Source organism: Pinus tabuliformis, chromosome 8 (genome assembly GCF_031772625.1).
Source record: "Pinus tabuliformis cultivar Carrire ecotype Pingquan chromosome 8, CPIR1, whole genome shotgun sequence".
Lineage (NCBI taxonomy): Eukaryota > Viridiplantae > Streptophyta > Pinopsida > Pinales > Pinaceae > Pinus > Pinus tabuliformis.
Genome location: NC_142294.1, coordinates 672,416,288 through 672,488,376, shown reverse-complemented (window position 1 = coordinate 672,488,376; position 72,089 = coordinate 672,416,288). Strand labels below are relative to the sequence as shown.

The 72,089-nt window shown below is 36.3% G+C and overlaps 2 protein-coding genes, 1 long non-coding RNA gene and 3 pseudogenes across 5 annotated transcripts; 2 read left to right on the top strand and 4 right to left on the bottom strand.

Moving 5' to 3' along the window:
• Nucleotides 1–2,574: 2,574 nt before the first annotated feature.
• Nucleotides 2,575–4,386, bottom strand: LOC149237368 (uncharacterized). Of its 3 annotated transcripts, none has more exons than XR_016245253.1 (4): nt 4,176–4,386; nt 3,913–4,053; nt 2,761–2,901; nt 2,575–2,638 (listed from the first exon to the last, which is right to left on the bottom strand). XR_016245253.1 is itself a non-coding variant. In XM_089366806.1 (2 exons), the coding sequence occupies exons 1-2, from the start codon at nt 4,237–4,239 to the stop codon at nt 3,824–3,826; spliced, it is 294 nt and encodes a 97-aa protein (XP_089222932.1). In that variant the 5' UTR covers nt 4,240–4,371; the 3' UTR covers nt 3,687–3,823. The 3 variants fall into 3 exon arrangements, 1 of the variants encoding a protein (XP_089222932.1); XR_016245254.1 differs by having other exon boundaries at nt 2,761–2,914; nt 4,176–4,384; XM_089366806.1 differs by lacking the exons at nt 2,575–2,638; nt 2,761–2,901 and having other exon boundaries at nt 3,687–4,053; nt 4,176–4,371.
• A 5,241-nt stretch (nt 4,387–9,627) lies between these two features.
• LOC149237367 (uncharacterized) lies at nt 9,628–19,195 on the top strand. Its single transcript, XR_016245252.1, has 3 exons — nt 9,628–9,726; nt 18,807–18,964; nt 19,085–19,195. It is a non-coding gene; the product is annotated as an uncharacterized LOC149237367 (long non-coding RNA).
• A 12,632-nt stretch (nt 19,196–31,827) lies between these two features.
• LOC149237366 (glutathione S-transferase U17-like) lies at nt 31,828–32,375 on the bottom strand (annotated as a pseudogene).
• Nucleotides 32,376–32,919: 544 nt separating this feature from the next.
• LOC149237365 (putative glutathione S-transferase GSTU6) lies at nt 32,920–34,416 on the bottom strand (annotated as a pseudogene).
• Nucleotides 34,417–51,406: 16,990 nt separating this feature from the next.
• On the top strand, nt 51,407–52,339 carry LOC149237364 (uncharacterized). The gene has a single exon (XM_089369250.1). The coding sequence runs from the start codon at nt 51,407–51,409 to the stop codon at nt 52,337–52,339; it is 933 nt and encodes a 310-aa protein (XP_089225376.1).
• A 5,387-nt stretch (nt 52,340–57,726) lies between these two features.
• LOC149237363 (glutathione S-transferase U17-like) lies at nt 57,727–58,288 on the bottom strand (annotated as a pseudogene).
• Nucleotides 58,289–72,089: the final 13,801 nt, after the last annotated feature.

Here is a 72,089-nt window from a genome sequence, read left to right as displayed (position 1 = left end):
ACAAGATAAATATTTGTTGCATTGTGATAGCCAGAGTGTTATTCGTTTAGCAAAAAACCTAGCATATAATTCTAAGACAAGCACACTGATGTTTCATATATGACAGGCTCATATAATTCTAAGAAAAAGCACATTGATGTTTCATATCATTGGATCCATGAAGTCTTAAATGATGGACTAGTACAATTCGAGAAAATACACACTACAAAAATTCCTTGGGAAAGGGTTAGTAGCCAAGAGAAAAAAATGTCAAAAACATTCACTCAAGCTTCTATTTTGTCTCAAGTAGGAGATTGTTAGGTGTGAGACCAAATCACATCAATGTTGTTAGTGCCCATGGTATTCACAACCCATGGTATTGGGCCTATTGTATTATAATGAAATATTTGTATATATAGGAGTATGAATAAAAAGGTAAATGTACCCATGGTATTGGGCCCATTGTATTATAATGAAATATTTGTATATATAGAGGTGTGAATAAAAAAGGAAATGTACCCATGGTGTTGGGCCCATTGCATTATAATGAAATATTTGTATATATAGGGGTGTGAATAAAAAGGAAAATGTATGGATGGAAAAGAATGAAGTGAATGAAATGTGTAAATATTTTCATTGTAATAATAAAAATCTACTAAACCCTTTTCTCATGGTTTTCCCAAAAACAAAAATTTCACTTAAATTTAGTGTTCTACGTTTAAATAAATTTTCTAAATTATTTTTTATTTTTTATTTTAACGCATGGAAATTTTTATTTTGAAATTAAATAATTTTTCTATTATGTTTTATTAACATTAAATTTAGATAAATTTCAAAATACCAAAAAAACTTACAAACTTAAAAAAATATATGGTTATAATTAAAAAAAACAGTATTGAAATTGAAATATGGAAAAAACAATTAAAAAACAACAAAAAAAAATCCAATTAAAAAACCAAAAGAATAGAATGCGCTATTAAAAAAAAACTTTATTGCTATAGCAAAACCATTTTAATTATAAAAATAATTTAAAAATAAAAATTACAATAATAAATTGAAACGCAAAAGGATACAATGCAAAACAACCATGTGTATATATAGAGTTTGCTTTATTCTTATCACTATTGCTAAGTACAAATGATGCAGAGACCAAGTCGCTGGCGTTTACGGCTGTTTTCTAAATTTTGTTTCCGGATATAACGCAACCTAATCTCATATTGAGGTAGCATATTTCGAAATCAAGATTAATTTTTATTCTAAGATGGTATACTCGGTAATATATTTACTATTAACTAATTAGACATTAGTATAATTATATAAATTGAATAAGCATTATTAACTAATTAGACGTTAGTATAATTATATAAATTGAATAAGCATTAACTTATAATAGGTATTTAAATATTTTATGATATAATTAGTTAAAATATAGTTTTATTTAAAATAGTTATTATTATTTTTAGTGATAAAAATAATTAATATATAAGTTAAATATATAGACATTTAAAAAAATATTTAATAAGAATATAAATTATAGAGATTCACTTCTATTTTATTATAGAAATTCTTAATTTGTGAATAAGTTTCATGAGGATACCATGGCTTTATGAATACGACATTCTAAAACATCTCTAATTCATTTCATATATTTATATAAATTTTTGGATGTATCACCATTTAATCTTTATATTGAGATAGTATATTTGGAAATTCAATTATTGTTATAAGCAATCTTTATATTAAGATATACTAAATTTGGTTTCTCAGGAAAGATATAACCAGGAGCAAAGAACTCTCATACTATCAAGGAGTGGTAGCTACTCTATAGAGTGGACCTATCAATTAAGATCATGTGTTCTGTCCTTTGAAAACAAATTTGGTTTCTCAGGAAAGATATAACCAGGAGCAAAGAAATCTCATACTATCAAGGAGTGGCAACTACTCTCTAGAGAGGACCTATCAATTAAGAACATGTGTTCTGTCTTTCGAGATCACAAGTTTGAGTCTAGTGGGGGAGGTTATGTAAACTAGCATAGACTCAAATTATCACTGTGCATAGGTGATAGGGATTTCATCCATTAATTTGGTGTCTGACTAGGCCAATTTGAGTCTAGCGAGGGTAAAGTATGTACACCTGCATAGACTATGTGTTCTTTTAATAGCAACTGACTTACAGTTCTTAAGATCACATCTGTAAGTTGTGCTTGTAGCACCATTGCCAATTATGAATTTCTCATTCAAATTTTTGGTCATTCTCATTATATCATCATACATGTATAGGGCCGTATTCTCCCCTCAAGAACATACAGATTCATATAGAAATTAATAAGGTGTTCCTCATCGATATCTACGCAAGAAGTTGAACTCTATATACATTATTTATGTTGGCTGCATTTGGGGCCATTGCAGTCAAATAGAAGGGTAGAAAATCATTCGTTTTTCTTCTCTGTATGAAGTAGCGTCTCCAGAATAGAGAAGACAAATAAGGGACCAAACAGGGGAGGCATTGGCGGCTTACTAAAGGCCGCAACCAGCTGCCCTAAGCTTTGCTTCTCAGATATATTGGCTTCCTTTCCATTCACATGCGGTTCTTATAAATGATATTTTGAACTGGGTTTGAAATACACCTTTGTCGGCTGGTTCTGCTGAACGAGCCATTCTGCAATACAGACATGCAATATGAATGTATTCAGGTTCCTAAATTTTGGAAGATATTAACTCCACAACTGGGAAATCTAATTTGACATTTTCAAGAACCACATGGCTTTAATTTCATTGTACCAGCTTTTCTTGGATAGAACTTTTTCAGGATATTCTTACAAAGAAATTCCGCAGTTATCCACATACTCTAGGGCTTTAGTTCAAAACACAAAAATGAGACTTTTCTTTTTTGGTTAACAACCAATGAATATCTCCAATGACCTGCAATCCAAGTCTAGAAATTGTTTAGTATGTGTTCTTGCTTGCACATTGCACATAGAAATTTTGCCATTAATTCTATCTTATGAAGTTTACAACATTTGTTTAGGAAAATCCCAATACGTCAATTTGAACCGATCATGATCCACTGCATAATTCTCACTATAGTCGCACTTAGAAATTCAAATACACAAACTAAAACCCCAAGACATATTTGCAAGTTCAGACAAAAGACAGTACCTAGAACAAATTTGGTTTCTCAGGAAAGATATAACCAGGGGCAAAGAACTCTCATACTATCAAGGAGTGGCAGCTACTCTATAGAGTGGACCTATCAATTAAGATCATGTGTTCTGTCCTTTGAAAACAAATTTGGTTTCTCAGGAAAGATATAACCAGGAGCAAAGAAATCTCATACTATCAAGGAGTGGCAACTACTCTCTAGAGAGGACCTATCAATTAAGAACATGTGTTCTGTCTTTCGAGATCACAAGTTTGAGTCTAGTGGGGGAGGTTATGTAAACCAACATAGACTCAAATTATCACTGTGCATAGGTGATAGGGATTTCATCCATTAATTTGGTGTCTGACTAGGCCAATTTGAGTCTAGCGAGGGTAAAGTATGTACACCTGCATAGACTATGTGTTCTTTTAATAGCAACTGACTTACAGTTCTTAAGATCACATCTGTAAGCTGTGCTTGTAGCACCATTGCCAATTATGAATTTCTCATTCAAATTTTCGGTCATTCTCATTATATCATCATACATGTATAGGGCCATATCCTCCCCTCAAGAACATACAGATTCATATAGAAATTAATAAGGTGTTCCTCATCGATATCTACGCAAGAAGCTGAACTCTATATACATTATTTATGTTGGCTGCATTTGGGGCCATTGCAGTCAAATAGAAGGGTAGAAAATCATTCGTTTTTCTTCTCTGTATGAAGTAGCGTCTCCAGAATAGAGAAGACAAATAAGGGACCAAACAGGGGAGGCATAGGCGGCTTACTAAAGGCCGCAGCCAGCTGCCCTGAGCTTTGCTTCTCAGATATACTGGCTTCCTTTCCGTTCACATGCGGTTCTTTCACATGATATTTTGAACTGGGTTTGAAATACACCTTTGTCGGCTGGTTCTGCTGAACGAGCCATTCTGCAATACAGACATGCAATATGAATGTAGTCAGGTTCCTAAATTTTGGAAGATATTAACTCCACAACTGGGAAATCTAATTTGACATTTTCAAGAACCACAAGGCTTTAATTTCATTGTACCAGCTTTTCTTGGATAGAACTTTTTCAGGATATTCTTACAAAGAAATTCCGCAGTTATCCACATACTCTAGGGCTTCAGTTCAGAACACAAAAATGAGACTTTTCTTTTTTGGTTAACAACCAATGAATATCTCCAATGACCTGCAATCCAAGTCTACAAATTGTTTAGTATGTGTTCTTGCTTGCACATTGCACATAGAAATTTTGCCATTAATTCTATCTTATGAAGTTTACAACATTTGTATAGGAAAATCCCAATACGTCAATTTGAACCGATCATGATCCACTGCATAATTCTCACTATATTTGCACTTAGAAATTCAAATAGGCAAACTAAAACCCCAAGACATATTTGCAAGTTTAGACAGAAGACAGTACCTAGAACAAATTTGGTTTCTCAGGAAAGATATAACCAGGAGCAAAGAACTCTCATACTATCAAGGAGTGGCAGCTACTCTATAGAGTGGACCTATCAATTAAGATCATGTGTTCTGTCCTTTGAAAACAAATTTGGTTTCTCAGGAAAGATATAACCAGGAGCAAAGAAATCTCATACTATCAAGGAGTGGCAACTACTCTCTAGAGAGGACCTATCAATTAAGAACATGTGTTCTATCTTTCGAGATCACAAGTTTGAGTCTAGTGGGGGAGGTTATGTAAACCAGCATAGACTCAAATTATCACTGTGCATAGGCGATAGGGATTTCATCCATTAATTTGGTGTCTGACTAGGCCAATTTGAGTCTAGCAAGGGTAAAGTATGTACACCTGCATAGACTACGTAGTCAAATCATCACTGCACAGAGGTCATCTCTTGTCCCATAAATAAAGGGATTTCATCTGTTAATTCGGCCTCTGACTAGGCCTTGGCCTTAAAATTATATCATTCCTATAATTATTCAAATAATTGATATCTGAATAGGCCTTGACCTTAAAATTATATTATTATGATAATTTAATTTGGAGATTTATAGTGTCTTTAAAGAATAGAAAACTAGACTAAGATTGGGCTTATTGCTCTGTTCCAGAGTCAACAGGACTAAAACTGGAACTCTTGAGCACCTGTCTGAATATACAAGACAAGTTTAGCCTCTCTTTGTAAAGAGAAGAACAGAGGAAACAAAATCGGTGCTTTACAGCATAGTTTCCACAATACATACAGAGTCTATAACTTGTATGCAATGCTGGGATCATAACCCTCGTCTTTTTCAGGTTCATGCTATCATGGTTTGTTCTCAGAAAGTTGTGAGGATGTTGAGAAACAGTTTTATTTTAAATTGTCATCATTCTAAGATCTGTTGTGTAAATCAGTGTTGGTAAATTATCCTCATCTAAATAGCAGGGATCCCAGCTGGTCCTATTGTTTATTTTAAATTGTTGTTGAGAAATTTGTGTCGATCTATATGTGCAGTGGCAATGTCTATCCGCTTGTTATTGCTGCACATCCATCAGAACCTAATCAGTTTGCCATTGGGTTGACTGGGCATTGTCTCAACACCAGGATTGTTGTTTGTTTGAAAGTTCTCCTTTGTTAAATAAGAGCACTCCCAATAGATCTCGGGATAGGTCCAGATATATTATTGTTAGAAATGTCCCTAAAAGTTCACATCACATCACAGGGCAATAGAAATGTAAGGTCTTCCCTTGCAGCTATTATGTTTTTTAGATATAGTTCTAAAAGGGAACCTTAGAAGCCTTAACCAAGACATTAGAATAACTAAAACTCACAATCTGTCTAAATTTATAATATGCCCCAGCTCTCTAGTAATTGTTCCCATGGTATTGTTGGAGGACAGATCGATGTTTGATACTTCCAACAGTCTCTAACTCAGTTTCGAATTCCCGCAAGCTTTGTGGATAGTGTGTGTATAGTCTTTTAATAGCAACTGACTTACAGTTCTTAAGATCGCATCTGTAAGCTGTGCTTGTAGCACCATTGCCAATTATGAATTTCTCATTCAAATTTTCGGTCATTCTCATTATATCATCATACATGTATAGGGCCATATCCATGTGCAATATTACAAGCCTTGGAGAACCTGGTCAGGACATGCAAGAATCTTTTAACAAGAGGCATAGATATTGATGGTAAGATGATAGCTTTACTCTGAGAAATAACAAATTTGAAATGAGGCATAACACCTTGACCCGTTTTGCTTGATGACCCTTTAGTGAATGGTTTATGTTGATTTGAAAGGTAGAGAGTGACGGTGATTACACACACTAATATCACTGAACCTAATGAGATGCAAACAATAGCTGTTGTTCACACAGAAGCTATCGATTTACACAATCAATAGATAACACTATCAATATAATCTAAAGGATATTTAATACAAATCTATGGAATCTGATTTGTAATATCTAGTTCTGTTTTCACCTTTTGGTTGTCTGGCAGATATCCCACAAAGTCATCCAATCCAATAGCCACAGAGACCTGGATTTCCAAAAAAACTGAGGCAAAAATCGTTCCCATCAGATAAAATGTACAGACTTGACAATATCAAGAAGAAAACTGAATTTGATCTAGAAATAAAATGTGTTCATTATATCTATACCTTTCTGGGGTAAACCTTGTAAAGTTCTGTGTGACAGGAATATTCCCAGACAAATTGTTGTGGCAGAGGTTTCTGTAAAATAAATTGATCGTTTCCAGTATGAATAAGTACTAGTTGATATACGAGGATTGTTTCCTCTATAATTTCACGATGAAATGAACAAAAAATAGCACCAATTCAGGCAAATTCTTATAGAGTAGTAAGGCTAAAGTAGTTGTTCAATTTCCATGGCATCTCCTCTGATAAACTGTTGTTATTCAGTATCCTGTATATTATCCACTTACAGAGTTATTTTCAGAATAATTGTGAGGGTATTAATAAATTGTAATTTAGGGACAATAAAGAATGCAGTAAATGATATTTATAGACAATATCCACACTAAAGAATAGTTAGATAGAAAATGAGATGCTAATATATATGTCACATAAAATGTGTAACAAAAATGAAGGTGGCATTGTTTATTTTGGGAAATGCTAATGTATTTACAAGCATTTCAAGTATTTTTGTTCCAGGGCATGGGAGCAACATTTAAGGAAAATCAAAGAGAAAGATGTAAAGATGGGATTATACAATGTGATACAAACCAAGTCATTTGTAGATAAATTGTAGAAGAGAAGATCTATGGTTTATATGTTAAGCTAAATGTGCAACTCTGAGTAGAAGCTATGGGTTCATACTATCACCTCAATGTACCATTATGGGTATTATTCTTCTCTTGAAATTGATGTAACTATTTTATCTCTATTTAATAATCCTCGTTGTTGTTCAGCTATGGAAATCTCTTTTGAAAAAGGGTTCAATAAGATGCTAGTGTTGTTCATGGGGCAACTCGAACTGTCAGAACTTAGACCTATGACAGCATGGAAAGGAAGAAATACTCAGAGAAAATGCAGGGTTAGATAGCCTAAAAAAATCTCTTCCTATACAGAATCCAGATTGCTGTGGAGACTTGAGGAAGGGATGGAATAACATCAAGAGAAAACTATCAAGATTCAAAACTAGTTTAGATAGACAAAGAAGGACAATAGTTTTGGTGTTTTATCTCAGGGTACAGAAACCAGAATTACAGGAATTAACAGCAGATGTGTCTGAGCAAGTTGAATTTCGCTATGTGATGAACTAGGATTTGGTGCCTATTATATTGATGAAATTTTTGTATTGAGGGTTACTTTTATTTCAGATCTTCTTTTTCCAGGTTTTTTATTAGGCAAAATGTTTGTTCGTTTAAAGTAGAAATATCATTATACTAAGAGGAATTTAGTCTTAGAAGAATTGTTTAGAGTTTAGCTTCAATAACAAAGTTCGAAGTCATTAGAATAGAGCTCATCACATCACTTAAAATAATTGAACTTGGATGAGTCCTTTGCATGTTTTTGGTTATAAGAGCCCTATGCACATTGATGATGTACCCCAAGTTGCAGATGTGGAGAGGGCAGGTCAAATATACCATAAATTCAGAGATCAGCCAGAGGCCAAATGTCATACTGGTCATTAGCAAAAGGCTTATTCCTATCTCTCTGGAAGGAAGTACTTTTGACTGCATCCTTAGTAGCACTGGAAACTTGTGGATCATATGTAGGTCCATATTTTATAAGTGCCTTTATTCTGTTTCTAGATGGAAAGAAAAAATTTGAAAGTCAAGGCTATGTGCTAGTTTGCGAATTTCTTGTGGCATAGGGTCTTCATCAATCTCAAATTTGAATTTTAGAAGTATCCATTTACTAACAAAGTTCCATTCAGTAAACTCAGGGCTAACACTCACACTCAGATATATTCTTTTCTTAGGAGACCAAGAAGATCAACTTCTTTTATTTCTTCACTTCTTATGTTAAATCTATTGTTTGCTGCAACTTTGTGATTGATATCAAGCAGGGGATAAATCTTGTGAGGTGTGTTTGCACTGAATGCTAGCTGATGTACTGCTTTCCATCATTTTTTATGTTTCTTGGGTTGAACCTCCAGTAACGATTCTTGTTATATTTATCTCTAGTACAATTTCTAAATTTAATGATATCATATTGTACTAAATTTAATGATATCATGTTTGTGACTAAAGAACATCAGCAAGGTTGCTAGTGCTTAGAAACAGGCTTTGCTTTTATCTTTAATGAGTCAATATTTTCTTGGGCAGAATTTGGCAAAAGAAATTGTAAGATCGAGGCAAGCTATTCAGTGCCTTTATGAGAACAGGGCATAGCTGAATTCGATATCTACGCACCTTGGAGAAAGTGGTGGTAATTTTTTCTTTACTACTTGTTCTCGGATCATCTTGCATGCAGTTTAATCTCTGTTCTGTTATTGAATTTCTCCCTACATTTATCTGAAAATATCCATTTTTTACTATATGTCAAGCAGTTGCAAGCTAAATATGATATTAACTAATTTGTAGTTGTTGTTCAACTTTCAGCGTTGAAGGACATTTCTGGACGTTCTCTGTATTGCTTCATCTCTGGTAACAACCTTAATCTCCTTTCCGAGTTTTTGCTTCATTTCTATTTCATCCATGGACCATGATAGAAAATCCTCTTCCATTAATTGTACATTAGCCACTGAGCAACTATAGAGTCTTACTTGAAAGCAGAAAGTGTTTTTCATATATCTAACATTATGTATATTATAGAAGTAAAAGATGAATCTTTTATCATATTGTTCAAGTTCCTTTGGAGACAATGCTTAATAGTAAGTGGGTATTATGGTATACATTTTTATTTGTTGGGGCACCCACATTTGCCTAGGATTTTATAACATAAGAAAGCCTTTAAATCCCTACAAAACCTTCCTCGTGAGGATTAGATTGTGTGGATTATGTTGGGTTTTCTTCCTGCAAAGACTATTAATTTGCATAGCACTGTGCAACTTATAATGTTGGTTACTCACACAACAATGTTAAATACTGATACTTTGCATTGGCCTACTCTGTTTTCTCACTGGGCAATTCAACTTTCAGCATTGAGGGACATTTCTGGGCGTTTTCTGTATTGCTTCATCTCCGGTAACAACCTTAATCTCCTTTCCGAGTTTTTGCTTCATTTCTATTTCATCCATGGACCATGATACAAAATCCTCTTCCATCAATTGTACATTAGCCACTGAGCAACTATAGAGTCTTATAAATTTCATTCAAAATTATTTCCCGATTGAAATGATTCAGTTATATATATGCTTTCTTGATAATTTAAACTTTATTCCTTTGTGTTAAACTAATGCAAAGTGGTGCCATCGTGACTGTCTTGTTTCTAGTGAACAGACTCTAGAAAATCTTAGATACAAACTTCAATAGCTTTGCTTATGTCTGTCGGAATTCTGGACTAGTCATATCCCTGTATTGATATTATATTCCACTTGGCATTTCTTTTGTCATCCACACATTAAGAAAGCAGAAAACAAATACATGCATGTCCATTTACATTTAGAATGCATGCGGAAATTGATTTAGGACTTTGCGTGTGCTCTCCGCTCTATGTTGAAACAATTTCACTTCTCTTTCCTTAGTAGCTAGGATTTTCACTGCAAAAAAGAAAGTAAACGATTGTTTATCATCTTAGATTGCATATTTAGGAATTATATATGTACATCACGCGATCAACCTTAAAGGCAAACTTCTTAAGAAAGATAAACTGTAAAATACATTTCAATAAACATAAAAGCGCTTTGGAACCTAACGCACACCATTTAGAAGTCTAGGCTAGAGACTATCACTTTCATCGTAGGTTGGGTGATTCCTCCTCTTTGAAATGACAAGTGCCAGTACGGACTTGTGCTCCCACGTACCGTCGAGTATATATTGGGAGACCACAGTAGGCTATATCCTTTATCCTTAGGAAGCCGTGTCTGCCGCCCTATCGATCGCAATGCACTGAACACATCATTCGGGAAGATTGACTGCCGTACCATAAAAAGTATTCTACAGTTTTGTGATTGGTTTGGTAATCCCCCTGTCTAGATATCCAGAGTAGTCACTTTCGTTCCTTTTCAGAATCCTTAAAAGAAAAGGACCATCTGAGCACTTTTCACTTCAGGCTCGTTAAAAATCGAAGGCGACTAGAGTCATCTTTAGCTTTTTCTCGACTCTTAAAAATTGAAAAAGCAAATTGTGTCAAAGTGTCATAAAATTTATTTAAATCAGAATAACCTCACTATTCCCTCGCTGGTCTTAGGGTGAGAAAATGGAGTCCACCAATCAAGGATTTCCCCTTGGAGGAATCCTGCTCCCTTTTCCTCTAGGGGAGATGTTGGTGCACCTCATATGGCTACATTGTCCCTTCCAGGGCTTGCAATTGGCCTACCAATATGATTTTTCTCGACCTCTGCCATTCAAAACACCGTGATTCTTGAACAATCAACTCAGCAACCAGAAGATACTAGAGTTACCCAAATCGAAGGCGGCTAGAACCATCTTTAGCTTTTTCTCGGCTCTTAAAAATTGAAAAAGCAAGTTGTGTCAAAGTGTCATAAAATTTATTCAAATCGGAATAACATCACTGCTCCCTCGTTGGTCTCAATTTGACAAAATGGAGTCCACCAATCAAGGATTTCCCCTTGGGGGAATCCTACTCCCTTTTCCTCTAGGGGAGATGTTGGTGTACCTCATATGGCTACATTGTCCCTTCTAGGGCTTGCACTTCGCCTGCTGGTATGGCTTTTCTCGACCTCTGTCGCTCAAAACACCATGATTCTTGGGCAATCAAATTAGCAACCAGATGATACTAGAGTTACCCCCAAACCTTCTATTTCGTTTGTTTCTCCCTCTCCTTCCTCTGCGCTTGGTGGAAGTATGCTTAAAAAAAATGATCGTATAAAAGTTGTTGTAATAAATATCTTTCTTCATTATGTTTACAAGCTTAGATGCCCACTCATTTAGAAAAAAACTGAACATGCTTCTTTCCCTTTGCCCTTTAATTCATATTTTCTCAAGTAATGCTGTAGGAATGTAATGAATTTTAAACATCTTACGCGAAGAAAACAACATTTTTGTGTTTTGTTTTGTACCAGAAAATGACAACAAACCTTACTGAAAATGCAATTTCCTCAATGTTATCTGGATCAACTCATATTCAAACATACCTACAAATTGTTGAACTTGAGCCAATACAATCAATGCAAAATTCAACTCCACGATATCGTACTGCAATTTCAGACGGAACAGATAAGAAACACATCATGCTTCCAAAAGATTTCAATCATCTCGTAGCAACAAGCTTGCTACAAAAGGGTTCTATTATAAATGTTAAAAGTTGGACTGCCTCAGCTATTGGTCATTCAACGTAAGTTTGTTATAAATTTCTTATTTCAAATTTAACATTTTTTATTTATAACACAACCGCTTCTAACAGTTATTCCTTTGACTCTCATTTGTCGTGTAGGTCTATAAAGCTAATAGACTTTGAAATATCTACTTCATTTGCACCCTTAATTGGCAATCCAAAAACTATGAGTATCCCCATCACATCTGATGAAAACACTCCATCCTCATCGGATCCACATCCTCCATCAAAAAGACACAGCCCTCTTCCAACTACTCCAACTCCGTCCATTCTACCAGTTCAAATTCCCATCAAATCGTTAAACCCTTACCACTCAAATTGGTTCATAAAAGGATACGGTTAAAGGAAAACATCTCTTTGACAGTTTCAGAATCAATACGGACCCGGTAAAGTGTTTGGTTTTGACCTGTTCGATACAGAGGGTGGAGAAATACATGTTACATGTTTCAACAATGTCGCAGATTATTTTTTCGACAAAATCCAAAATGGAAATGTCTACATTGTCTCTAAAGGGAATGTAAAAATGGCTAATAAGCAATACAACCACTTGAACAATGATTGGGAAATTTTGTTGAATGCAACATCTACCATAGAACATGTTGCCAACGAAAAAAACATAACCCAACAGTGCGATTCAATATAAAATCAATTGATGATATTAGAACAACAAACGTCAACTCCATTGTTGATATTCTTAGTGTTGTCACAGACATTTCCAGTGTATGCACTATACGTAGAAAAGATAGCTCTGAAGTCAATAAACAAACAGTACAACTTCGAGACATGTCAGGGTATAGCATAGATGCAATCTTTTGGGGAGATAATTTTAATGCCGTGTCACAGGAAATTTCCTCCCTATGTGCTACAGGAAATAACCCCATCATTATAATCAAATCTGCACGTGTTGGAGGATTTAATGGAAAAAATATCGGCACTACAACGAGATCCATTTTTCTTGTAGATCCTGACATTGAAGAGGCCCATGCGCTAAAGTCGTGGTTTAAAAAAGAAGGTTCGACTGCAGCTTCTACATCTTTGACAACAAGATCTCCTTTTGGCCACCAACAAAAAAAAATAACAATTGCTGACATTTACAGTATGGATTCCTTAGAGAAACCAACATTTTTCCAATTAAAGGCAACAATAACAAAAATTGGTATGGATAGCTTTTACTACATTTCTTGCCCGTCGATTGTTGGTGGGAAAAAATGCATGGAAAAACTTATTCCACAAAATACAGGGATGTGGTTCTGTCCAAAATGCAACGCTGAAGTAAGTGATTGTGATTACAGATACTTATTGAAAATCGACATACAAGATCACACTGGTGAATTGGCTTCAACTGTTGCTTTCGAAGACGCGGGCTCTACAATTCTTGGAAATAATGCCAAAGACTTCTATCTATTATCTTCAGATCTAGAACTGATCAAGGAAATTGTCTCTAGAGCTCTATGGACAGATCATATCTTCACACTATCGGTGAAGACAAAATCTTTTAAAGAAGTCCCACGATTGAAATGCGTTATCATAAAAGAAGAAAAACTGCATTTCACGACAGAATGCAAAAACATCCTTCAAGAAATTCAGAGCATCTCGACATTGTAGATAAATATTGCAAAATGTATTCCTTGCTTTTTGGCAATTCCTATTGTCCAATTTTATAAATACAACTTTACAAGATATATTGTTGCATGTCTTCTTATGAAATTTTCTTATATACCATTGAAATAAATATTCGTTCTCCATTGTATCTAGCATTATGTGAGTAGACAAAATCACATTTTTTTTTCCTTTTATCAGCTTTACACATGAAACTACCTACATGTATGCAGAAAAAATACTAATACGTTCTTTCAAAAACATTTCTCAAATAAAAAAATTCACATGGCACTATTCAGAACTTAGATTTTTTTCCCCTTCTTTCGCTTTCGCTTGCATTTTTTACCCTTCTTTCGCTTTCATACAATAACATGGTTGTTGTCTCCAAATAACATTCTTCTTTTCCCCTCCCTTGCTTATAGGTACCATAAATTTTGCGAATGGCTTCTTCTTCTAATAATGAACGTGCTCGAAGATACTATGCAACAAATAAAGAACGAATAAATGCATGACACCATGAGCTTTACCAAGCAAAAAAAAACATCATAGAATGTCAAAAACACAAAAAACAAAAGGGTGACCAACCTTGCTCGTCTAAAATGGCCAACCTTGAAAACAATCCTCCCTTGCAATTATCAGACTCTTCATCTTCTCAGCAAACCTCTCAAACAAATACGTCCATGCCTCATTACCCTAACCCCTCCTTCGCACATGCTTTCAACAACATTTATACTGATCAAGCACATCGAGATTTCCGTCCAAATATTGATAAACTTCCACCTAAATGCCCATGCTCCATTTGTCTTGAATCATATCCTGGAATACATATCCGCAATTCCAACCACATGTATTGCTGCTCCAGATGCGTCTCTGAAACAAAGGGTCATCGCTTCTCATTATCAAACAACATGGACCCTGGCCCTCAACCAAATACCCTTACGTCTCTTTCACAAATAGAAGAAAGGCTCATTGCTAGGGTTAACCCTATACTGTAGGTAACACATGCATGTGGTGGCCAGTATAAATACAGTGGCCACACAATTTGTTTTGCTCAAGACATTACAAAAATCGCAAACATGTTGCCACAACGTGTTGAGCGCTTGGACATCCTAATTGTCACGCGTCATAGTAATGACCATAAGGCTTATGATTTCATTGTCAGTAGACATCACGTTCTCACTGCATTGAATACAAATTGGCTAATGACCCATACTATAAGAATTTTCGTATTGATTCCAATGCACTGGCATCCTTACCAGCAATCCCCACCGATGTCTCCTCCTCCCTTCACCATTCCAATACTACAGAAACCACTGTCCGCCTTCCACTTGAACCACCCCATGAGCTCACCGAAGATTTCACAACCCATCCGCTGGCCAAACATCATCATTCGTACCCATCATACCTAATACAAATACAGAAATCCAAGAAATCCGCCATTATTTGCATGCTTACAACCACCAATCTAATACTACAATTGAGTGGCCAACAATTGGTTTATTGCCAGTCAATGAATACAACACAGAAGGTCTACTCTCTATGGCTTTCCCCGCCCTTTTCCTGACAGGCGCTGCAATGCCAAATCAGCCAAGAATGAAAGCAGTGCAGTTACATGAATATGCACTTCATCTCATATGTTACTACGATAACAGATTTGGAAGCCACCCACGCTTTCGTTATTACATATATAATCTCATGATGCAGCATCGCAGTCAAGCAACAGCGTCGATTTTTGTGAAAAAAACATCACAGATAACTTTCCAATATCTATTCAAGATCTGAACATTCGATTAGAACAATTTCCAGATGAGAAATTGGCAGAGCAAGTCATGCGATTCGGTAGCTATTTACATGGAACAAGGTCATTTTGGCACAAAGCTAAAAATGAACTAATGGACATGATATCTCAACTCGGTTGCCCGACGTTCTTCTTCACATTAAGTGCAGCTGATACAAAATGGCCTGATCATCATGCAATCATGCCCAGATGTCTTCCTACTGATATTGCAAAACAACATAAGTGGAGAAATGATAACATTATCTCTAACCCACATTTAACATCACTATATATGGACCATAGATTCACAGCATTTCGTGAGATTATCTTAGAGAAACACTTGAATACAAAAGATTACTAGTACAGGTACGCATTCTACCGCATTTGTTTTCCTCCAAGAACTCTAAACAAAATTCCTCACCTATTGCAAAATTATCTTACAAAAACGCATACATGTTAGGTATGAATGGAAACATAGGGGATCTGCGCACATCCATGGTTTCCTTTGGATAGAAAATGCACCTGATATGGAGAATCTCCACTGGGAAGACACAGAAGCAGTCAATATTACAAGGCAGTTCTTCGACAAATATATTTCCGCTTGGAACCCTCGTGCTCCTTCGACTTCAAACCAACCAAATGCTTGGACAAATCCCGAAGACCCTTGCCTATTGTCCACACCGCAAATCTTCAGAACCAATCCTTTCAGTGACTATGAACAACTCGTCAATTGTGTTGAACATCACAAAAAATGCTCAGAAAGCACGTGCCTAAGAAAAAATGGATCCTCACTCCAATGTCATTATAAAGCACCATGGGAATTACATCCAAAATTCGCCTTATTCATTGATTCCAATGGCCAAAAAACATACACCCCTGCTCACAACGACGATCGAATCAATAGCCATAACCCTACCATCCTATCTATTTGGTGTGAAAATGTTGACTGCCAACCAGTACTCTCCATACACGTTGTACAAAAATATATCGCCAAATATGCATCCAAAGCAGAAAAAAATCTGAAAGCTTCCTCCACATGCTACGTAGAATTGTCCTGGCTTCACCCATTGCTGACCCAGCAACATCCGCATTTCGAAAATTTCTTGCAGAAACCCTTGTTGATCATGACATTGGAGCACAAGAAACCTGCCATATGCTACAAAAATTACCATTAACATTATGTAGTCGACCATTCATTTCTTTAAATGTAAACCAAAAAATTCTTATGTGCCTTCCACAAACGAACACCACCTCCACTACATCCTCGCAATTCATAGATACATATATCCAGCGCCCTTCTACCCTAGAGTCCACATCACTAATAGAATTGGCAAGATCCTGGTCATATGATCCTCGTCGCAAAACAAACAAATGGAAACAAAGGCCTACAAAAGCAATTGTTCGCGTCATACCACGTTACTCCTCCATACCATCCACAACAGAACCTTGCTACGCTGACTTTTACAGGGTTGAACTTATGCTATACAAACCTTTTCGCCATATCGTACAAGATATAGGAGATTCTGCTGCAGAATTCATCGCAAATTGGCAAACATTTCGTCCATTCTACAATCCTTGGCATCAACACCGCACACTATCTAATATTGAATCTGTCACAAATGATACCTTAACTATAAATGAAGCCAATCCAACAGACACCATGGAAATAAATGAATGGGAATTACTTTCCCAATTACACCCACAAATGAGCTTCTCATAAACGACCTTAACATGCTTGGTCTTCGTGGCTTTGATGACACCCATAACTGGAATCATACCACTATCCCATTGGATCTACAAAATAATGCAATACAATTCATTGAGAATAGCCTCTCCATCCACCACATTATTCAAACACATCAACATACCCTGCCGACCCTTACTACATTATCTCCAATGCAAAGAAAAGCTCTAAATATTATTTTTAATCATTTTGCTAGGAAGGATTATTTACCCGCTCTCAGAATGATAATACAAGGCACTACTGGTACGAGAAAATCCTTCCTTATTAATTGCATCAAAGATATGCTCATAGGCCTTGCAAGCCTGGAACCTTCACCGATCATGCTCCTCGCCCCTACAGGGGTTCTTGCCTTCAACATACAAGCATCGACAATCCATTCTGCTTTGCACCTTCCTATAAAGGATCTTATGCCGTTAGAAGGTAATGCTCTTGCAAAATTCCAGAAGAACTCAGGCATATAAGATACATACTAATCGATGAAATGAGCTTCATTGGGCCAAAGCTTCTCAGCCATATTGATGAACGTCTTCGTGAGGCATTTCCCTACCAAAGAAACACTCCTTTCGGTGGTTGTTCCATAATATTGGTTGGTGATCTCGGTCAGCTACCACCCGTCAAAGACATACCTCTATATGTAGGGACGAGCCATGGAAGCGCACTGTGGAACACCTTCAACACAATCATCACATTAGACACAATATTTCATCAACAAGGTGACGACATCGCACAGGTTACTTTCAGGAACATTCTCCAGAACATTAGAGATGCAAATCCAACAATCGACGACTACAACGTACTCATGTCGCGCATAGATTCCTTTTTATCAGAAGAAGAAATATGTTCATTCCATGATTCCATGCATCTATTTCCAACAAATGCTCAAACAATGGTCCATAATAAGAAAATGATGAAATCTCTAAACACTCCTATCGCACAATCCATTGCTGAAGATGACAACACATATTCCAGTGCTTCCTATGAAGACGAGCAACTTGATCGAATTGTATTGCTATGCAATGGAGAAAAAGTTATGTTGACTTCCAACCTTTGGGTTTCAGTCGGTCTTGTTAATGGTTCCCTTGGAAAAATTGTAACCATCTTTTACAAAGAATCAACTGCACCACCACAAATTCCAACATTTGTTGTCGTAGATTTTCCCGAGTACATTGGGCCTCCTTGGGATGAAAGAAACCCCACTCACTTGCCTATTCCAGCAGTAAAAAGAAATGGTCGTGCACAAATTCCACTGAAGATGGCTTGGGCTTTAACCATACATAAATCTCAAGGTATGACACTTCCAAAAGCAACAATTGACATTGGAAAAACAGAACTTCAAGGTCTCACATTCACAGCTATTTCAAGAGTGCCTTCTCTACAAGATCTCCGGATTAACCCCGCATTCAGTTTCGATCGTTACAGTAAAATGAAGGACAACAAAAACATTGCTCGCAGAAAACATGCAGAAGAAATTCTCCGTTCAATGCCGCCTCCAGATAATCTGCTCCAACCCATACTTTGACATCAACAAAAGGTTTCCTCCATTTATTTACCTCATTCTATTTCATAACATACTTTTCATATCTTTCAACAGCAACCAACTTTAATCAATATTAGTAAATAAGCAAATATTAGAATGTCTTTATATTATCTGTACATCTCATTCTAACCTTTTCTTTCTTTTGCAACAGGCCACATGGGCTCAGAAATAACATACCTGCACAACTACATGTAGATTGGCAAGCAAAAAAACTGCATCTCCAGCTGTGCATTAACCTCCAATGGTGTTCAATATGCCGTTATTCACCATGCATCTTCCACTAACAATATATGAATCCCCATAGTAAAGGTAACTTCATTACCATTCATTCCGGATTCATTTTAACACAACTCACTTGCAAAGTATTACTAATAAATTTCTGCAGCTAATTTACATATTACTAATTCTAACAAAATATACATTTTTCAGGTCCATTACTGCTTCTTCAGGTCTTCGCTACCTCCACCATGTTTTCGTACAACTTCAAATATGGAATGACAAGCACAATGTTCTTTAGACTATTATATTCCTTCTCGAACCTCTTTTGTTATAATTCATTGTTTGTATTTTCCATTTCAAACTTGAAAAAGGATGTTTCAAGATCAAATACCGTTTTCATGGTTTGTTTCCTCACAACTATTTGTGTTTTCCATTTAAAACTTTAAAAAGGATGTTACAACACACTATTTGTATTTTCCATTTCAAACTTTAAAAAGGATGTTACAATACACTATTTGTATTTTCCATTTCACACTTAAAAAAGGATGTTTCAACATCAAATACCATTTTGATAGTTTATGTCCTACAACTATTTGTGTTTCCCATTTCAAACTTAAAAAGGGATGCTTCAAGATCAATACCATTTTGATAGTTTATGTCCTCACAACCATTTCATTGTCAATGGGTTTTAACAAATTTTGTTTACAAAATCAATTGACTTTAGTGATTATAATACACGTTTTCAATATATCTTCATATTACTTTAATTTTCCATTTGAATAATGATTTCTTAAATAGCCCTTTCCAAATCAATATGGTTGCCCGGTTGTTGTTTGCATATTAATTTAATTTCCCATTTGAATACTGATTTCTTAAATATCCCTTTCCAAATCAATATGGTTGCCCGGTTGTTGTTCGCATGGATTCATTCATTTATCTTCACCTTTAACTCCACAACTTTTACCAACTACAAACAAAGGTCTCTAAACAGGTTCAATGCATATTTATGGCTACTTGCATTCCATTTCAATGGTTTTAGGCATCGCTCCCTCAAATTAAAACTCGAATTCATCGACCCTTGCTTTCAAAAAACCCCGCAAAAGCCTATTCACGTTTCAATATTCTTCCACACACTATGCCTTACAGCGTTTCCTTTGCAACATTAGGTGCAAATGCTAGTTAATCTTTATATTAAGATATACTAATATAATGGTGTTAAGAGGTGCTCTCCAACTTTATATGGAAGAGATGTCATAATGTCGAGTAAATTTTTTGACTTGGTCAAATTACATAAAATTAAAATAAAATCGATTTGTCCTATGAAAATTTTGATTCCGTCAGATTACATAAAAAATAAATAAAATTTAAGAAATAAAATCAAATAAAAAAACAAAATAATAACTAAAATAAAATTGATTTTGAACTCGTTGTTTTTATAATTTTCTAATAGTATTCTAATAGGAAATATATATATAAAAACTTCTTTTAGAGTGAAAAAACATTTAATTCTTTTAAATTGTTAATAAGTAATCAAACTGTTAAATTTTTTTAGAGTGAAAAAACATCTAATTCTTTTAAATAATTGATACATCCAAAATTATAATGAATCTTTACAACAAAATCATTATTATGAAATTAAATATTTTAACTATATTTAACAAAAATAAATTTAAAAACTTTATTATTATAATATAAATAAAAAATACGGCATTCCATCCCATTGTAAATTAAACTTAGTTTATTTATATTATATCTAAATGTTTATATATGTATATGTTATTTTACATTTTGTAAAATGATTTTAAATAATTATTTTTTAAAGTTTATTTCTTAATTTTTTTTAAAATATATATATATATATATATATTCAATTTTAATAATAAAATTTAATATATTGTCTTTTAAGGGTAGGTCAATTAGTGGTGGTCATGCAAATGAAGTATTAGTGCAAGGAGTTTCAAGAATTAATAGTAATAGCTGTTGGAATCCTTTTCATGTCACACCATTAGGAGAGTTGCCAGGCTGCCTATTTTTCTAGTAAAAATAAAATATATAAATTCTAATATATTATATTATTTATACAAATTATATATATATATATATATATATATATATAATTTGCGTGTATGTGTTGTACTAATCGATTCTAACGACTATCACTATGAACTCTATGTACTCGCCTAGATTACCTAGAGTCGATTAGTACTAGAGAAGCCTAGTTGAATATTCCTTTAGTCATAAAAAAAAAAAATATATATATATATATATATATATATATTAAATATAAAACTATATATATATATATATATATATATCATAAATTAAAATAATTAAAAAATACAATATAAATAATGATTTGATGATTGATGTTTATTAAGATAAAAAAAGGTTTTATCATATTTGAGGAAGACAATATAGTTTTAGAATTCTTTGAAACTCTATGGCCATCCTCAAAATTATCTTTAATTAAAATTTAAAAAACATTATTTAAATGAAAGGGTTTTCTATTTTCAATCTTTTTTGATGTCATAGAGGTGACAAACCCTTTTAATTTAAATATTTTGCAAATGAAAAGAGAAGTCAATTTATGAGGATTAAGATTTATTTCAATAATATTTAGCTTCTAAAAAATAAAATACTTTTTTATATTTTAAAAAGGGTAGGATAGATGATGATGGGATGTGATATGAAGATTAGGAAATTCAGTTGGTAAAAATCTAGCCCGGACCTAACCTAATCCTTAGGTGATTAAAGGCTAAGTTAGCCCTAACCTAACCTAATCTTTAGGTGATTTTGATGACTAAAATGCCACTTAATAACTATTTATAAAACTAAAAATTAAACATGCAATTATTTCAAAACTCACCCAACTTGCAAACTAAAAAAATATAATATATATATAAAAAAATTAAATTTTAAATATAATATACTAGTGCATATGATTGACCAAAATAAATTCAAACTCATTTATGCTATAAAATTCATATTTGCGTACATTTCTGCCTGAGAATATCATTAAGATTCTCCGAAAATTATATATATAGTAATCCACGAGAGCCGACGATAGTCATATAACTAGCATTTGCATCTTATGTTGCAAAGGAAACGCCGTAAGGCATAGAGTGGGGAAGAATAGCATAGAGTGGGGAAGAATAGGGACATGTGAATGGACATTGTTGAAAGCAATGGTGGATGATGATGAGTTACAATTGCAATAGTTAGTTATGTGTATTCTGAAAATGGATATTTTGTAAATAATAATAGTTTGTGGAAGAATAGTGACATGTGAATGGACATTGTTGAAAGAAAGGGTGGATGATAATGAGTTACAGTTGAAAGTATTAGTTATGTGTATTTTGAATATGGATATTTTGTAAATAATAGTAGTGTGTAGAAAAATAGCAACATGTGAATGGACATTGTTGAAAGATAGGGTGGATCATAATGAGTTATACTTGAAATAATTAGTTATGTCTATTCGAATATGGCCATTTTGTAAATAATAGTAATGTCATGTAGAGGTTATCCATTATCCATTTAGTTGTTTTTGTTTATGTGAACATGTTTTTGTACATTATTTTAAAGTAAAGCTACAAAATAGATATATCAATAAAGCTACTCAGCAGCTTAGCAACTTTTTTAGCACGAAAAACAAGCTATATGGTTGTATTATATTCATCCAGCAGATATGTACAGCAATGTTGATATGGAAACCATCTGATATGAAAAACGTAATGTGGTTGAAACCACATGGAGAGAAAGGATATATGTAGCCCTATCAGATCTGTTACATAAAGGTCTTAAGGAAATATATTGCATAATGCACATATGTTCATATAGAATTCGGAAAATCAGTCCTTGAGCCAAGATTATATATGGAAAAAAGACAAAAATATTAGTCAAATGTTGGGGAAACAGAAAATCATACCAGATTTGACTTCACAAAATAGAGAAATATGTACCTGGCATGGAAAAGTCTTGGATCTGGTGGGAGGTGTTGTCCACTGTAATCTGCATCCTCCATATACCCTGTGGCGATGATAGCCCCTGTTTTGATAAAGCATCTGCTCTCCGGTTTTTATCCCTGACAATATGGGAGATTGTGTAGTCTTTCCTGTAGCGCCACAAAGCCTCAAGCCTGTTCAACCGGCCAGAGAGATGTATATTTTTTATGATATGTTTAGACAGTACATGGTCGATGATGACTTTCGAGTCTCCAAAAATATGAAGGTTTTTGAGGCCAAGGAAGTCAGAGATAGAAAGGAGACCAGCCAGGGCCATAATTTCTACTTTGTTGTTAGTTCCAGGTCCTCCATTCCAATGTATGTCAAAAGCTTGTCCTTCTTTTGGGATTATATAAACTCCACAGGCGCATGTGTCATGCTGAGCAGCGCCGTCAAAAAAAACACAGGGATATCCATAGGCATCGTTGGGCTGTTGATTCCTTCCTTGTCTGACTTTGGGATGTCGTGGCCGAGCTAGCGCTTCATATAAACAAAGGATAGATTTGAAAACTTTATAAAACGGTTCCCTTTTGGAATCGAAAATCATTCGATTTTGTCATTTCCATATGGCCCAGATTGTTAACAAAGAAATGGGCCTCCACTTGCAGTACATGTTGCTCCGTGCTTTGGAAGCCTCAAAGATAGAAGGAGCATTGACGATGGCGAAACCAAAGTGAGCAGTTAAGTTCTGCCAAATCAACTGGGATTGAGGACATTGTAGGAAAATATGCAAATTATTCTCAGAATTTGATCTACAAAGGGGGCATATGGCAGGCCCACACCATTTGCGCTTCTGGAGATTCTCCCAAGTGAGATTCATGTCATGAAAAACCAGCCAAGCAAAAATAATGATTTTTAAAGGGCATCCAAATTTCCAAAACGCTGGGGGAAAAATATTATCACATGTATCAGATTCTGATAATAAAATTTGGAGATATATATGCTTTGCATATACAGCCGATGCACCACCGAGACCTTTCCAAACAAGGCAATCCCTATCTGACGAGCGATACAATCCACGCGATTGCAATGAAATAGTGATAGCATTCCATTGGGATTCCAGAGCACCGGGTAATTGCATTTTTGTAGCAGTTTTCCAGATTGGAATAGCACCATCCCATTTTTTTATTGCACTAGCCCAAAAGAAATATCCCCTGCTGTGAAAATTTCTCAAAAGTTGAGAGGAGATATGGATCTTTTCTCCCGCACCTACGAATTCATCAAATCCAATGATAATATTGGATCCGGATTGGAATTTCCAAATCAAATTTTTTCTAAAGAACGGCTCCAATCTTTTAAAACCTCTCCATATATATGAGCCATTGTTGGATCCAGTGGAGCGCTGTCTATACCAATATGTCATGTCTTGCTCATCCATGTACTTAGCTCTAATGGTTTTGCTCCAGTTGGATTCATCCATAATCGCTTTCCACATTGATTTACATAGAAGGGCTCTTCTAAAGGAGTGTAAATCCAATATGCCCCAACCTCCCATATTTTTTGGCCGTGTCAACTTCGAAAGCTTGTTGAGGTGATATTTTGTCTTCTACTTCTGTCCTCCCCATATGAAATTAGCTATCATTCTGTTTAAACTGTTAATAGTAGATGAAGGGATATAGAAAAGGTGTGCCCAATAAACCATGATTTGTACCAGCAGGGATTGTGTGAGAATGGCGCGACCTTCAATTGATAAGCACCTGTATTCCCATGTAGATATTTTCTTATAGAACCGATCTGGAATACACGACCAGTTGGCCAATCTGTAACCCACAGGTTTCAAATTGAATCCCAGATGTTTGAAGCCCTTCAGGATAGGAAATGCTTTAATGTTGAAAAGATCTGTTAGAAATGTGATTATATCTCCATTTACATCAGCGACATAGAATGAAGATTTTAAATCGTCGATATACATGCCGGTGGCTTTTTGAAATCTCCCCAAGATTTCATAGATACATATCCATGTTGATTTGCACAGTATGGCTGACAGAAGGATATCATCAACAAAAAGATTATGCGACATGAATATATCCCTTCAAATGGGGAGAGGCTTGTATCTCTCTTGTTGGATCGCTTTCTTTATGTGTAGGCTCAGAGATTCCATAACTAGAAAAGGAGTGGAGATAGGGAGCAACCCTGACATAAGCCCCTGGCCGCTTTGAAGAAAGGAGTTGGGACACTGTTAATTAGGACTGCATAATTTACTACCACCACATAGGCCATGATCCATCTGATGCAACTGACATCTAGGCCAATCCTAGCTAGTAGGCATCGAATAAAGCCCCAGTTCACACAGTCGTATGCCTTTTTAAGGTCGATTTTTAAAAGAGCAACTTCTATTTTCCTGCTATGCATTGAGTGTAAGCATTCTTGGGTGAGAGCCACCGCTTCTAAGATATTTCTGTCTTTAAGAAACCCATGTTGCTCTGGAGACAGATGTAGAGATAGAGTGTTTCTAATTCGAATAGCTATAATCTTTGATATGACCTTGTATAATACGTTGCACAATGAGATTGGCCGATAATCTGAAAATGTGGAGGAGAGCTTTTTCTTTGGAATTAGAGCGATATATGTTGAGGAGATTTTCTAGCTTATGAAACCCTGTGTTCTCATTTCCTCGACCATCTTTAGGATATCTGTCTTAAATAATTCAAAGAAGTGGATGAAGAAATCGATGGTCCACCCATCCGGCCCAAGGCACTTGTCTTTCTGGAATGATTTCATTGTTGCCAATAATTCTTCTTCTGAAACTTCACCAAATAGAGCTCTGTTTAGACTTTCATCAAACATAGTGGGGTATGGGTCTATTCCCCATAGAATATCCTCAATATCACAGACAGAATCCTCACTGTAAGCCCTTTTGTAAAATTTCACAGCTTCTCTAGAAATAGCCTCCTGTGAGGAGTGAGAATTTCCTTCCTCATCCTTGATCTCCCAAATAGCATTTGTCTCCCTTCTCTTATTTGCAAACCTGTGAAAAAACTTGGTGTTTTTATCTCCCTCTCTGAGCCATAATGCTCGACTTTTGAGCCTCCAAGAGGCCTCTTCTTCTTCTAATATCTTTTTTTTTCTTTTTTCTAAATCCCATATATGTTTTCTGATGGTGGACGTCATGGAGGGATTTTTAAGAAGTGTAGATAAGTACTCCAGTTTCCTACATATGTCCTTCAGCTCCTTTTTATTGGAGGCCGATTTCTCTTTTTGCCATTTTTTAACCTCCTTTTGAAGAAATTGCAGGCGATCAAGGAATTGTCGGGAAGAGTCATTTTCCTGCATGGGAGATAGCTTCCATGTATCATTTATAAATTTGTTGAATTGACCAACAGCAAGCCATGCACAATTGAACTTGAAAGGATATCCAAATCTGCGTCCAGCATATTTCCATTGAAAAGAAATGGGGCGGTGATCAGATATGAAAGATGGTATGATGTTCATTGTAGGAGGCCCATATCTTTCTGTCAGTCTTTCATGGAAGATAAATTTGTCTAATCTTTTCGCCAGAAAGGAATTGTTGGATCGCCCATTGTCCCAAGTTGGTCCCTGACCAACAGGCAAGATATCAATAAAATTATTTTGTATAATAGATTCCCGAATGAATCTCCCCATCGAATCATATTTCTTGCCATTGCCCCATATTTTGTCATTACAAAAGGTGCAATTAAAATCTCCACCAATTATCAAAGAGTCAATTTCAAGTAGTTCAGAAGAAAGAAGATAATTCCAGAAAGGGAACCGGTTTTTATATGGAGCATAAATATTCAATATGTGAATGGGGTCTGAAGATCCACAGAAATGGGCCAGCACAAGAATGCCAGCGAAACATTGAAAAGCACCAGCCGTAATCCATTTAGGGTCCCATAATACAGCTAGTCCTCCAGACATGCCCACAGCATTTGAAGCGACCATATGCCATGTTGGTAGCATCCGCCTGAAGTAAGAAATGGTTTGTGAGCTATCGTGCATGGTTTCCTGTATAAGAAGCATTTTAGATTTTGAAGAGACAAAAATATTTTTTAGGGCCAGAAATTTGGGGTCAGCTCCAAGGCCCTAAATGTTCATTGATAGAATGTCGATCATTTGGGAACATCATTATGCCGACATGCTCTAAGAGGCCTATTATGAGGAATATCTTCAACTGCAATTTCTGTAATAGGAATGTCAATTAAGGAAAGATCTCAGGTTGACGAGTCCCGTCATCCCTTCCTACCCTGAAAGTGTCTACTACCATGCTTCTCTTTGCGATGGACAGTTATGTTTCTAGCCGAATTAGGGCTAATATTGGGCAAGGGGGAACGATTGGGTCGATGGACAGTTAATGGCTGAAGTTTTAAAGATGCTTTTTTAAGAAGGAGGTTAATATCCTGATCAAAAGAACTACGGGGAGAGGTTCGAGGGGATAGTGGAGGGGAAATAGGGATATATGGAGCCTTAGCTTTACGGTTAGGTACATGTCCAAGGGATGGAGGTTTAGGGGAGTGAGCTATATATCGAGATTTATTATTTATATCAAAAGAGTGACCAAGTGAGGGGGAAGACGAGAATATTTGGATGGGTCGAATGTGAGAGGAAGGGGATTGGGGTGATGAAGATATGTATTGAATATGGGCAGACACAGGATCAATACATGGAGGCTTAGAAGATGCAGGAGGGAGGGGAATCTTAGGGTCTGGTTCCAATTCATGAGGTGGAGAAATATTGGAGAAGCACGTTACTCTAGCCGACAGGTAAAAAAAGGACAGCAAGGGAGTCTTAGAAATAGTGGAAGAACAAGGTCGATCAGCGGAATAGTTAGAATTATGATTTGTAGGGTTCACAGATACAGATCGAGATTGTGGAAGACTGGCAGATCAATCTAGGGAACAGCCTTTCGGCAAGGATAGGATGCCGTTAGTTATGACTGGAGCCCGATAGACCTCCATGGTGTTAGGCCATTCATATGCTGAATTTTCTCTTTCATATGTCGAAACAAGAATATTTACAGCATGGAATTTTTTCTTCTGTTTACCGCTAGGGCGACGAGGACAATTACGAAAAAGGTGTCTAGTTTTGTGACAATTTGAACACCTAAATGGGATGCCCCAATAATCTAATCGTTGTTGAATTTTGGACAGCTCCCAAGTTAAATCAATAGGCTCTGGAAAACCCCCTTTGAATTCCTTTTCTATGAGAATCCAGGCCACCCGCTTGTCTTTTGCCCCAATACACCTAGGATCGATGTATATGAATCGCCCAATAGCATTTCCTATTTTTTCCATAGATTCTTTGGTCCACAGTTCAAGAGGCAGGCCACCCAGAGTTTCGAATAGATAATTTCCAAGTCACGTACCCAGAGGAAGTGGAAAGTAGATATTTTATTGAAAATGATTAATTAATTCTTTTAACTAACTTTACATTATTTGATAAGAGAGAAGTAGATTAATTAATTCTTTTAACTATTTATTGTATTGAAATATATTTTTTATAACCTAATATAAAAGAAATATATAATTCCTTCATAATTCTATATAAATAATAAAATAATTAAACATGTATAATTATTTTAATGTTAATATGAAATTTAAATAGAATATCTATAAATGTTAATAAAAGAAATAGTAATAAAAAAATATTTTTATTTCAACCTTTTATGTATAAAAATATATATTATGAAAATATAAATTTGATTTAAATTTTAATTTAAAATAATATTATTAAAAAATATTTCATTATTAAAAATAATTAAAAAATATTTCATTATTAAAAATAATCAAAAAATATTTCATTATTAAAAATAATCAAATCTCTCAAAATTAAGATTAAATTGATCTATTAATTTTTCACTTACATACAAAAGAATCTCAAGTTATCATTGAGATAAATAAATCTCTATAGTACATACTTGTTATATCTATATATATATGAATGAAGATCTTTGCTATGATTTATATTACTATGGCAATGCCATTTTTCCACAACGAATTCTTTTATTAGTATTTAATACATGACCCTTAAATTTTTCATATACTCAATCTTGACTTAAATACACATGAGTGCATTACAGTTCACTTTAGTTACATTTAGAATTAATAACATCACATCAATCACATGATTTATCCATGGAAATGGTACATATGATAATTAGATTTCCACCAGGAGGATCTAAATAATTAAGTTCCAATGTACTAAGTTAACGTAGGTTCTCCACAAAACATGTATATTGGGAAATGGAATTACAATGAATGATTCTCTATGCAACACACTAGGAATTGGAAATGATAATAATTATAATAATTCTTTGAATGTATGGCTTTAACTGCTCAATCTCCTTGACCTATGTGATACACTAGGACTTTGGTTTTTTTTTCGAAACTCCTTTAACAAGGCTTTCTTGATCTCCCATAATCCTCTACCTCTCCCTCCTGGCACAATGTTCTTTAATTTCATGTACCATGTCAGCATGTGGTCCCTAATAGTGGTGTACAATTGTGCCACCTTTTTCTATTCATCTAGTACCTATTTAACATTCCAAACTTTCTCACATACAAAAATATTTTGTTTGGGATCCTCCGATCCAACACAGTGAAAGAACGTAATTCGCATAGAAGGATCAACGTCCATTACCATTCTCTACGTAGTTCCACACTATGAAACTTTTGATTGATTTGTTGGCATCCTAGATCTTGTTGGACTACTTCCACTATTCTGATTATTATCACTATTCCCTTCACTATTTGGATTTAATTATAATAACTTCTGGGTGATCTTACTTCTTGACGTGGAAAAGCATGAAAAGTCATGGGCTCTATGTAATGTTTGACCTAAGTAGCGTCACTAGAATACACCATTTCTTCTCATTCCATGATGACATGAAGGTCTCCTTATATTTCCTTTCCTTTATCCTTACAAAATATCTTGTTATCCTATAGATGTGGCATTCCATCGAACATGTGATTGACCCAAGTTTGTTTATGATGCTTCCTTCTAGTTCCTTCATTGGCATTTCCTGTTTCCCTTCTATCTCTCACAATTTGCGATATATATATATCTCTCTCACTTCACTACTGCACCAAAGTATCATCCCATTGCATAACACTCCACTAGATTCTTCTATCGCATTTTCTTCCTGTGTTGATGGTCATGTTTTAAATTGTTTGGTATGTTTTGTTCTCCTATCTCTCTAATGCCTCATCATCCTTGACCCACATAATTATCCTTTTGTATTTGTCACCTTTCTACCCTCAATTCATTTGTTCGTTAGCCCCCACTCCCTCTGTTGTGCGTGAATATATTCAACTATTCATGTTATCTGACCTCATAATTTTACTCCTTCGTCACTTAAAAACATTTATATCGAGGTGAATAGTTATTTCACAAATCTTCCTTGTGGTCCTTCGAAAAAATTTCTCTCAACTTCACTATATGACTAAGTAGTATCTATCACAAATTCAACAATGTAGCCCTCGAATCAAGAAATATGTTATATTTACTATGTGTTTTTTTAATTTTTATTAATAAAGAAGCGTTTTTTTATTTAAAAAAAAAGGGTTCCGAGATAACTCATAATATTGAACCAACAACAGAATTTGAAGCCCAGAAATGGTCCTGAAAACCATTCACATTCCGGATTGTTTTCCAAAATGCAGCAAGGTCCCGTATAAAATTACTCTTTACAACTTTTGTATTTTATGCAACACTTTATGCTAGCTATAAAGGATCTTTCCAAAAAATTAATTGCATTTCTTTCTGGTTTCTACTACACTCTATATCAACGCTTCCTTTTCATTATGGTTTCTGTTACATTCGTAATCAACGCACATTGAACAGCGGAATGACAGCTACAGTATCGGAGAGATTCATTAAAAACTTGTTCATAATAAAACAATACACATTGAAGACAGGAAAGCTCTCTATAGTACCGGCGAGATTCACCAAAACATTATTCAGACTAATTAACATAAAACAGCTAGACTCAAAAGTTGAATCTGACCAAATGAGTAAAAAGACAAAGACTATGAATAACACTCATCTTAAATATAATCTCTCTTCTTGTCCTCCATTTATAAGGCCGGCATAGTTCGCCCTAATTTGCAGTAGGTGATAAACTCATCTTAAATAAAATCTCTCTGCTTGTCCTCCATTTATAAGGCCGGCATAGTTCGCCCTAATTTGCAGTAGGTGGTGATATCATACCCAAAAGATTCGCTCTCCTAATGGATATAGATTCTGCCAGATTGGCTGGATCGGGCTACTTCCTAAATTTAACTTGACTCGACTACCTAAATTTAATGTATTTTAACAAATACAACCTCTGTCTGTGCTAAGTTTTCCCTATTTAGCTGTAGGCGGTGATCATACTGGCTCTCCTAGTGGACATAAATTCCGACTGATTGGCAAAATCATGCATTACTTCTTTCAGTCCATCGGATTTACAGAATCGATCCATCCATGCGCTCAGCAATGGCATTTTCTCTGGATCTATTAAAACGCTTTCGATAGCCTTCTCGAGGCCTTTGATAATCGCTGACAAACCGCCCAATGCGATGTCAAGCAAGACGAGACCTCACTTTCTTTTTTTCGAGGTAATGAATGCTATGGAAGCCACCTGTAATCAAGAAATAAGTTATATTTACTATCTGTTTTTTTAATTTTTATTAATACAGAAGCGTTTTTTTATTTAGAAAAAAATGGTGTTTTTTTATTTAAAAAAAACGGTTCCGAGATAACTCATAATATTGAACCAACAACAGAATTTGAAGCCCAAAAATGGTCCCTAGAACCATTCACATTCTGGATTGTTTTCCAAAATGCAGCAAGGTCCCGTATAAAATTACTCTTTACAAGTTTTGTATTTTATGCAACACTTTATGCTAGCTATAAAGGATCTTTCCAAAAAATTAATTACATTTCATTCTGGTTTCTATTACATTCTATATCAACGCTTCCTTTTCATTATGGTTTCTGTTACATTCCTAATCAACGCACATTGAACAACGGAATGACAGTGGACATAAATTCCGGCTGCTTCACAAAATCAGGCAGCACTTCTTTCAGTCCATCGGATTTACATAATCGATCCATCCATGCGCTTAGCAATGGCATTTTCTCTGGATCTATTAAAATGATATCGGTAGCCTTCTCAAGACCTTTGATAATCGTTGACAAGCCACCCAATGCGATGTCAAGGAACCCGATCTGATCCCCTCCAAAATACGGTTTTCCTGCGAAGCACTGGTTATTGAATAGAAAAATAATATTTTTAACTTTCCAAGACATAAATAGCAGATAAGGAAAGGATCAATGAGATATGAATGCAGGCGATTACTAAGAATGAACCTTATCGTCTACAAAGGTAGCCCAGAAACGAGCAATGGCTCGGTCATATGGATCTTTGGGAATTCTTGCGAACAGGGTTCGATTTCAGGAGCAACTCGCTCTTAGCTCTGAGATTCTCTTCCGCGAACTGGTAATCGATACCTAGCAAGTGCTATGCGAACCCGCACAATGAAGGGACTCAGAGTCATACCGAACCGCTTTACCTGCCCCTTCTCTCCCCGTTTTTTTATTTCAGTTTTCAAAATTCGTTCAATCGTCTAACACCACCAATCTACGGTGAACAATAGGACACGATGGCGGCTAGGGCAATTGATTTCAAAAGGAAACGCCTTACGGCATAATGAACAATAGGACACGATGGCGGCTAGGGCAATTGATTTCAAAAAGAAACGCCTTACGGCATAATTAAGTATTCCATTTTATATGAAAATGTTAATTAAAAAAAAAAAAAGACTAAGCCGCTACTTCTTCCTCTTTCATATTTTACTCATAAGTTAAATATTGTAATGGTGAATTCTCATATAAATGCTAACGAAATATTTAAATATGTTAGCAGCAACGTGATTGGGAAGAATACCGAGAGGAGTTGCTTTACAACTATTTAACATTGGATGGAAACATAAAGATGACATAGGAAAAACTAAAAAAACACTTTTTGCATGTTGCCTAGCAACAACATACTTGTTGCGTTTTTTATGCTTAAGCATATAAACAACAACGTTGGATACTACCTCAAACCCATGGTGAAAGCGTGTAAAAGTCAGACACTCTAAATGCAAAGTTCGCTGGTACAGTGGAGGCGTATTGGCATACTGTATGTCCTACATTTTCATGAATGAATGCATCCTTAAGGGACAAAAGTTTGGCTGCATTGCATTCACATATGCGGACATGAGGAACAAAAATCTAAGTCAAACTTCTTGCTCTGTAGGGATCGGAGAGCCCTAAGTCCACATGTTTGAGATCTGTATCATCCCTGCTTGCTAATTTTGGCATTTTGTAGGTCAACATAAAAATTTAGTAATGCATGCCCAAACAAATATAAATCAAGAAATACACTGTAATTAGAATCAATAAAGTGCATCAGCTTTATTATTTAAATTGCATTGACCGAAATAGTTGCGCACTTGGCATACTTTTATTGACCAATATGTCTGAGAGAGCGAACACTTCGACCTCTACCAACACGTCAACGTCTTCTTCAACCCTTAATTTAGAGACCAGTGAAATAAAACTATTTTTATTTGATACTTTAGGAATTTTCCTATTGGAATTGAGTATTTTAATCATTCTTTTAATTAATTATTTGATGGTTCGATGTAAATTTAAAGATCCCAGTATATTTTTGGTAGTTATCATTATATCAATGGATAAAATTTACACTATTAACTTTCTTGCATATGTAAATCATATGATTAAATCATTTTTAAATTAAATATTTACAAAAAATATTATTAAAAATTTACTTTCCTGTTTGTTAATTACAACCTATCCAAATTAACAGAAAATGGAAAGAAACAAAAAAGACAGACTGATTGCCACCTATCTTGATTCAACAGAAAGTGGAATGAAAAAAAAAAAAGAAGAAGAAAGAAGAAAGAAAGATGCACTTGAACAATTTTGTTAATGGGAGGATAAATGAAACGTTTTATTCTAGAACCTAACTGAAATTTCAACGTTTTTCTCAACAGCAGAATGACAGTGGACATAAATTCTGGCTACTTCGCAAAATCAGGCATCACTTCTTTCAGTCCATCGGATTTACAGAATCGATCCATCCATGCGCTCAGCAATGGCATTTTCTCTGGATCTATTAAAATGATATCGGTAGCCTTCTCGAGGCCTTTGATAATCGCTGACAAGCCACCCAATGCGATGTCAAGCAACCCAATCTGATCCCCTCCAAAATACGGTTTTCGTGCGAAGCACTGGTTATTGAATAGAAAAATAATATTTTTAACTTTCCAAGACACAAATAGCAGATAAGGAAAGGATCGATGAGATACAAATGCAGGCGATTAATAAGAATTAACTAAATTACCTTATCGTCTACAAAGGCAGCCCAGAAACGAGCAATGGCTCGGTCATATGGATCTTTGGGAATTCTTGCGAACAGGGTTCGATTTCAGGAGCAGCCCGCTCTTAGTTCTGAGATTCTCTTCCCCGAACTGGTAATCGATACCTAGCAAGTGCTATGCGAACCCACACAATGAAGGGACTCAGAGTCATACCGAACCGCTTTACCTGCCCCTTCTCTCCCCGTTATTTTTATTTCAGCTTTATTTCAGTTTTTGGTCAACGATCAAAATTCGTTCAATCGTCTAACACCACCAATCTACGGTGAACAATAAGACACGACCGGGGCTAGGACAATTGATTTCAAAAGGAAACGCCTTACGGCGTAACTATTTCAATAATACAAACTACAGGTTCCACGAGTACTGCTTAGGCAGTCGAATTATTACTGCACTCGTCATGTGCTTATTGTTTTCTCCGTATCAAACACTTTTTTGTGATCAGATCTTCGCATCAGAAACAACAAAGTGATCGGATCTTCACATCAGAAACAAAAAAGTCATGTTCTGATGCCCCAAACTTGATCTAGTTTCGGATCAATTTTTTACTTTGTTTCATGCCGCATTGGGATAGATAATGGGCCATACCTCATGGTTCTCAGCCGGATCAGAAGGAAAGACCTCAAACAGATGAGACTTGTGATAGGCGGCGCCATTCCTTAAGTGGATGGCATAATCGTAGGATTTAATGGATACGCCAACAAGTACTGTGTTCCCTTTCTTGTGACGCGTCCCCATCAATTTCCGGTCACGGTCAATATTAATACTGCGCGTGCCCGCGCATATTGAACTTTAAAATTTTAAGCATATCTTTGAAAATTTTCGGCCCTCCTTACGAGAATCGAACTGTGAACCTGTGTATACCTTCTCTGCGAGCACTTCGTCGTAGACATCAACATCCCCGGAATAAAATCTGGTCGGGTGAGGTGCAGTTTGCTTCGCAGCTAAAGAGCTTAAGAAAGCGTTCTGTTGAGCGATGTATCGGAGCTGTCCTGCTATTTCAGATTTAAGCTCGATTAGACGAAAATGAAAAGAAAATAAGCCTACCAAAGAACTTTCAGTCTGTGAACCACGAAGCAAAGAAATAGACGCAGATTCCTTTAAAATTTCGTCCGGATTTGGCCGATTAGTCATTTCTTTTTCATACTTCGGTCCGAATTCAAAGAATTTATTTAACAAAAATACCTGCTGAATTGCCCGAGACTTGTTTCACTAAGGTGGTCACATGCCTGCACAGAAATTTAAATATCAGCAATGCATAACTTTTAAAACGATTGCTGAGAAAAATGTTCGTCCTTGAATAAACATTATTTAAGGTCTGAATTCAAAATATACACAATTTTACACCAGATTAGCACGCCTGGCTTCAGATCAGTAGTATTTCAAGCTCTATTTTCAAATTTGAAGAGTTCCTTAGGGCTTCAGCTCAAAATCCTCAAAATCATAATTTCCACTCCAAAGCTTTCAACAATTTTAAAGAATTTTCAACCATAAACCTGCATAAATAAAGATGGCAGCATTCTGAAGCGAATGGAGTTGCAGCTAATTTACCCACAGAAATACTGAAAAAATAAAACTCTTCAATTCCACAACCCATAACGCTCCACCTTCACCTCAATCTCTGACATGTTTTTGCAGTTGCCGAAGATGAGAGAGAAACAATGGTTCCTTGAGTATGGCAAGCACTAGGTAGTTTGCAAAGCTATTATGGAAACCGGCTATTTGATCCAACAGTAGCAATTATTCGAATCGTCTAACATCAAATCAAACGGACGATGACGATGACAACAAAGACCACGGGAAATTTCATCTCAGAGGGAATGAATCCCGAATGAATCTCCCCATCGAATCATATTTCTTGCCATTGCCCCATATTTTGTCATTACAAAAGGTGCAATTAAAATCTCCACCAATTATCAAAGAGTCAATTTCAAGTAGTTCAGAAGAAAGAAGATAATTCCAGAAAGGGAACCAGTTTTTATATGGAGCATAAATATTCAATATGTGAATGGGGTCTGAATATCCACAGAAATGGGCCAACACAAGAATGCCAGCGAAACATTGAAAAGCACCAGCCGTAATCCATTTAGGGTCCCATAATACAGCTAGTCCTCCAGACATGCCCACAACATTTGAAGCGACCATATTCCATGTTGGTAGCATCCGCCTGAAGTAAGAAATGATTTGTGAGCTATCATGCATGGTTCCCTGTATAAGAAGCATTTTAGATTTTGAAGAGACAAAAATATTTTTGAGGGCCAGAAATTTGGGGTCAGCTCCAAGGCCCCGAATGTTCATTGATAGAATGTCGATCATTTGGGAACATCATTATGCCGACATGCTCTAAGAGGCCTTTTATGAGGAATATCTTCAACTGCAATTTCTGTAATAGGAATGTCAATTAAGGAAAGATCTCGGGTTGACGAGTCCTGTCTTCCCTTCCTACCCCGAAAGTGTCTACTACCATGCTTCTCTTTGCGGTGGACAGTTATGTTTCTAGCCGAATTAGGGCTAATATTGGGCAAGGGGGAACGATTGGGTCGATGGACAGTTAATGGCTGAAGTTTTAAAGACGCTTTTTTAAGAAGGAGGTTAATATCCTGATCAAAAGAATTACGGGGAGAGGTTCGAGGGGATAGTGGAGGGGAAATAGGGATATATGGAGCCTTACCTTTACGGTCAGGTACATGTCCAAGGGATGGAGGTTTAGGGGAGTGAGCTATATATGGAGATTTATTATTTATATCAAAAGAGCGACCAAGTGAGGGGGAAGACGGGAATCTTTGGATGGGTCGAATGTGAGAGGAAGGGGATTGGGGTGATGAAGATATGTATTGAATATGGGCAGACACAGGATGAATACATGGAGGCTTAGAAGATGCTGGAGGGAGGGGAATCTCAGGGACTGGTTCCAATTCATGAGGTGGAGAAATATTGGAGAAGCGTGTTACTCTGGCCGACAGGTAAAAAAAGGACAGCAAGAAAGTCTTAGAAATAGTGGAAGAACAGGGTCGATCAACGGAATAGTTAGAATTATGATTTGTAGGGTTCATAGATATAGATTGAGATTGTGGAAGACTGGCAGATCAATCTAGGGAACGGCCTTTCGGCAAGGATAGGACGCCATTAGTTATGACTGGAGCCCGATATACATCCATGGTATTAGGCCATTCATATGCCGAATTTTCTCTTTCATATGTCGAAACAGGAATATTTACAGCATGGAACTTTTTCTTCTGTTTACCGCTAGGGCGACGAGGACAATTACGAAAAAGGTGTCTAGTTTTGTGACAATTTGAACACCTAAATGGGATGCTCCAATAATCTAATCGTTGTTGAATTTTGGACAGCTCCCAAGTTAAATCAATAGGCTCTGGAAAACCCGCTTTGAATTCCTTTCCTATGAGAATCCAGGCCACCCGCTTGTCTTTTGCCCCAATACACCTAGGATCGATGTATATGAATCACCCAATAGCATTTCCTATTTTTTGCATAGATTCTTTGGTCCACAGTTCAAGAGGTAGGCCACCTAGAGTTTCGAATAGATAATTTCCAAGTCACGTACCCAGAGGAAGTGGAAAGTAGATATTTTATTGAAAATGATTAATTAATTCTTTTAACTAACTTTACATTATTTGATAAGAGAGAAGTAGATTAATTAATTCTTTTAACTATTTATTGTATTGAAATATACTTTTTATAACCTAATATAAAAGAAATATGAAATTTAAATGTTAATATGAAATTTAAATGGAATATCTATAAATATTAATAAAAGAAATAGTAATAAAAAATATTTTTATTTCAACCTTTTATGTATAAAAATATATATTATGAAAATGTAAATTTGATTTAAATTTTAATTTAAAATAATATTATTAAAAAATATTTCATTATTAAAAATAATTAAAAAATATTTCATTATTAAAAATAATCAAAAAATATTTCATTATTAAAAATAATCAAATCTCTCAAAATTAAGATTAAATTGATCTATTAATTTTTCACTTACATACAAAAGAATCTCAAGTTATCATTGAGATAAATAAATCTCTATAGTACATACTTGTTATATCTATATATATATGAATGAAGATCTTTGCTATGATTTATATTACTATGGCAATGCCATTTTTCCACAATGAATTCTTTTATTAGTATTTAATACATGACCCTTAAATTTTTCATATACTCAATCTTGACTTAAATACACATGAGTGCATTACAGTTCACTGTAGTTACATTTAGAATTAATAACATCACATCAATCACATGATTTATCCATGGAAATGGTACATATGATAATTAGATTTCCACCAGGAGGATCTAAATAATTAAGTTCCAATGTACTAAGTTAACGTAGGTTCTCCACAAAACATGTATATTGGGAAATGGAAGTACAATGAATGATTCTCTATGCAACAAACTAGGAATTGGAAATGATAATAATTCTAATAATTCTTTGAATGTATGGCTTTAACTGCTCAATCTCCTTGACCTATGTGATACACTAGGACTTTGGTTTTTTTTTTCGAAACTCCTTTAACAAGGCTTTCTTGATCTCCCATAATCCTCTACCTCTCCCTCCTGGCACAATGTTCTTTAATTTCATGTACCATGTTAACATGTGGTCCCTAATAGTGGTATACAATTGTGCCACCTTTTTCTATTCATCTAGTACCTATTTAACATTCCAAACTTTCTCACATACAAAAATATTTTGTTTGGGATCCTCCGATCCAACACAGTGAAAGAACGTAATTCGCATAGAAGGATCAACGTCCATTACCATTCTCTACGTAGTTCCACACTATGAAACTTTTGATTGATTTGTTGGCATCCTAGATCTTGCTGGACTACTTCCACTATTCTGATTATTATCACTATTCCCTTCACTATTTGGATTTAATTATAATAACTTCTGGGTGATCTTACTTCTTGACGTGGCAATGCATGAAAGGTCATGGGCTCTATGCAGTGTTTGGCCTAAGTAGGGTCACTAGAATACACCATTTCTTCTCATTCCATGATGACATGAAGGTCTCCTTATATTTCCTTTCCTTTATCCTTACAAAATATCTTTTTTATCCTATAGATGTGGCATTCCATCGAACATGTGATTGACCCAACTTCGTCTATGATGCTTCCTTCTAGTTCCTTCATTGGCATTTCCTGTTTCCCTTCTATCTCTCACAATTTGCGATATATATATCTCTCTCACTTCACTACTGCACCAAAGTATCATCCCATTGCATAACACTCCACTAGATTCTTCTATCGCATTTTCTTCCTGTGTTGATGGTCATGTTTTAAATTGTTTGGTATGTTTTGTTCTCCTATCTCTCTAATGCCTCATCATCCTTGACCCACATAATTATCCTTTTGTATTTGTCACCTTTCTACCCTCAATTCATTTGTTCGTTAGCCCCCACTCCCTCTGTTGCGCGTGAATATATTCAACTATTCATGTTATCTAACCTCATAATTTTACTCCTTCGTCACTTAAAAACATTTATATCGAGGTGAATAGTTATTTCACAAATCTTCCTTGTGGTCCTTCGAAAAAATTTCGCTCAACTTCACTATATGACTAAGTAGTATCTATAACAAATTCAACAATGTAGCCCTCGAATCAAGAAATATGTTATATTTACTATTTGTTTTTTTAATTTTTATTAATAAAGAAACGTTTTTTTATTTAAAAAAAAAAGGGTTCCGAGATAACTCATAATATTGAACCAACAATAGAATTTGAAGCCCAGAAATGGTCCTGAAAACCATTCACATTCCGGATTGTTTTCCAAAATGCAGCAAGGTCCCGTATAAAATTACTCTTTACAACTTTTGTATTTTATGCAACAGTTAATGCTAGTTATAAAGGATCTTTCCAAAAAATTAATTGCATTTCTTTCTGGTTTCTACTACACTGTATATCAACGCTTCCTTTTCATTATGGTTTCTGTTACATTCGTAATCAATGCACATTGAACAGCGGAATGACAGCTACAGTATCGGAGAGATTCATTAAAAACTTGTTCATAATAAAACAATACACATTGAAGACAAGAAAGCTCTCTATAGTACCCGCAAGATTCACCAAAACATTATTCAAACTAATTAACATAAAACAGCTAGACTCAAAAGTTGAATCTGACCAAATGAGTAAAAAGACAAAGACTATGAATAACACTCATCTTAAATATAATCTCTCTTCTTGTCCTCCATTTATAAGGCCGGCATAGTTCGCCCTAATTTGCAGTAGGTGATAAACTCATCTTAAATAAAATCTCTCTGCTTGTCCTCCATTTATAAGGCCGGCATAGTTTGCCCTAATTTGCAGTAGGTGGTGATATCATACCCAAAAGATTCGCTCTCCTAATGGATATAGATTCTGCCAGCTTGGCTGGACTGGGCTACTTCCTAAATTTAACTTAACTCGACTACCTAAATTTAATGTATTTTAACAAATACAACCTCTGTCTGTGCTAAGTTTGCCCTATTTAGCTGTAGGCGGTGATCATACTGGCTCTCCTAGTGGACATAAATTCCGGCTGCTTGGCAAAATCAGGCATTACTTCTTTCAGTCCATCGGATTTACAGAATCGATCCATCCATGCGCTCAGCAATGGCATTTTCTCTGGATCTATTAAAACGCTATCGGTAGCCTTCTCGAGGCCTTTGATAATCGCTGACAAACCACCCAATGCGATGTCAAGCAAGCCGAGACCTCACTTTTTTTTTTCGAGGTAATGAATGCTGTGGAAGCCACCTGTAATCAAGAAATATGTTATATTTACTATCTATTTTTTTAATTTTTATTAATACAGAAGCGTTTTTTTATTTAGAAAAAAATGGCGTTTTTTTATTTAAAAAAAATGGTTCCGAGATAACTCATAATATTGAACCAACAACAGAATTTGAAGCCCAGAAATGGTCCTGAGAACCATTCACATTCCGGATTGTTTTCCAAAATGCAGCAAGGTCCCGTATAAAATTACTCTTTACAAGTTTTGTATTTTATGCAACACTTTATGCTAGCTATAAAGGATCTTTCCAAAAAATTAATTGCATTTCATTCTGGTTTCTATTACATTCTATATCAACGCTTCCTTTTCATTATGGTTTCTGTTACATTCCTAATCAACGCACATTGAACAACGGAATGACAGTGGACATAAATTCCGGCTGCTTCGCAAAATCAGGCATCACTTCTTTCAGTCCATCGGATTTACAGAATCGATCCATCCATGCGCTCAGCAATGGCATTTTCTCTGGATCTATTAAAACGATATCGGTAGCCTTCTCGAGGCCTTTGATAATCGCTGACAAGCCACCCAATGCGATGTCAAGCAACCCGATCTGATCCCCTCCAAAATACGGTTTTCCTGCGAAGCACTGGTTATTGAATAGAAAAATAATATTTTTAACTTTCCAAGACATAAATAGCAGATAAGGAAAGGATCAATGAGATACGAATGCAGGCGATTACTAAGAATGAACTAAATTACCTTATCGTCTACAAAGGTAGCCCAGAAACGAGCAATGGCTCGGTCATATGGATCTTTGGGAATTCTTGCGAACAGGGTTCGATTTCAGGAGCAGCCCGCTCTTAGCTCTGAGATTCTCTTCCGCGAACTGGTAATCGATACCTAGCAAGTGCTATGCGAACCCGCACAATGAAGGGACTCAGAGTCATACCGTACCGCTTTACCTACCCCTTCTCTCCCCGTTTTTTTATTTCAGTTTTCAAAATTCGTTCAATTGTCTAACACCACCAATCTACGGTGAACAATAGGACATGATGGAAGCTAGGGTAATTGATTTCAAAAGGAAACGCCCTACCGCATAATGAACAATAGGACACGATGGCGGCTAGGGCAATTGATTTCAAAAAGAAACGCCTTACGGCATAATTAAGTATTCCATTTTATATGAAAATGTTAATTAAAAAAAAAAAAGACTAAGCCGCTACTTCTTCCTCTTTCATATTTTACTCATAAGTTAAATATTGTAATGGTGAATTCTCATATAAATGCTAACGAAATATTTAAATATGTTAGCAGCAACGTGATTGGGAAGAATACCGAGAGGAGTTGCTTTACAACTATTTAACATTGGATGGAAACATAAAGATGACATAGGAAAAACTAAAAAAACACTTTTTGCCCATTGCCTAGCAACAACATACTTGTTGCGTTTTTTATGCTTAAGCATATAAACAGCAGCGTTGGATACTACCTCAAACCCGTGGTGAAAGCGTGTAAAAGTCAGACACTCTAAACGCAAAGTTCGCTGGTACAGTGGAGGCGTATTGGCATACTGTATGTCCTACATTTTCATGAATGAATGCATCCTTAAGGGACAAAAGTTTGGCTGCATTGCATTCACATATGCGGACATGAGGAACAAAACTCTAAGTCAAACTTCTTGCTCTGTAGGGATCAGAGAGCCCTAAGTCCACATCTTTGAGATCTGTATCATCCCTGCTTGCTAATTTTGGCATTTTGTAGGTCAACATGAAAATTTAGTAATGCATGCCCAAACAAATATAAATCAAGAAATACACTGTAATTAGAATCAATAAAGTGCATCAGCTTTATTATTTAAATTGCATTGACCGAAATAGTTGCACACTTGGCATACTTTTATTGACCAATATGTCTGAGAGAGCGAACACTTCGACCTCTACCAACACCTCAGCGTCTTCTTCAACCCTTAATTTAGAGACCAGTGAAATAAAACTATTTTTATTTGATATTTTAGGAGTTTTCCTATTGGAATTGAGTATTTTAATCATTCTTTTAATTAATTATTTGATGGTTCGATGTAAATTTAAAGATCCCAGTATATTTTTGGTAGTTATCATTATATCAATGGATAAAATTTACACTATTAACTTTCTTGCATATGTAAATCATATGATTAAATCATTTTTAAATTAAATATTTACAAAAAATATTATTAAAAATTTACTTTCCTGTTTGTTAATTACAACCTATCCAAATTAACAGAAAATGGAAAGAAACAAAAAAGACAGACTGATTGCCACCTATCTTGATTAAACAGAAAGTGGAATGACAAAAAAAAAAGAAGAAGAAAGAAGAAAGAAAGATGCACTTGAACAATTCTGTTAATGGGAGGATAAATGAAACGTTTTATTCTAGAACGTAACTGAAAGTTGAACGTTTTGCTCAACAGCGGAATGACAATGGACATAAATTTCGGCTGCTTCGCAAAATCAGGCATCACTTCTTTCAGTCCATCGGATTTACAGAATCGATCCATCCATGTGCTCAGCAATGGCATTTTCTCTAGATCTATTAAAATGCTATCGGTAGCCTTCTCGAGGCCTTTGATAATCGCTGACAAGCCACCCAATGCGATGTCAATCAACCCGATCTGATCCCCTCCAAAATACGGTTTTCCTGCGAAGCACTGGTTATTGAATAGAAAAATAATATTTTTAACTTTCCAAGACACAAATAGCAGATAAGGAAAGGATCGATGAGATACGAATGCAGGCGATTACTAAGAATGAACTAAATTACCTTATCGTCTACAAAGGCAGCCCAGAAATGAGCAATGGCTCGGTCATATGGATCTTTGGGAATTCTTGCGAACAGGGTTCGATTTCAGGAGCAGCCCGCTCTTAGCTCTGAGATTCTCTTCCCTGAACTGGTAATCGATACCTAGCAAGTGCTATGCGAACCAGCACAATGAAGGGACTCAGAGTCTTACCGAATCGCTTTACCTGCCCCTTCTCTCCCCGTTATTTTTATTTCAGTTTTCGATCAACGATCAAAATTTGTTCAATCGTCTAACACCACCAATCTACGATGAACAATAAGACACGACCGAGGCTAGGATAATTGATTTCAAAAGGAAACGCCTTACGGCGTAACTATTTCAATAATACAAATTACAGGTTCCACGGGTACTGCTTAGGCAGTCGAATTATTACTACACTCGTCATGTGCTTATTGTTTGGTCCGTATCAAACACTTTTTTGTGATCAGATCTTCGCATCAGAAACAACAAAGTGATCGGATCTTCGCATCAGAAACAACAAAGTCATGTTCTGATGCCCCAAACTTGATCTAGTTTCGGATCAATTTTTGACTTTGTTTCATGCCGCATTGGGATAGATAATGGGCCATACCTCATGGTTCTCAGCCGGATCAGAAGGAAAGACCTCAAACAGATGAGACTCGTGATAGGCGGCGCCATTCCTTAAGTGGATGGCATAATCGTAGGATTTAATGGATACGCCAACAGGTACTGTGTTCCCTTTCTTGTGACGCGTCCCCGTCAATTTCCGGTCACGGTCAATATTATTACTGCGCGTGCCCGCGCATATTGAACTTTAAAATTTTAAGCATATCTTTGAAAATTTTCGGCCCTCCTTACGAGAATCGAACTGTGAACCTGTGTATACGTTCTCTGCGAGCACTTCGTCGTAGACATCAACATCCCCGGAATAAAATCTGGTCGGGTGAGGTGCAGTTTGCTTCGCAGCTAAAGAGCTTAAGAAAGCATTCTGCTGAGCGATGTATCGGAGCTGTCCTGCTATTTCAGATTTAAGCTCGATTAGACGAAAATGAAAAGAAAATAAGCCTACCAAAGAACTTTCAGTCTGTGAACCACGAAGCAAAGAAATAGACGTAGATTCCTTTAAAATTTCGTCCAGATTTGGTCGATTAGTCGTTTCGTTTTCATACTTCGGTCTGAATTCAAACAATTTATTTAACAAAATTACCTACTGAATTGCCCGAGACTTGTTTCACTAAGGCGATCACATGCCTGCACAGAAATTTAAGTATCAACAATGCATAACTTTTAAAACGATTGCTGAGAAAAATGTCCGTCCTTGAATAAACATTATTTAAGGTCTGAATTCAAAATATACACAATTTTACACCAGATTAGCACACCTGGCTTTATATCAGTAGTATTTCAAGCTCTATTTTCAAATTTGAAGAGTTCCTTAGGGCTTCAGCTCAAAATCCTCAAAATCATAATTTCCACTCCAAAGCCTTCGACAATTTTAAAGAATTTTCAACCATAAACCTGCATAAATCAAGATGGCAGCATTCTGAAGCGAATGGAGTTGCAGCTAATTTACCCACAGAAATACTGAAAAAATAAAACTCTTCAATTCCACAACCCATAATGCTCCACCTTCACCTCAATCTCTGACATGTTTCTGCAGTTGCCGAAGATGAGAGAGAAACAATGGTTCCTTGAGTATGGCAAGCGCTAGGTAGTTTGAAAAGTTATTATGGAAACCGGCTATTTGATCCAACGGTAGCAATTATTCGAATCGTCTAACATCAAATCAGACGGACGATAACGATGACAGCAAAGACCACAGGAAATTTCATCTCAGAGGGAATGAATCCCGAATGAATCTCCCCATCGAATCATATTTCTTGCCATTGCCACATATTTTGTCATTACAAAAGGTGCAATTAAAATCTCCACCAATTATCAAAGAGTCAATTTCAAGTAGTTCAGAAGAATGAAGATAATTCCAGAAAGGGAACCGGTTTTTATATGGAGCATAAATATTCAATATGTGAATGGGGGCTGAATATCCACAGAAATGGGCCAGCACAAGAATGCCAGCGAAACATTGAAAAGCACCAGCCGTAATCCATTTAGGGTCCCATAATACAGCTAGTCCTCCAGACATGCCCACAGCATTTGAAGCGACCATATGCCATGTTGGTAGCATCCGCCTGAAGTAAGAAATGGTTTGTGAGCTATCGTGCATGGTTTCCTGTATAAGAAGCATTTTAGATTTTGAAGAGACAAAAATATTTTTTAGGGCCAGAAATTTGGGGTCAGCTCCAAGGCCCCGAATGTTCATTGATAGAATGTCGATCATTTGGGAACATCATTATGCCGACATGCTCTAAGAGGCCTTTTATGAGGAATATCTTCAACTGCAATTTCTGTAATAGGAATGTCAATTAAGGAAAGATCTCGGGTTGATGAGTCCTGTCTTCCCTTCCTACCCCGAAAGTGTCTACTACCATGCTTCTCTTTGCGGTGGACAGTTATGTTTCTAGCCGAATTAGGGCTAATATTGGGCAAGGGGGAACGATTGGGTCGATGGACAGTTAATGGCTGAAGTTTTAAAGATGCTTTTTTAAGAAGGAGGTTAATATCCTGATCAAAAGAATTACGGGGAGAGGTTCGAGGGGATAGTGGAGGGGAAATAGGGATATATGGAGCCTTACCTTTACGGTTAGGTACATGTCCAAGGGATGGAGGTTTAGGGGAGTGAGCTATATATGGAGATTTATTATTTATATCAAAAGAGCGACCAAGTGAGGGGGAAGATGGGAATCTTTGGATGGGTCGAATGTGAGAGGAAGGGGATTGGGGTGATGAAGATATGTATTGAATATGGGCAGACACAGGATCAATACATGGAGGCTTAGAAGATGCAGGAGGGAGGGGAATCTCAGGGTCTGGTTCCAATTCATGAGGTGGAGAAATATTGGAGAAGCACGTTACTCTGGCCGACAGGTAAAAAAAGGACAGCAAGGGAGTCTTAGAAATAGTGGAAGAACAGGGTCGATCAGCAGAATAGTTAGAATTACGATTTGTAGGGTTCACAGATACAGATCGAGATTGCGGAAGACTGGCAGATCAATCTAGGGAACGGCCTTTCGGCAAGGATAGGACGCCATTAGTTATGACTGGAGCCCGATAGACCTCCATGGTGTTAGGCCATTCATATGCCGAATTTTCTCTTTCATATGTCGAAACAGGAATATTTACAGCATGGAACTTTTTCTTCTGTTTACCGCTAGGGCGACGAGGACAATTACGAAAAAGGTGTCTAGTTTTGTGACAATTTGAACACCTAAATGGGATGCCCCAATAATCTAATCGTTGTTGAATTTTGGACAGCTCCCAAGTTAAATCAATAGGCTCTGGAAAACCCCCTTTGAATTCCTTTTCTATGAGAATCCAGGCCACCCGCTTGTCTTTTGCCCCAATACACCTAGGATCGATGTATATGAATCGCCCAATAGCATTTCCTATTTTTTGCATAGATTCTTTGGTCCACAGTTCAAGAGGCAGGCCACCCAGAGTTTCGAATAGATAATTTCCAAGTCACATACCCAGAGGAAGTGGAAAGTAGATATTTTATTGAAAATGATTAATTAATTCTTTTAACTAACTTTACATTATTTGATAAGAGAGAAGTAGATTAATTAATTCTTTTAACTATTTATTGTATTGAAATATATTTTTTATAACCTAATATAAAAGAAATATATAATTCCTTCATAATTCTATATAAATAATAAAATAATTAAACATGTATAATTATTTTAATGTTAATATGAAATTTAAATAGAATATCTATAAATATTAATAAAAGAAATAGTAATAAAAAAATATTTTTATTTCAACCTTTTATGTATAAAAATATATATTATGAAAATATAAATTTGATTTAAATTTTAATTTAAAATAATATTATTAAAAAATATTTCATTATTAAAAATAATTAAAAAATATTTCATTATTAAAAATAATAAAAAAATATTTCATTATTAAAAATAATCAAATCTCTCAAAATTAAGATTAAATTGATCTATTAATTTTTCACTTACATACAAAAGAATCTCAAGTTATCATTGAGATAAATAAATCTCTATAGTACATACTTGTTATATCTATATATATATGAATGAAGATCTTTGCTATGATTTATATTACTATGGCAATGCCATTTTTCCACAACGAATTCTTTTATTAGTATTTAATACATGACCCTTAAATTTTTCATATACTCAATCTTGACTTAAATACACATGAGTGCATTACAGTTCACTTTAGTTACATTTAGAATTAATAACATCACATCAATCACATGATTTATCCATGGAAATGGTACATATGATAATTAGATTTCCACCAGGAGGATCTAAATAATTAAGTTCCAATGTACTAAGTTAACGTAGGTTCTCCACAAAACATGTATATTGGGAAATGGAATTACAATGAATGATTCTCTATGCAACACACTAGGAATTGGAAATGATAATAATTCTAATAATTCTTTGAATGTATGGCTTTAACTGCTCAATCTCCTTGACCTATGTGATACACTAGGACTTTGGTTTTTTTTTCGAAACTCCTTTAACAAGGCTTTCTTGATCTCCCATAATCCTCAACCTCTCCCTCCTAGCACAGTGTTCTTTAATTTCATGTACCATGTTAACATGTGGTCCCTAATAGTGGTATACAATTGTGCCACCTTTTTCTATTCATCTAGTACCTATTTAACATTCCAAACTTTCTCACATACAAAAATATTTTGTTTGGGATCCTCCGATCCAACACAGTGAAAGAACGTAATTCGCATAGAAGGATCAACGTCCATTACCATTCTCTACGTAGTTCCACACTATGAAACTTTTGATTGATTTGTTGGCATCCTAGATCTTGCTGGACTACTTCCACTATTCTGATTATTATCACTATTCCCTTCACTATTTGGATTTAATTATAATAACTTCTGGGTGATCTTACTTCTTGACGTGGCAACGCATGAAAGGTCATGGGCTCTATGCAATGTTTGGCCTAAGTAGGGTCACTAGAATACACCATTTCTTCTCATTCCATGATGACATGAAGGTCTCCTTATATTTCCTTTCCTTTATCCTTACAAAATATCTTGTTATCCTATAGATGTGGCATTCCATCGAACATGTGATTGACCCAACTTCGTCTATGATGCTTCCTTCTAGTTCCTTCATTGGCATTTCCTGTTTCCCTTCTATCTCTCACAATTTGCGATATATATATATCTCTCTCACTTCACTACTGCACCAAAGTATCATCCCATTGCATAACACTCCACTAGATTCTTCTATCGCATTTTCTTCCTGTGTTGATGGTCATGTTTTAAATTGTTTGGTATGTTTTGTTCTCCTATCTCTCTAATGCCTCATCATCCTTGACCCACATAATTATCCTTTTGTATTTGTCACCTTTCTACCCTCAATTCATTTGTTCGTTAGCCCCCACTCCCTCTGTTGCGTGTGAATATATTCAACTATTCATGTTATCTAACCTCATAATTTTACTCCTTCGTCACTTGAAAACATTTATATCGAGGTGAATAGTTATTTCGCAAATCTTCCTTGTGGTCCTTCGAAAAAATTTCTCTCAACTTCACTATATGACTAAGTAGTATCTATAACAAATTCAACAATGTAGCCCTCGAATCAAGAAATATGTTATATTTACTATGTGTTTTTTTAATTTTTATTAATAAGGAAGCGTTTTTTTATTTAAAAAAAAAAGGGTTCCGAGATAACTCATAATATTGAACCAACAACGATACATTAGGGTATGAGAAAAAACGCTCTGATGCGATTCACCAGCTGCCGACTCCAAACCCTAGCCGCCGCTGAACAGACCAGCCATTGCTGCCGCAGGTTCTATCACTGAAAGCCACCTATGGCACTCGCTGCAGGAGGGGAGAGCTCTGCCTCCCCTCCAATGGACCCGACCTCAACTGACAAGACGCAGAAGCCTGTGACTCTGCACCCTGCAGGCACAGGACGAGAATCTGAGAAAGACAAGAAAAGGACGAATGGGGAACATATGCATTCAGTTCAGAATGAAGAAGACAAAGAAGGCGATAATGAGCACGCTAAAACAGAGACACCTCCGACAAAGGTGACCTCAGCTACTTGTATTCCAAAAGCCGCAGAACCGATCAAGGTCGAACTGCCAAGCCATCGCATCAATGGGGAAATCCAATTCATGCAGGACCACGCAGTCATAGGAAAGTTCTTGGGATTCTGGCCCACAGAAAAAACCTTACAAGGATGGATAGCTTCAAAATGGAAGCCCAAAGGACAAGTAACTCTGCAACTTGGCCCGAAAGGCCTCTTCATAGCCATCTTCAACTGTTTAGAGGACAAAATAAGGATATTCGAAGGAGGCCCATACTTCTTTAAGTCTTCAGGCTTGTATCTAACGGAATGGAAGCCTAGATTCAACCCTGATAAAGAAGACTTTAGTTGGGCCCCTGTTTGGATAAGAATGTATTCCCTTCCCGTGGAATATTGGAGAGAAGAAACATTGGCAGACATTGGCAACAAACTGGGGACCTTCATCAAAGTAGCAACAGAAACAAAGACACGCAAATACACCTCTTATGCTAGGATCTGCGTCCAGATGCATCTGACCAAGACCCTTGCAGATACGGTAAGTCTCTTTCACGATGACTATGAATGGAAACACACTCTAGATTATGAGCACATCCCTTTCCGTTGCCGAAAATGCCATGAGAATGGCCACCTTTTCCGAGACTGTCCCTTAAATGCTCAGTCCAAGGCTCCATCTAATGACTCCAACAAGGATTCAGAAGGTTTCACCAAAGTCCCCACCCGCCGCAGGCATGCCAAGAAAAACCAAGCAGCTCCAGATCAAGCCTTTAAAGCGAACCCCCAAAATCGATTCTCTGTTCTTGCCTCGCATGATAATCAAGACAGCCCCATCTCTAATATCCCGGATCAGCCGCTCCCTCCCTCACCTTCTCTTATCCACTCCAACCCCCTGTTCTCCTCTGACCCAGCATCCTCCTTCTCTGCTCCTACCCCGTCCATGGAGAAAGCCAAAGTGGTTACAGATCTTGGTCCCATATTCCCTTCCAAGGGGAAAACAGTATTGGAAGAAACTCTACAAGCTTCAGATATGGATTTCGATGCAGCTCTAGCCCTGAGCCTTCATGAAGTTGCAGCGGAGGAGGACCAAAACACCCCAATAGAGATGGAGGAAGATCCGGAAGACATAGATCTAGAAGAGCTTGAAATCTCCAAGATAGACATCTCCAAACTTGAGAAAGCATGCAAACAAAAAGAGTACAACTCCATCCCCCCATGGCAAATAGACAAAATTGAAGGAGTCCTTACCAAGGTGCAGCACCACAAAAGCCTGGGAATACAAGGAGGCAGTCACTGGGATGGAAAAAAGATCCTTAAAGATACAAAAAAAAGGGGCAGAAAAACAGACCTTCAAAGAACCATAATAGTAGGTGAAATACTCATGGATTCGGGGCAATTCCCCAAGTTGACCAAGTTCTATAAACCAAAATCTCAGTCTACATGAAGCTCATTTCGTGGAATGTAAGAGGACTCAACAGTGCCTCTAAACACAGAATGATCAAAAACCTGATAATGCAAGAAAAACCTGCTATAGTTTTCCTTCAAGAAACAAAAAGCAGCAGTGCAGTGATAGACCGACTAAGCAATAAAATATGGGCAGGCAGCAGCTCAATTTCTGTAGATGCCTCTGGGGCTTCAGGCGGTCTAGCCATTCTATGGAACCCGCAGACTGTTTCACTAGATAATTTTCACGCCACTCTTCATATAATTCAAGCCACCTTCCATCTCATCGGAACCAACATACATGGGCATCTCACCAATGTATACTTCCCGCAGATAATCCAGCAAAAATTGGATATCCTGGACACGATTTCCATTCTCAATCATAATAGACACTTTCCCTTATGGATTGGAGGAGGCGACTTCAATATAATAAAATCCTTGGAAGAAAAGCAAGGAGGCAGAACCAGGCTCGATAGTGATAGTAGCAGCTTCAAGCAATTCCTTCAAGATAATCAGCTCATGGACATCCCCACTTCCAATGGCACCTTCACCTGGTCCAACAAGCGCCGAGGTGCTCACTACATTGCCTCAAGGCTAGATCGATTCTTAATTTCAGACAATGCGATCCACCTTGGAGGGGACTTTAATGCCTCAATTATACCCCAAGGAGGCTCAAATCACTGGCCGATTCTGCTCCAATGGTCCAGACCAGGCAATCGTTGCAACAGACCCTTTCGATTCGAGGCCTTCTGGCTCAACAACTCCAATTTCAAGGATGTGGTCAATAATGCATGGGCATCTTATACCCCGCCTGGGGGAGCTAAGATGTACCAGTTTCAACAAAAGCTGAAAAATCTGAAACAAGTCCTTAAAGTATGGAACCGAACTCACTTTGGCAACATACAGGAGAGCAAACAAAATTTGGAATAGCAAATGAAAGCACTACAACAAACACTCATTCTGGAAGGCCGCATAGAAGAACAAACTCAACAGGAGCAGAGCCTCTGGAATCAAATTGAAGAACGCCAAAAACAAGAGGAAACTTTATGGCGACAAAAATCTAGAATCAGCTGGCTCAAAGATGGAGAGAAAAATACAAAATTTTTCCACAAAACCACCATACAACGGCGTATGCACAACAACATCACCTTTGTCAACAATCAACAGGGGGAAAGAATTGAGGCTCATGAAGACATGGAAAAAGAATTTACAGGATACTTCAAGGACATTCTTAAAGAACCTGAAGGAAACCGGGATGAGGCAATTAGAGCTATCACGCAGCATATTCCAAAAATTATAAATGAGGATCACAACAACAAATTGCTCCAAACTACATCCTTAAAGGAAGTAGAAGAAGCTATGGCTCAGCTTAAAGATGGCAAGGCACCAGGGCATGATGGATTCACCGCCAATTTCTTTCATGAATTTTGGGAACTCATTAAAGTTGAAGTATGGGACTTAGTGGAGGAATCCCGAAGCATGCACTGGGTACTCCCAGCCCTCAACTCCACCTTCATAGCATTGGTACCCAAAGAAGCGGCATCAAACAAACCTGAGAAATACAGACCAATAGCATTGTGCAATGTGATTTACAAACTTATTTCAAAGGTCATTGCGAATCGACTCAAACCTCTCCTTCCACTGCTCATCTCTCCAAAATAGACAGGTTACGTTGAAGGGCGGCAAATCATGGATGGAATAATTCTATCCAACGAAGTCATACATTCTCTAAAGCTTCTCAAAAAACCAGGTATGCTTCTTAAATTAGACCTCTCAAAAGCCTTTGATAAGCTTAGCTGGAATTTCATTCACAAAATGCTCTTAGCTTTTGGATTCAATGTAACCTGGACAAGATGGATCATGAACCTAATCTCTTCTCCCAGCTTCTCTGTCCTTCTGAATGACTCTCCCTCTTCTCCCTTTCGGCCCTCGCGTGGCATCAGGCAAGGGGATCCTCTGTCACCCTTTCTCTTTGTTTTAATGGCTGAAGGGCTCAGCAGGCCCCTCAATTCGGCAGTCTCCACTCAAACTCTCAAAGGCATCTCTCTCCATGGTCAATCTCCTCAGACTCATCAGCAATTTGTTGATGATACTATGCTCTTCGGACACCCTTCAGCAAAAGAAGCCTCTGCTTTCAAATCACTTCTCTCCCTCTTCTCTGACGCCTCTGGCACCTCCATCAATGCTGCAAAATCTCAACTTTTCTTCTTCAATACCCCTCCCTCCACGCAAAGGAATATTGCCCGAATTCTGGGATTTACAATCTCCCACCTGCCCTCTAAATATCTGGGAGCTCCTCTTTCAGACTCAGCCATCAAGCAGGTGTCATGGCGGACTCTCTTGGATAAACTGGAATCAAAACTCTCATCCTGGACTTTCCGGGCTTTAAATCTAGCAGGTAGGCTAGTCCTAATCAAATCAGTACTACAAGCAATGCCGCTATATCTTTTCTCGATCCTGGCAGCTCCAAAAGGGGTATTGAAAGCTATTCGCAATCTTCAACGCAACTTCCTCTGGGGCTCCACAAGCCTGAATCAGAAGTGGGCTCTTGTCAACTGGTCAGAGGTCTGTAAACCCAAATCAGAAGGCGGATTAGGTCTTAGGGACCCGCTTCAAAGCAATAACACAATGGGAGCATGAATTTGGTGGAATTGGGTCTCCAAGCCAAATACCCCATGGGCTCAACTATGGCAAGCAAAATACGCCAACGGCAGCCAATGGAGTGATCTCATCCGAATCAACCCTATAGCACATGGATCTCTCATATGGAATAATGCAAAAACTCAAAGCAGCTTCATACAAGCACATAGTTTCTGGGAAATCCACCCAGGCAAAATTGCCAGGTTCTGGTAAGACTCCTGGCAGCAACTCCCTAAACTTGCAAATTTGTTTCACAAACCTCTTTGGCAAGAGCATATGAAGCAAGAGAGCATCACACAGGTTCATCAGTTCTGGCAGCCATCCACACAGCATGACTTTCAGACATGGAAACCAGCACGACTCTGGCAAATAGATTGGCAGGGAGAACTATATACAGATATTGATCAGGAACTCATAAGCAGGAAAATCCGCCACTCCGAGCAGCAGGATAAACTCCGATGGGGCTACACAACCAAAGGAACATTCACCACAAAGGAAGCCCATCACCTGCGCTATTCCAATCTCCAGGCGGTCAAGGATCAAATCTGGGAACAAGTTTGGCACTCAGGGCTATGGCCCAAGATCTCTACCTTCTTATGGCTACTAAGCAAAAAACGCATTCTTACTTGGGACAATCTGATAAAAAGAGGATTTGTCGGGCCTTCTAGATGCCCAAACTGCAACATTAATTGTGAAACAATTAGTCATCTAATGGAAGCGTGCCCATTAGCAACGCAGCTCTGGGAGAAAGTGGACAAATGCAACATGAGAGTAACCCAAAGACAAGCGGATATAACGGAAAATATAAGGAACTGGGCCAAAAAACCATTCAAAAGCCAGATTCTCAACTCTTTGTGGAGTATTACACCAGGCTTTCTGTACTGGACCCTCTGGAAGGAGCGCAACCACAGAATCTTCAACAACAAATCCAGATCTATAGACGACCTCTGGCTCATCCTCAAAAAAAACATTCAAGAAACCCTGACCATCAGGGCCTGGAATGACAATGACATGCCTGAAACTCAGCAGGAGCGCCGCATTCTGAAAGAATGGAATCTTGATCTCTCGGCCTTAATCAAGGTAATTGCCAATCCATCTATTAGACCTGCCTCTCAATCTTCATGGTCCCCACCTGCACCCAACTCATACAAGCTGAACTTCAACGGAGTGGCCAAAGGTAACCCTGGCCCTGCAGGATTTGGGGGAGTCATCAGACGACACACAGGAGAAGTGGTACATCTATACTATGGCTAATTAGGCACAGATACAAACAACGCGGTAGAACTGGAAGGTCTCTGGAAAGGAATATGTCTCGCTGAACAACAACACTTCTCCCCACTTGAAGTTGAAGGCGATTCTTTTATACTCATAGAGGCGGCTAAAAGAATACAAGCAGGGGCCAAAGCAGTCAAGATCGCAGCAAGCTAGAGGCTGTTAAGCCGCCTGGAATCCCTGGAGGAAAAGCTTCATGATCCCCATAACATATCCTTCCATCATGTAAGGAGAACTGCTAACCAGGTAGCAGATCGAATGGCAAATCAGGGCGTGTTACAGTCGACACCTTACTTCTCAGGTTCCTTGGACAGGGTTGATGATGCTCAGTTCAAAAGAGATTGCATCTCTCTGGTGCAAAAAGACTTCCCTCTCCTGGATACGGGTGATGAAATGGCGTGATGGGCAGGTGTCGGATGTGGCTCGTCACGTGGGCAGGTGTAAGCCTGGACGAGCCACGACATACCAGACCACAACGGAATTAAATGTGATGGGAGGCTCAGTTCACTTGGTTTTATTGCTGGTTCAGAGGGCATTCATTGTGCAGCTGAGATCGAGGCAAATGGTGCTCATTATCTTCGCTCCCCCGGTCGCCTAGATTCATTCCTGCAAGAAATCCGAGCAAACGCTGGCAGAGGAGAAACATTCTCTGGTTCAGAGCACAATTACTCAGTGGAATTCTGGTCCGAAGGGTAATTTGACAATGCAAAGGGAGAGGCCCAGGATGAGCAGTCGCCGGGGAGGTTCCAGGGGCCACTCTGCCACTCAGCGCCCAGTCAATTCGCCCTCCTCCTCGGTGGAAATTACTCCTGAGCATAACAGAGGCTCGAACAAACTTGTTGGACGCGACAATGTGCGTGGGTGGGGAGAAATTCCAGAATGTGGTCATTTGGAGCACCCGATTGTTCGTTACCGAATCCCCTGCATGCTTGAGAACAACACTCTTATCGTCTCCGTCATGGTGGAACATTGTAACAATCACAGAGGGCCTCTGGACTACCTGGGCGTGCCAATGGTTGATATGCAGGTTCCCGCGGTCGATATGCGGAGGCCAACCAAAGCTGACTCTCACCAAGCAACTCAAGCTGAGGAAGCTGGCCCCAGTGAGCCGGTTCAGCGGTCACTGCGCTCGGATATGGAGGTCTCACAGAAGCTCAAAGGATCGGCGAAGGATATGGAGGTCTCCCAGAAGCTCAAAGGGCCGGCGAAGGATGAGCCCCACACAACCGATGAGGACTAGCACCTTCGTCACTCTGTCTTCCGCTGCCAGGAAAGCAACTCTTTGTTTGTCTTTCAAGCTCTTTGTCGATTTACTGCTCTCTCTCTCGGTCTGTCTATGTGTCATCCAGTTCGGATTATATGTCCACCGTGTCAGTCTATGTGTCCATCGTGTCGGTGTGTCAGTCCATCGTGTCGGTTCACATGTCCATTGTGGCGGTTTACATGTTTATTGTGTCGATTCAAACGCTGGCTATGTCGATTCAGATGCCTCAATTTTGTAATGATGCTACTCTGAAGGGTCTTTCATGGAGAAAAATCTCGCTAGAGATGCAGGGCCACGGCCCTGGTGTAATTTTGCTGTAACTTTTGTTTTTTTGTAATATATATTAGCCTAGTCTTACAGAGAAAAAAAAAATATTGAACCAACAAAAGAATTTGAAGCCCAGAAATGGTCCTGAAAACCATTCACATTCCGGATTGTTTTCCAAAATGCAGCAAGGTCCCGTATAAAATTACTCTTTACAACTTTTGTATTTTATGCAACACTTTATGCTAGCTATAAAGGATCTTTCCAAAAAATTAATTGCATTTCTTTCTGGTTTCTACTACACTCTATATCAACGCTTCCTTTTCATTATGGTTTCTGTTACATTCGTAATCAACGCACATTGAAAAGTGGAATGACAGCTACAGTATCGGAGAGATTCATTAAAAACTTGTTCATAATAGAACAATACACATTGAAGACATGAAAGCTCTCTATAGTACCGGCGAGATTCACCAAAACATTATTCAGACTAATTAACATAAAACAGCTAGACTCAAAAGTTGAATCTGACCAAATGAGTAAAAAGACAAAGACTATGAATAACACTCATCTTAAATATAATCTCTCTTCTTGTCCTCCATTTATAAGGCCAACATAGTTCGCCCTAATTTGCAGTAGTTGATAAACTCATCTTAAATAAAATCTCTCTGCTTCTCCTCCATTTATAAGGCCGGCATAATTCGCCCTAATTTGCAATAGGTGGTGATATCATACCCAAAAGATTCGCTCTCCTAATGGATATAGATTCTGCCAGATTGGCTGGATTGGGCTACTTCCTAAATTTAACTTGACTCGACTACCTAAATTTAATGTATTTTAACAAATACAACCTCTGTCTGTGCTAAGTTTGCCCTATTTAGCTGTAGGCGATGATCATACTGGCTCTCCTAGTGGACATAAATTCCGGCTGCTTGGCAAAGTCAGGCATTACTTCTTTCAGTCCAACGGATTTACAGAATCGATCCATCCATGCGCTCAGCAATGGAATTTTCTCTAGATCTATTAAAACGCTATTGGTAGCCTTCTCGAGGCCTTTGATAATCGCTGACAAGCCACACAATGCGATGTCAAGCAACCCGATCTGATCCCCTCCAAAATACGGTTTTCCTGCGAAGCACTGGTTATTGAATAGAAAAATAATATTTTTAACTTTCCAAGATACAAATAGCAAATAAGGAAAGGATCGATGAGATACGAATGCAGGTGATTAATAAGAATGAACTAAATTACCTTATCGTCTACAAAGGCAACCCAAAAACGAGCAATGGCTCGGTCATATGGATCTTTGGGAATTCTTGCGAACAGGGTTCGATTTCAGGAGCAGCCCGCTCTTAGCTCTGAGATTCTCTTCCCCAAACTGGTAATCGATACCTAGCAAGTGCTATGCGAACCCGCACAATGAAGGGACTCAGAGTCATACCGAACCGCTTTACCTGCCCCTTCTCTCCCCGTTTTTTTATTTCAGTTTTCGATCAACGATCAAAATTCGTTCAATCGTCTAACACCACCAATCTACGGTGAACAATAAGACACGACCGGGGCTAGGACAATTGATTTCAAAAGGAAACGCCTTACGGCGTAACTATTTCAATAATACAAATTACAGGTTCCACGGGTACTGCTTAGGCAGTCGAATTATTACTACACTCGTCATGTGCCTATTGTTTGCTCCGTATCAAACACTTTTTTGTGATCAGATCTTCGCATCAGAAACAACAAAGTGATCGGATCTTCGCATCAGAAACAACAAAGTCATGTTCTAATGCCCCAAACTTGATCTAGTTTCGGATCAATTTTTGACTTTGTTTCATGCCGCATTGGGATAGATAATGGGCCATACCTCATGGTTCTCAGCCGGATCGGAAGGAAAGACCTCAAACATATGAGACTTGTGATAGGCGGCGCCATTCCTTAAGTGGATGGCATAATCATAGGATTTAATGGATACGCAAAAAGGTACTGTGTTCCCTTTCTTGTGACGCGTCCCCGTCAATTTCCGGTCACGGTCAATATTATTACTGCGCATGCCCGCGCATATTGAACTTTAAAATTTTAAGCATATCTTTGAAAACTTTCGGCCCTCCTTACGAGAATCGAACTGTGAACCTGTGTATACCTTCTCTGCGAGCACTTCGTCGTAGACATCAACATCCCTGGAATAAAATCTGGTCGGGTGAGCTGCAGTTTGCTTTGCAGCTAAAGAGCTTAAGAAAGCATTCTGCTGAGCGATGTATCGGAGCTGTCCTGCTATTTCAGATTTAAGCTCGATTAGACGAAAATGAAAAGAAAATAAGCCTACCAAAGAACTTTTAGTCTGTGAACCACGAAACGAAGAAATAGACGCAGATTCCTTTAAATTTCGTCCGGATTTGGTCGATTAGTCGTTTCTTTTTCATACTTCAGTCCGAATTCAGACAATTTATTTAACAAAAGTACCTGCTGAATTGCCCGAGACTTGTTTCACTAAGGCGGTCACATGCCTGCACAGAAATTTAAATATCAGCAATGCATAACTTTTAAAACGATTGCTGAGAAAAATGTCCGTCCTTGAATAAACATTATTTAAGGTCTGAATTCAAAATATACACAATTTTACACCAGATTAGCACGCCTGGCTTCAGATCAGTAGTATTTCAAGCTCTATTTTCAAATTTGAAGAGTTCCTTAGGGCTTCAGCTCAAAATCCTCAAAATCATAATTTCCACTCCAAAGCTTTCGACAATTTTAAAAAAATTTCAACCATAAACCTGCATAAATCAAGATGGCAGCATTCTGAAGCGAATGGAGTTGCAGCTAATTTACCCACAGAAATACTGAAAAAATATAACTCTTCAATTCTAGAACCCATAACGCTCCACCTTCACCTCAATCTCTGATTCTGCAGTTGCCGAAGATGAGAGAGAAACAATGGTTCCTTGAGTATGGCAAGCGCTAGGTAGTTTGAAAAGTTATTATGGAAACCAGCTATTTGATCCAACGGTAGCAATTATTCGAATCGTCTAACATCAAATCAGACGGACGATAACGATGACAGCAAAGACCACAGGAAATTTCATCTCAGAGGGAACGCCTTACGGCGTAATTACTGAATATCTCTGGGAAATTAAATAATCACCACAGTTAATCAGAAAAGGTGATATTACCCAAATGCAGTGATTTATAAATTTTAATCATAGAGCTTTACTGCAAACGGACATTGTTGGATAAATAGAAACTTTGAAAAATATTGCAGAGAAACTCAAAGGAAAAATAAAATATTATGCATCGTCAATTTATTTGGCTGTTTGGACATAATACTAGAAATTTTCAAAAACTCAAGGCTATTATTGTGATTTCCCTGGGTTTAATGAACGTCCCGGGCAAAGGGCGTACACAATTTACTATTTATGCGGGCTGAGTAAGAGATAGATGAGAAGAGCGTAAGCGATTTATTCTTTATGGTTGACAACAATGCAGCTATATTTTATGTTTAAAATAAAAAAAATGATAATATGATATTGCTTGCTGTTGATTTGACAAATTGATGTGCTGCGTTTGAAAATTGGCCCGCTTAGTATCGCCATTCTGGAGGCCCAATTGTCATCCCCGTCAGGTACCCACCACTATTTTTATCAATAATACTCAACCTCTGATATGCATGTTTCCGGCATATCTTTCGGCACATGACAATTTTGTATTTGCAACCACTTCAACTATGGCATAGCTTGGGCATCCTACATTGGAAAATACATCAACATTTGCACTGCTTCAGCATTTCCTCCGGAGCCGACTCTTTAAACAATCAGAAACTTTTATGGCGAGTTTTTGTCGGATCCCGTGGAAACCCTATGTGTGAAGAATTGGCATACGAGAGTAGGAATCTTTTCTAGGCCTCCATAACTCACGCCTTAAGGACCTGAAGGATTCATTCAGACATCTCAACTTTCTGAGATATTGTTTGCCAATCCAGCTGCTGGAAGTATTTTTCCAGGGTTTTCCACCAGAAGGTTCTTTCCTACCCCTCCCATACCGACAGTGGTAACCACTTGATAGACGTCTTTCATCAATATCCATGTAAATGCAGGAATGATATCAATGTCCTCTTACATCACTGCAGTCTGAAAATATTTTATGGAGCAAAGTCATGACATCTTGAAATTTTTGTATAAATGCGCTAGCCACCAATTTCATCATGCATATTAATAAAGAATGAAAACGGAAAACCAAAATGTGGAGTAGTGATGGCTCTTCTGAATATTTAAAATGGTTAAATAGATTACATTGTAAATATCAATAATAAAGGACTAGAGTAGAACGCTACTAAATTGAAGTAAAACTGAAGTGAGACTCGACTGTCTATGACACTTAGCAAGCAAGAGAACTTAATATGATCACACCTAGCATACACTCAGATTAATATCTCAACATCTCCTCCTAATCTCAACTATTATATGAAGAGGCACTTATAATGCTTAATTGTTTTGTTTGAAATTCAAATATATTCTTGCCCAATGACTTTGTGAAAATATCTACTAGTTGATCTTTGGAACCACAAAAAGAAAGTACTATGTCCCCATCATTGACAAGCTCATGGGTGAAATGAAATTTTTTGTCAATGTGCTTTCTTTTTTTGGTAGAAAACATGATTTTTTGATAAACAAAATGTTGAACATTTGAAATATCTTTCAATAATCTTCTCAACCACACTACTTGACAAACTGCTAAATTTGCTATTACATATTCTGCTTCTGCAGAAGATATTGAAACAATTGGTTGTTTCTTGGATGCGTATGAAATCAAATTTCTTCCAAGTTGAAAAACACACTGTGAGGTGCTTTTGCGCTCATATAAACTCCATGCATAGTCGTTGTCTGTATAACCTAAAAGTGAACAATTTTAAGAATGTGTATAGAACAAACAATAGTCTATTGTCCCTGCAATATACCTTAAGATCCTTTTTGCAACCTTCCAATGAGTGATCTTAGGTGACTGCATAAACCTCGAGACAAAACTTGCTGCAAAGATAATGTCAAGTCTAGCTGCAGTTAGATACAACAAACTACCAACTAGACTTTTATACAATGTGGAGTCAATTGGTGGTGCTACATCTTTTTTTTCAATTTTTTTCCTTGAGCAACTCGTGTACCTTCGAGTTTTGAATTGGTCATTCTGAACTTTGGGATGATATCAGTGGCAAAGTTTTGTTAACCAACAAAAATGCCATTAACGGATTGGTGAATTTCAATTTCTGAGAAGTATTTCATGACCCCTAGATTTGTCATATCAAACTCTATTTGCATCATTGTTTTGAAGTCTTCTAACATCATATTTCTACTATAAAGAAGATCATATACATAAAGGCATACAATAAGAACTTTAACTTCATGCATTTTGGTATACAAAGTTTGCTTATGACTCCTTCTACAAAAACCACTTTTGATGAGATAGGTGTCAATGCGACTATACCAAGCGTTGGGAGCTTGTTTCAAACCATATAGAGATTTCTTCAATTTGTAAACCTTATGCTCCTGTCCTGGAACCTACAAACTAGGAGTCTAGTCTACATAAACTTCTTCCTGAAATATACCATTTAGGAAGGCATATTTTACATCAATCTAATAGACTTTCCATTTGTGTTGAGCAGTTGTGGACAAAATGGTTCTGATAGTGTCTAACCCTGCTACTCAAGAAAAGGTTTTACCATAATCCACAACAAATTGTTGTGAGAATCCTTTGGCGACCAACCTTGTCTTATATTTCTCAATCTCTCATTTTTCATTCAGTTTGGTCTTATATACCCATTTTACACCAATTTTGGTTTTGTCTCTTGGGAGATTAGTGAATTCCCAACTGTGATTCTTATCAATGGAAACAATTTCTTGGTTCATTGCATCTACCCAATTATTTTCTTTAATTTCTTCTTCAAAATGTGGGTTGAGATGAGAGAAATGAAAACACATTGTGTTGGTCAAACTCATGCTCCTGCGCATATATTTCTCTGATGCTTCTTTTTTTCTGATTGTCTTATGAAGATGTTGAATCACTAGCAGATTCATTTCTTGAAGATGGACCATTTTCAGAATGGTGTGGCTCTTCTTCAACCTGCAATCTTGGTGGTTGTGGTGGATAAAAAGGCTCATTTGAAGCTTCATCAACTTGATCAGACCAAGATTTATTTTCAAAAAATTAACATTTCTACTTAAAAAAAACTCCTTGGTAACTAGATTATAAAGTTTGTAGGCCTTTGATTCCTAACTATATCCTACAAAAATAGATCTTTCACTCCTATCATCAAGCTTATTTCTTAGTTGCTCAGAAACATGTGAAAATATTACCAATCCAAAAAATATAAAGTGAGATACATTTACCTTTTTACCATCCCATACTTCTTGAGGTACTATATCTTGGAGACTGGCTGTTGGAGATTTTTTGAGTACATACAGTGTTGTTGAAACTGCTTCATCCCAATAATTATATGACAATTTCTTCTCACGAAGCATACATTTGGCCATATTCATGATCGACTGATTTTTCCCTTTTTCTACTCCATTCTTCTGTGGAGTATAGTTTGTTGTGTTTTGCATTACGATTCATTGTTGTTGAGAAAAAGATTTGAAGTCATTGGAGGTGTACTCTCCTCCTTTGTCAGATCTCAGTATTTCCAAGGGATTTCCACTCTTCTTTTCTACTTATACTTCGAATTCTTTGAACCTTGAGAATGCATTTGATTTATTTTTGAGAAAATACACCCATGTCTTCCTATTATAATCATCAATGAATGTCAAAAAATAAAGACTACCACCAACGGATTGTGTCTCCATTGGAGCACATAAATATGTATGAACAAGCTCTAAAGGCTCTTTTGCTCTAGAGGAAGATGTGGGAAAATTGTCTCTTCTATGCTTGGACATAACACAAATTTCGCAATTACAATCTTTTTCATTCATAGTAGGGAGACCAATGACGATTGATTGTTTCTGAAGCTGACTTAGAGTCATGAATGGAATATGATCATATCTAGAATGCCATAGATGAGACTCATCTATTCTTGATACATTATGGACTAAACATTGTGAGATATTTCAACTTCTAAGAGTCAAGAGAAACATCCTATTCTTGGTTTTTTCAACCTTTGCTATCAGTTTTTTATTGGGCAATTTATCATAAATACAACATGTGTTCCCTTGAAATATTACATCATAACCATGTTCCATCAGTTGTCCTACACTAATGCGGTTATGCTTCAAATTTGGAACATAATAAACATTAGGAACGTATTTCTATTGATTCTATTTAGTAAGAATAGGGACAATACCTTTTCCTTCAGCTTTAATGCAAGAATGATCTCCAAGAGTAATTTATGATGTTATGGAAGAATCAAGATAACAAAATTGATTTTGTCACCTGTCATATGATTGTTGCAATGACTGTCTAGCAACCAAATATCCTTGTTGTGTGTGTCTTCAGAAACGTGGTAGGAAAGAAACATTGTTTTAGATGGTTCTCCTTCAGATGGACACTGCCTCTTTGCTGATTTGACTATTTCTTTCTACATTCATGTTGATAATGCCCAAATTTCTTGTAGTGATAGCATTGGAGATTAGATTTTCTCCAAGGTTTGTTGCTCTGAGTTTGATTTTGTGGAGGTATCCACTTCTTTGCTCCATGATAATGCTTTGATCTGCCTCTGCTTTGGCCTCTGCCTCACTCGTTTCTGTCTCTATATTCTCTGCCTATGTCTCTGGCAAAAGAGAGTTGAGATTTTAAGGCTTGTTCTGTGGGATCTTCTACCAGGTTGAGTCCTTTTTCATTTCCTAGAAGTGATCGAATCAACTGTTCTACTGAGAAAGTTGTAGAATCTTTCGATTCTAAAATGGCTATTGCAATCATGTCATATTTCTTGAGCAGGCTTCGAAATACTTTTTGAACAATTTTATGATCTAAAATGGTTTGACCAATGAGTTTGATTTGATTCACTATTGTCACGACTCTAGTCATGAACTGATCCAGATTTTCTGTGTTATTCATCTTTAGGGTTTCAAATTGTGATCTCACTATCTGTAATTTAATGTATTCACTGTATCATTACCCTTATACACAACTTTCAAGATTTCCCAAGCTTCATGTGTTGTGGGTGCGCCAGTTATCTTGTCAAAAATAGAGTCATCAACTGAGTTTTGTATCCAACATTTGGCTTTGTTTTCTTTCTTTCTGAGTTCAGTAGCTACATTCCTCATATTAGAGGTCATGGCTGCCCATGCTTATTGGTTCGACTCTATATAGGCAGTCTGAAGTGTATTGGTGTGTTGGGCCTAATTAAAAAATAAATAGATAAATTTAATGACCAAATTTGAACCAACTTCAAAACCAAGAAGTTTCTTCTTCCTCATTGCCTAATGATAAGGCTCGTTCTCTTTGCCTTCTCAACTCTGGTCTTTGCTCCTCTCTCTGGAGTCTTATGCGACTTGGAGCTCTGAAACAATGACAAAGAATGAAAACCAAAATGTGGAGTAGAGATTGTTCTTCTCAATATTCAAAATGGCTAAATAGATTATATTGTAAACATCAACATTAAATAACTGAACTAAACTGAAATAAAACTAAACTATCTACAATACCTAACACACAATTAAATTAATATCTCAACACATACACATAGTCATAAATTTTGCAGCTCAATCATTTTGTTGAGTAGATCCGAGCTCCCCATCCTTGATCCATTAATCTCTTAACAAATGATTGAGCAGATCCAAGCTCCCCATCCTTGATCCGTTAATCTTTTAACAAATGATTGAGCAGATCCAAGCTCCACATCCTTGATCCGTTAATCTCTTAACCATTCGATGCATCGCTGAGAGAGCATGGAATTGGCAATACATGTTAGCAACATATCAAAGCCTTTCTCTATTTAACTGACATCTTCTCTCTTTCTCTTTATAACGAATACATTGGATTTGTTTTTCTGTTATAGGGGAATGTTTAATATTTTTTTTTTCAACCACATGGTCAATCAATAACTGCTAGTCCTAATCTATGGGAGACCTAGGATCAATCCTCGTAGCTGCCACTATAACACCAAGAGTACATCGAACTACCTGCAAGTCGATATACTTAGATTCTATGGTTTTCGCAAAGCAAGATTCTCGTGCCGCCAAGGCGGGGATAGGGAATCTGCTTCTCGAGCATCCACCATAGTAGGCCAGTGTACTCAATGAGATTTGAACTACGGTCTCCCAGAATTTGCCCAAATAAACTTACCATCAAACTACACATCACTATACTTAAAGGAATGTTTAATATTGACATTAACGTTCCTTTTTCTATGGAGGGAATAACTTTTAGTTGTTTTCGATGTGAGTGGAATTTGTGCTTAAATATTATCAATAACACTACTTTTTCATTTTGGAACGAGTAACTTCTGATTAATTTTTATTTAGATAAACCTTTGATTATTTAAAAACAAAACTTAAAATAAGTGCAAATGAAGGGTGCCTCGTAAAGCTAAATGCGGGAAAATCTTTCACGATGCAATATTTGAAAATAAAACGGATTCCTCCTCAAACATCTTTCCATGTAGGACATGCACCAACAGATTTGTTTCGAGATAAAAAGCTCATCCATGAAAGACAGCTTTTACTTCTCTATTAGGCTTAAAAAATAATTATTTAGAGATCATGAAAAGTCCTTTTAATGGTTGCCATCAACCCACTCTTTCAATTTAACCTCTTTTGTCAAACCATGTTTGAGTTAGCTTCAACTTAACACAACTTGGAAAAGTGAAATAATGAACTTTATTATCTCCGATTGGTTAAACATAACCTATTAATATTTATTTTTTATTTTTTCAGTTAAAAATTATATCGGAGAATATCATTATATTAAAATGAATATATTATTATGTATGGAAGAATATGATTATGGTAAAATGAATATATATTATTATGTCATCAAGTTAAAAAGGTTAATACTTTAGTTTGTTATAACATATCAATTAAAATATATTTGAAAATAGAAATTTATTGTCTCAGGGTTAATTTCTCTTTCAATTTATGGATCACTTAATTATTTATTGCATATAAATGCAAAAATTTAAATTTATAGAAAATAGAAAATAAATATAGCAATCATTCAACAACCATAATAGCATGACATATGACTTGGAAAACTTTTTAATTAGAATATCTAGCTAAAAAGTAATGCTAGTATGGTTTCTTTTTCTTTGAATGGAAATGGAGGCAAGTACAAAGAAGTAAGACCCGTGGCATATGGGCTGCTACAATACACAAACCCTCTCTTTTCACTGAATGTATCCACTATCAACTACTTTCCCCATCTATACAAAAAAATTCACTCTTATAGAATGTTAGCTCTTTTCCCTTAGTGTTCTCATTATAACATAGTGTAATAGACTACTAGCAGTTAGGTTTAACTCCCTCAACACTTCAGTAGATTTACAGTACAAAATTTTATGGAGTCTTCTTTATCATGATCACATAGTTGGCCCCATTTCAATGAATAATGGTGGTTGGCATGAAATCCTCCTAAATTATGGTGGTCAATTTCAATAGGTTAAATTCCAGGGGACATAACTCTCTCATGTGAGCTCTGAATAGAGAAATTGTTACATCATTTGAAAGGTATATGTATGTAGATTATGGAATCTAGGATCACATTAAGGTTGGGATTGCAAAATGTGATCCTTTAATGCATGAAAATAACTCTCAAAGTTTTTTAACATAAATTTTACAAATTCGGGTTGCAGGTAAAAATGGTATTGTGAACTAATTCTTCCACTATTTACACTACAAAAGCATCAAGATGGATGAAAAAAAATATTGATCCAATATGAATCATCTGAGGGTTGGATAGAAGAATTTAAGTGAAATATAGGAGTCAAGAAAGGGTGTCCTTTATCCTCAGTCCTTCGGGTGCAGTTCAATTGGCAAGCACCATGAAAATGAAGTTTTATGTACCAAGAGATTCAATGTTCAAATCCTCCTCGACTTACTTGTATCTTTGGAAGGGGCATATGTAGGCACCTATGGCTTATAGTCATAGTTGTTGGAATCAACCTCGTGTCACATGAGTACAAAATTGGACTGGTTTTTTATTCATCTATTCAATAAAAATGAGTGTCCCTTATCACCTATCAATTTTGGTATTTGCATTGATAATCTAGAAGAGTGTTTGGAAGATGTAGGTTTTTTTGCCCCCATGCTCATTAATCTATTCATAATTCTTCTACTTTATGCCCAAAATATTATTATTTTGGAATGAAGATACTACAATCATGTCAAAGCAACTATGACTCTTCCAAATTTTTTGTGCTCCAAGATGGGCATAGCTACTTACACTGACAAAACTGAAATCACTATAGTTAAATTTAGAAATATCACCTACGGTCATTTTGTAATGACAACAATTTCTAGGACGACTTTACTTCATACAAATATCTCAGAATAAATATCCATCATAAACTCAAAAGGAATTACAACATTAAGAAAAGTATAAATGAAGGTTGGAAAGCTTATCGTGGACTTGAAAATAATTGTAAGTCGTCTGATCTCTGGATATATGTTTAAAAGGAAAACTCCTCTTTGATACTCTCAGCATTCCAATTATTTTATATGGATGTGATGTACTAGGTTGCAAAATATTGAGATAGTCATGAAGAAAATTTGAAAAATTCCAGAAGAACCTTTTAACCTACAACTTCAATATTAAAGGAAATACTCATTACGCCATCCTTTTGATTGAAGCAATCCTTTTCTCCATTGAAGGCATGACCAAGACTAAGTGTCTTATGTATAATAAGAAGGGCAACATGTAAGCCAAGAAGTTTCCTAAAATTGCTTATATGTCTAGAGAAAATTCTTACCTTAATATCAAGGAAGGATTTCATAAGGATGTATTGATTTTGGTAGCTCATTAGGAGATAAAGGATGATAACATCTTCAAAATTAATGATAATATTAAAAATAGTATTAATTCCAAAGTTATGGAGAATTTGTGGGTTCATAAACAACTAGATGGAAGAAGAAATTAAGATATTATAAAGAGGTGATAAACTCGATTCTCAAAATCCTAAAGCATCATTATGTTGAGAAAGAAATTGCTTAAACTATGAGACTTTAAATTTGAAATTGTAACATGCCATGTTTATATCTAAGTTCATCACTACATTGGGGACATGTGTCAGATGGCATGTTGTATTTTCATTTTTTTTAATTTATATTAATTTGATCTATGTTCCACATGAACCCCGTAATATGGAAATTATCTTGACATGTTATGGCCCTAATGGTAGACACAGTTATGGCTCACTTAGAACTCATAAAGATAAGAACATGTCATCTCTTCCCATGAGATTGATATTATACAGGGCATGAATATTGTTTTATGAATGAGTTATGAAACATATTGAAGCTAAAATTTTAATTAGGTATGTGATTTTTTATGACATGTGAAATATGTTGGGAATAACTTGACTTACATTATCTAGGGAAAGATTTATTAATCACCCATTTCAACATGCCTTAATGTGCAATGAATTGGAATTGCAATTGTAATGACATTCATATATTTTGGTTCTACCATGCGCGAATTCACTAGAGTACACTCTAAAACATAGATATTATTATTTTTAGTTGTATGAGAACTCATCCTAGGGGAAAGGTACAATCGATTTTGTAATCATGGATATTTATTATCTTATTAGTTCTTATTGATAGTTTTGAATACATGTTGGATCAATGCATTAATTAACACATTTAACTTATAACATAAAGATATTATTGTTACTAAATTATATTGACTTTGCTATAAATGACATTTTTCACTTACATCACATAGAGTAAAGTTACTAGATTTACTTAGTATATGATTTGATTCCATAAGTTTCAATATAAATATTGCATGTGCTCACATATTTACAATTATTATTGAACCCTGAAAATCTTCACATTTCTCATTTAAATTGTATAAAATAAAGGAATAGTAGTTCCATATAATTTGTGACTAAATTTAATCACAAACATCCAAACATATTCTTGGTAAATATGGGAACTCAAACTCAATTTCATACCACAATACATAATGAGGTATAGTTTTTGAAACATATATTTAAATGAAGTTAAAATTGATCTTCTAACACAATGATTATTATGTATTTTTTTTATTTTAATGTATAAATTTATTTTTTTCACGTAAATGTTTAGATAGGAACTTTGAATAGTATTAATTGATCTTTTAAGACAATAGTTATTGTGTATTTTTTTATTTGAATGTATATATTTAATGTTTTCACATAAATGTTTGGATAGTTGAACCACATGATTGAGACCAGATCTTTAGGCATTCTAGTGAGTATATATATATATATTTATATTTATATTCTAGTAAAGGAATATGGAAGATTTAGTGTGTAGGCACTCATTATATGAATCACACCTTGTTATATTTATCTTTTGAATATTTCTAAATAATTCATGATGTAGTGTAAATTTGAATCATAAACTTTTAGCTTACGTTTATTAAAATTCATGTCAAACAATAATAAAAATATGAATATCAAGTATGAATTCCATGTCTTAATTTATATATATACTTTTGTGAATATCTCTTATTTAAATTTTAGTAATTCATTTAGAACTTGTGTCTTTTATAAACATCTTCTAAGAATTGACAACATTATTGAATTAGTAATATTAAATTTCATAAGTTGCTAGTGGACCATTGTTGTTGCATAATGTCATGGTCACTACAAAAGATATATGAATCTAAGATCACCTTGCAGGATCTACCCTATTCCCGTGTCTACAAAATTCATTTTATGAGACAAATCATGGTAGGATCACCTTTTCAAATTCTCATGAGGGAGATATTTCAGATCTAAACATCCACCCAATAAATTCATCAATAAAATGGACTCCATTCTCCTATTGATTTTCAAAACCTTTAATCCAAGAAAGAAAGTAATCATTCTCCTTGAATAAGCTTTAATATAAATGTTCATTAGACATCATCCTAATTTACAAACCATGGAGATGTGTATAGTATATAATTGGCTTCCCAAGGTCCAAAGTGAACTAACTATGTTTGTCCATTGTAGAGATCATTTTTCTTACACTTCAAAATATGAATGATATAAACTTGACTTTCTTTCTAGGTCATACTTCATAGGAATTTAGGTTATCCCTCAACTTTGAATAGGAGATACACCAATTCCTTTATGGGTTAGGATGTCCCATATTCTCTTAAAGATATAGGTTGAAAGTACCTTGAAAATAGCTAGGGACAGGCTTAGTTAAAATATTGATTAAGATGATTCAGAATGTGGTCATTTATTTGTATTAGAATATGTGTAGAATTGGATCTAGAGAAGAGAATTCAAGAAGAATTACATGTAAATATGGATGGAAGGAGCCACCTACAAAAATTATATTATGAATAGATTCCTCTCAATTTCAACTCATGTCATGTGTACAAATTTTTTACTGAAAGTTAAAAAAAAAACAATAAAAACCACCCCTCCCCAAACCACCCTATATGTCACTAGTCATGAACAACATAATTCATTTACTCTAATAATTAATAAGCGTAAAAAATAATAAAATAAAACTCTAAATAGAAAATGATAAATTAAGAAATATATATATCGAATGAAAACCATTGTGACATTCTAATACATTTAAAATTTCAAGAAAAAGAAAAAAAGGAACACAAATCTTAACAAAAGAAGGCTTGAAGCAAGACTCATTCTTGTTTTCAAAATAAGATATAAAAATAATCTCCAATATTCAAAAATATTGTTGGACACCTAATCCTCAATGGGTTAGTGTGGAAGCCGAATAGACAAAAAGAAGTCCAAGAGACCTTGGGATGTGAAACCCAACGGTCACAACATGTACTATAAATGTAAATCATTTGTTAATAAAAATGTACTTTCATGTTTTATCTTTCATATTCTATTGCTGCCCATGTGTGTTTAACATGGTATCAAAGCGGGTGATTGCTAGTCCTACTCCAATTTGAGCCACTTGTTTTGCGGTCTCTATATATATGTTAGTTTTGCCTTTCTCCTAATCAGAATTGATTAGAATTGCCAACTTATAAAGAGTTTTACTGTGTGCATTAAAAAAAATGCTCCTTGCTCAGACCTGCCATTTCTGCCCATTACCTGTAATGCTCCATTAATTTATTGTCTGCCAGAAATCTGCTGCCTATCCTACCTGACCTCTG

Bases quoted from the DNA above. Each gene is read 5' to 3' on its own strand.
- LOC149237368 (XM_089366806.1), bottom strand. From the start codon at position 4,239: ATGTGGATAACTGCGGAATTTCTTTGTAAGAATATCCTGAAAAAGTTC. The intron at 4,054-4,175 runs GTACAATGAAAT...TCTGTATTGCAG, and splicing joins GTTCTATCCAAGAAAAGCTG to AATGGCTCGTTCAGCAGAAC.
- LOC149237364 (XM_089369250.1), top strand. From the start codon at position 51,407: ATGAAGCTCATTTCGTGGAATGTAAGAGGACTCAACAGTGCCTCTAAA.